Source organism: Varroa jacobsoni, unplaced genomic scaffold (genome assembly GCF_002532875.2).
Source record: "Varroa jacobsoni isolate VJ856 unplaced genomic scaffold, vjacob_1.0 scaffold_703, whole genome shotgun sequence".
NCBI lineage: Eukaryota > Metazoa > Arthropoda > Arachnida > Mesostigmata > Varroidae > Varroa > Varroa jacobsoni.
Window position 1 is genome coordinate 248,673 of NW_019213605.1, and position 64,764 is coordinate 313,436.

General features: G+C 40.1%; 2 long non-coding RNA genes across 2 annotated transcripts; one reads left to right on the top strand and one right to left on the bottom strand.

Moving 5' to 3' along the window:
- Positions 1–22,631: 22,631 nt before the first annotated feature.
- Positions 22,632–34,503, bottom strand: LOC111262818 (uncharacterized). The gene is made up of 3 exons (XR_002681872.2): positions 32,736–34,503; positions 29,758–31,992; positions 22,632–24,474 (listed from the first exon to the last, which is right to left on the bottom strand). It is a non-coding gene; the product is annotated as an uncharacterized LOC111262818 (long non-coding RNA).
- A 7,103-nt stretch (positions 34,504–41,606) lies between these two features.
- Positions 41,607–58,226, top strand: LOC111262816 (uncharacterized). Its single transcript, XR_002681871.2, has 4 exons — positions 41,607–41,896; positions 47,246–47,422; positions 49,654–49,946; positions 57,300–58,226. It is a non-coding gene; the product is annotated as an uncharacterized LOC111262816 (long non-coding RNA).
- Positions 58,227–64,764: the final 6,538 nt, after the last annotated feature.

The window sequence follows — 64,764 nt, forward strand, 5'->3', positions numbered from 1 at the left end:
TACTATAGTGTCACAGCTCACTTCACGGCCCTTTGCACGCGGTTACTGAATGTACCGGCATATATCCCAAGCCGAAGCGACGACAGGGTTAGCCAGCGCCTAGGATAGGCCAAACTCCTATGTCCGATATAGCATGCAGAGGCGTTTCCCAAGTAACCGCCCCAATATTAGGGGCACCCAGATTCGATGTCACGAAACCAAAGATCCGTTTCTGATGCAAGGTCTCTGATGGTACCGGTCGTTGGGTGGGGTAGGTCTTAAGGCTATTGGTGTCAGGATGATGCAACAGCAAACCATTGTCTAAACGAAATCATACTGTACCTTGATATTAGTGCAGGTGTGCCCACGTAAGTACTCGGCAATGGGCTCCCGTATCAAACTGAAAGTAATAATAAGCTTCTGCGAGCCGCGCAAGTTCAAAATACCAAACGAAGGGCTCCAATTAAATAGGCGAATGGATGCATGCAAAGGATGCACTTTTTAATGTATGCATTAAAAAGTGTAACCTTGGCAACCATGGAAAAGATTTGCTCTGAGCAAAACCAGAGGCAAACGTTCAAGAAAGGAACCAATCCAGAGCGGGGATGGCTCTATACCGAATGTTACGGCGCGTACCAGTAATATATTTATAATCCTAGGTATTGCCGTACTCATTGCTTAATTAGAACGGGGGTCGTTGAAATAAATCGCGTTTTTGCCGGTACATCAATACAAAATAATTTATGTTTAATATACACATATTTATGATAGACATACGTGTTTGAAATCTATTTTCAAACCATTAAGATTTTTATGAGGGAATACATACTGGTTATCGAGCAATCATTTGATTTACTGACCATACATCTATACAACTACAACTATAGTTACCACACTTATAAAAACTAAGATTGACTCAAATGAAATTAAACTCTGTAAACTTTAAAGTTATTCGATCAGTATCCATGCTTAATGACAGAAAATTTCCGCTAATTAATTAATTAATTATACTGTGATTTAATATCAATGATTACCGCAAAGAATTTTTCTCCTCGCTTGAAAAAGCTAATTCTGTTATAAACGACAGAGGTATTTGAATTAACTGGGACTAACCGGCCTTTTATTTAAACTTTCTGAGAGGTATCACGTAGCATCTGCTGTTTGACTTATTTTTCAAGCTAATCTATTTAAAAAACTTGATCGTGGCTCTGACGAGTAAGTTTCTAGCTGAAAAAAGCTACGGATAACTAGTTCAAGCTCTGCCAACGACATATTCTACACGATCAGAGAGATTAAAGTAAAGAAACTGTTTAAGTAACCGATGTTTTAACTGAATTAGTAACTAAGTAAGGTACTTCTTATACGCAGTAGGTCAGCTCTACTATAGCGTTAGCGAAAGCACCAGCGATAAAGCCCTGCCCTAAACGGCACAATGACTGACATAGTAAATCTCTGTCTCACTCGTACTTGTACGGTAAGGCATTGGCGATAATCAAGAACTGGAAAAACCTAGCGCCCATTAAAGATTAATTCCGTAGGTCTACGGTCAACCGGATGTGTGAAAAGTCGAAGGTCCCGTAGCAAGATTATAAGGGCACAATTTGCAGTGGCCAGAAGATAGAAGGTTGTCGCGCACAACCATATACGATGCAGGTATTCTGCTCAAAAATGCAACGCGCTGAACAGTACAGCAAGGACGAAGAAAAAGAGCTATTTACTTCCTCAAGACAGTGCAAAAAACGATTTGTAGAAATACACTTATCGCATATATCTGTCAACTGTCTGTGTGACGAAATAAACAAATAAAGGCCTGCGAACAACTTTTTAATACGTTTCTTGGAGGTGACCGTTTAAGTATTACAAGTGAAAAATACAGTAACATTTGGTACTGTTGTTGTTACTAAGTTTGTTCTATGGAATTGTACCTTCCGGCTTAAAGATATCCGCTTAACAACGGAGTAAAGAAAAGCACTGTACACCGTTGAGTTGTTTACATGAACGATACAGGGGACAGCGAAAATATTAGACAGTGTCTGTGTAGAATCATCATCACCAGTAGAGTCTCTGTGATCGTCGCTTTCCGCATCGTGTCGATACCTAGTTGTTGAAGTTGGCCATGACTGCAGCTATTCCGTTGTGGTATACTTCTGTGTAGAACTAGTGCCGACACTTCGTAACATGGTAGTGTGCCGCCGCCGCCGCTGCAATGCATTCACTCCATCATTCTCAACAAAGTGCAAATTCTGGATGACTTCCTGCCACCACAGTGAACCTGTACCTTAGACAGGCATGAGAGGGCAGCATTGGCCAATTTTCGGCCTTCTAGGCTAAGCTTTAGTCGGCCTAGTATTGGGCTGGCGTTGGCGTCAACTTACCCCATTTCGCCATGGCGTCGATCGTGATAACATGTTCTATTGCAATAGAGTGAGCAGGAATACAAGTCAAAGTGCGTCAGTGAAAAGGAACCGCAGATAGCGGCAGAACTCAGCGACCAGCCATGGCAACGATATGGGGTCATGGCGGATATCGCATCCGCGCCTAGGCTTCAGGAACAAGGGCATGCAGAACACAGCTTGTAAGTCTGGGGAAATGCTGCTCCCCACAACGATGACGTTAGCTTTTCTACAGAGGCGGTCGAAGAGTACGGGCATTGATATAGAGACGAGTATGTCTACTCGCCTCTAGCAGGGCTCTTAACTGCCAACCATATCAGCTACACAAAGACATACAGAGGTCCAGAGAGAAAGAAAGGAAATACAAGTGAACGCAATCGGGCGAAAAGACCCAAAATTAAAGTGGCCCTATGACAACGCATCCTACTGCAGGAGCGTTAGTACTGGCGCTGCTGTCGACGGCAGTGCCGGCAGCGACATGAGCATTCGTGGTCCTCCCCACAGCATTCACTGATGCTGTAGCTTCTACCGTCAATATGGCCGATCTGTTGTATAGCTGCACGCTTTCGGTCTCCACTACATCAGCCTGCCTAACAAATGAGTGCCCTAAAGAGCGAAGAGGGGGCAAAGCTCAACAATAATGTAAAGCTCTAGTATTGACTATCCCAACTGATCGAACGAATACTATAGAACAGAAGAAGAAGAAGAACACCAAGGGAAGGAACTTACTATACTCTGTCGAAATATTATGTATTTGAGCTCTTTTCTCTGCATATATTCAAATAATAAATTGTTCTTTTGTAATATATGATGTAGACGAATCAGGCTGTGCTTGAATGTAAGCTTTCGTGTTATTGAATCCTATGTGACACGTAGGAATTAAGCAGGCATATATTTTGAAAAAAAAAAAATAATAAAAGACGTACAGATTAGGGACTACACGCAACAATTAAATTCAATTAATCATCTCTACTAGGTATTTGTTTCCCGACGCTGTGTGTACTGAGAAACCAATACTTAAAATGATTAGCTCTTCTCACGTCTCAATATATTGATTGGTTTCCTGTACTTATAAAGAAAATTTGGGATGTTTGTCGCTTTACTGAAGCTGAGTGCTTCACGTAGATTGTTCTATTCTTCAGTAGTTGGATAAGTCTCAATATATTATGGCAAGGATGCATGTGAAAACCTTTCGAGGAATGAACATTATCACAATACGGCTGAGAAGTTAAAGACCAGCAATTCATTTTTAATTTTTGCAATTAAAGCAGAACTTGAATTTAATTTAAAACACTTTTAACCTTATATATACGCACGAGTGTCTGCTTAGCGTCTTGAACATGACGGATTGTGCTAGACCAAAAAGCATCTGTTTTTTTGTGTAATTCTTCAGTTGATCTTTAACTATCTCCCTATGTGAACAGTAAACCGTACTATAGTAGATCTCGTAATAAATTTCAAGTATATCCTCATTATATATACCCAGATCTTACGCACATACAAACATCTGCCCGACAACTACGCTTTCGAATTTCACTGATAATCACACAAAATTTTACGGAAGAAGATATTTCATCTCTTGCGAATCGACGAGAGTATCGCCGCAACGTAGCGGTGTGCACGATTCGTCGTACTTTTGGGATTTAAAGAGAGAACAAACGCAAATGGGAACGATTGCTAAATGGCGGTGCTGGTCTTTGCGAACTTCAGGCGTCTAGCTACAAGGTGGAACCGTAGAAAGGGAAAAACATATTAACTAGGTCTTCAAAGCGCGCCATTCGACTTCGCCGAGGTTAAACGAGAGACATAGCAAATTGCTGATGAGGGTTAAACTAAGCATCGCAAGAAGATCAGCGAATTCACGCATTTGTTCATGCCTTTATACTAATTCCGAGATAAACAAAGAGGACGTCAAGGTAGTCAAGGTAGGTCGGTCGCTAGGTTGGTAAAATTATGGCTCTAGTGTTTAAGCAAAGTCAAATGAAACAATTTCCGTCACTCTTTTCGCTGACGTTACAGTCAGCAGCTTGAGCGAGTCGGCTGCGAACTAAAAACTCTGCCCTTTCTCAATGTACATCTAAATTACACAGAGGCATCCATGTACACAAAAGTCGCATTTATTTTAGGTGGGAAATTCTACCCCTTTCCGTTGTCGGCGCAGATAACCCATAAAACTGACGGACTGCTGCTGAATTATATCTTCACAAAGGATCATGTGGCTAACGGCAATAGCAAACAAATGCGTCCTCGTAAAAACCCAGTGATAACGTGTTTCTTTATTATACCTAGGAACACATGGTAGTCTAGGTTGGAATGCCAGCGTAAAGGCAATTCGTTTTGTGCCAGAAATCAGCCGCCTGAAGAAATACTTAGTGACTTAAGTATGGAACATGTCACTTGAAACATTGGAGAATATACTGGGCGTAGAAGCAGGGAACCAGTTACGAGATCAAAATATAGCTTGTGGGGGAATAAAGATGCATGTTGATAACATACATATATATATAGTGTGACGGATCGTGCAGAGAGAATGCGATCGTATGAGAACTCTCGTATGATTACCATGAAAATATTTGTCTATAGCTACGTATATTTTACGCACGTTAGAGTTTCTAATCGCGGATACCATCGTAAATTCTAATAACCCTATCTCGTGTCCTTGAATAGATTGAAAATAAGTTTCGACACAAGTTTTAAATACCTTAGCTTTAGAAGACTGGATGTTGTTCCTTAGAACCAAATCCCTAGTTCATTTGTATTCAAAGTAAGTACATAATTTAGGACTTTTTGTAGAAAACTCGAAGCTGTATTATCCCTTCGTTTTAATTGCAACTCGTAGTGTATCAAATCAAAGGTTCTGCTCAAGATCAATACTTTGAAACAGTACGTATAGTGTAAAACTAGGATTTAACTTGAGTTTAGAGAAACTGGAAGTTGTTTCGAAATTATGCCATATCAAAGCACTGCGCATAAAAAACATAGAACTAGCAATCCTATCATTTTTCTCCGATGAGAAAAGCGCCGCCGGCCACGACCAAATATAATTAATTATGCTGCCTAGCCCCTCCTTCCCATAAGGCATGTTTCAGTTCCAACTGGAAAACCGAAGGGATCAACCGGAGAAGTTAGCAAAGCAAAGACTATGAACGCAGTGGGCTAGTGATAAATCGACGTACACTACGAGTAGAACAGAGATCGCCTCCGTGATAAGTAAATCAGACGGAGTTTTAGATCAGTTGCAAAAACGTGCCAAATGACAACAACGATAAGAAAAATGGGCGCAACAAAAAATTATACAAGACAGACCGGAAGTTCAAGGATTTATGCAACATGACGGTATACCAAACAGATTTTAACGGTTCTTACAAGGTTTAAATCATCTGCGCAGTTTATATTCATTTTTTTTTTAATGTATATTCAAACAATGAAACATGTTTCAAAACAAAGAAAAAAAGAGACTCAAGACTAATTATTTCAGGGAGCATCATAGTTTGGTTAAAAGCTACCGACCAAAATTTTGAACAGAGTTTAACGAACCCTAAGATACATTTTTCTGGACTATTTTTATCTATCTATCTATTTTTTTTTTCTTTTTATATATGTATGTATCGCTCACTAATGAACATAGAAAAAAAAACCAGCAAGTTTTAGTTAATTTTTTTGTAACCTACTGAACCAGCGTTTAAACGGATCAGTTGAATTCAGTTCTTGCTACTGACAGATGAATGCCAAAGCAGAGCGCTTAGTGTCATTGGCGCTTCGATCATCACGTATTGCCCGTTGAAGCGTTGGTATATTTCTTCTAACATAAAGAAGACTTCGCATAAATATAGTTAGAGCTGGTATACAGATTTGTATGACATATCGGAAATTGTTTTGGCGTACTATCCGAAGATGACAGCTTTAAGAAACGAGCATTTGTGATTTACTGCAACATATCGCATATCGTCTTTAACAAAATTGGCAGGTTAAATAGACCAAATATTATAAGCAGAACGGATGTCGTGCTATCGCTACATCCTTCTGTATCACGTTGGGCTACGAGCTTAAGGGCAGTATAACGCAAAACGGATTGAAAGTCTAAAGGTGTACATAGATAAACAAAGCTAACATTAACGTTCCGGAATGCTATTATAAAGACATTTTTTTAAGCCTCGATTCATACGGCAGAAGATCGGCAATGTTGGCTGGACGGGCGAATCCAGGTAAAGCAAAAAAGCACCTGAAGAAAACCTTGAATCTTACTGGTTACCTACGAGTGATCTTTGCATTGGCAATGGCTACATTTTTTGTGGAGTTCTCTAGGATGGCTCTTTCTATCCACATTAGTGGCTTCCGCTGCGTAGACGGTGTTTTTGGTGACTGCCTCGAAGATAAGTTTGTCACAGAAAATTATTTAACAGTGTTTTATTTACTTCGTTGTCATTTGTTAACAGTTAGCTCGTCGCAAGCTCAAAAAAACTCTGCATATACTTATTTCTATCAATGCGGACTAATCAAAACTTCTATAACTGTCTTGCGCCACTTTTTCAAATAAGTTGCTTAAAAAGTAGACTTCCATCGGCTTTCGGGCTGTTTTTGTTGGCGATTTCCATCGAATCGTCTGTTTAGATCTACTGGTACGCGAAGGAGCACCAGCTTAGCACTAGGTCCGCCAGCGTAGCAAATACTTTAAAGCAATGACTCGGATTTCATTAGTTAGAACAGAAAACAGCGCCTTAGATTCATCTGTGTAATTTACTACAATTTTATGTACAGATGGTGAGGTGCCACATTACAGAGTGCTATCATCGCTGGACAGTGTTAAACGAAGCAGAACATTTTATTCAGAAACTTGTGGCGGTAATTTTGAAAAAGATGCACACTATTATATAGTGAAGAACTGCAATGTATCCTTAAATAGGATCGGCTATTACGTTCTTACAAACGATATATGCAAATTGATTTTACATGACGTAAAATTTCGAGTTACACGGCCATGGCAACATGTGCTTGTATTGTTTCGCTTCAAATGAACTCTTTTGGAGGAACGCATTAAGGCCAATGTCCATCAGATCAGCGTAATACTCCAAGCACATTATATTAGGTTATTCTTTCTCTATCTAAAGCTCTGTTTGGATTTTCGAAATCTACTGCATCTCGGGTGGTGAACACTTGGACAGCGGTCCAGAATAGTTTCCCATATGCAAGTTACGAACTAAATTTATACGAAGAAAAGCAATACCGTAACTGATACTAACTAACATTTTGCTTTATTGAGTACACTAAGCAAAATTGTATACCTTGTCGTTAATAGGCCATTATAAATAGAACGTGCATGAGAAAGGCCAAGTCGTGCAGTACACACACGGGCAACGCCTTTGCACAGATCTGATTCTTTTCCTGGAGTCAAATTAAAGAACAGTAGTTGTCTTAGCCGTTCAATTCAGAACTGATTATTGCAAAGAGCTAACATTTTCCGAAGCAATCTGCTGCGCCTCTCGAAACTCTGATCGATCGACGTTATTTGTCATCGTTATGAACAAACATAGTATACGAGGACGTATGTTACCTATACCCTTTTCAATATGTTTCGCCTTAATCTGGGGAATGAGAATGACAGTCTTATGCTCTCGTCGATAGTTCCCTTATTCTTTGCAGGAAGTTAATTTATGAGTTCATACATTTCAGGGTACAGTTCAGCAAGGACCTTGATTTATTTGCTTCTTATCCACCGGAGGAACCCTTCTCTATTTGAGTGTATAAGTTTGTCACGTACCATAGCAGAAATGTTGGAAACCAAAAGAGCTGGAGTTGGTTTGACGCGGACAGAACAGACTTGGAACCAATTATCTTAGATAGAGCCCCGTACGCCCGCATCGAAAGACAAATTTGTATTGCACCAAGTCCCGTTAAGCAATGCGTTTACTGTTACATAAAGATCTTCCAGTAAAACTTATGTTATGATCATTTGTTAGTCCCTTTCAAATAGGACAAGAGACAGGTAGAAGGTTTGAGATCTTTGCCAATACTCAGGGTGTATTCCGTTCATGCACAGTTATATAACGATCTTGCATAAGTTGGTCGCCCGTTCAATGTGGAACCGGTACATGCCTTCTACTTTATAGGAGCCCCACAGCATTGCCTGCATGAAATATGCGGGGGCGTTACCCTTTGTATGGTTGCCTAATTATGAACTTTGTTTTAATGATCCTGACGCATTTAACAGCGGAGGTGTAACAAACGAAAACTAACATTCAAGGTATACATCTTGATTTGTTTCAGGTTGAATTGCACGAGAAGTTCTAAAGATGTTCATGGTTAGCGATGTAAAAACAAGACACAAGTTCAAGTTCTGATTTCCCTCAGAACTCTGCAGGTTAACCCATTCTGAAATTGGGGCGAATCATATTTGATTCTGCCAGGTAAATAAGATTCGCCATAAGGATAATTTTCAATAGACTTTCCTGAGGAAAGTGCGAATCACAACTGAGCTTCCACCTAATACCGAAGGTAATGGTGTCTGTAATAGATTAGTGGATAACACGTGGACATATAGACATAGCCATTTATGTCTCAACAAATTTTTTCTTTGCTCGCTTTCGTGCTATTGTTCCTGTTCTCATTATTCGGCGCCTTTTCTGACATTTACGAGGCACTGTGGAAGTTTCGCTGTTGTTTTTAATTCCAATCCTGCGTCGTTCATTATTTCTTGAGATCGTAGAATAATTCTATGAAACGTTACTCCTATTTTCCCAGTTCCTTGTTGTTTTCAATGCTCCCGGTTACATTCAACGACTCGAGGAAAGACCTATTTTTATATTTCTTTGGTGCGCTTGTTCACCTTTCCGATGACAACCACCGTCTGAGCCCTATTCAACCCTTTCTTTTCCCAATGTTGTATTTGTTAAGTTGGTCGCAGACGAATCCCATAACGGTCAGGCTGGTCTGATCTTTCTTCGAAATTGTTCCGTCCACTGAATTGCTTATATCTTTCATTACTCTATGTTTCCACAAAGCTAGAGAAAAAAACCGGATTATCCAATGCACCTGTCTATCCAATCGCACTTGTTGCTCATCTTCACCAACTCGTCGTTTACCAGGAGTCGTTCCAAACAGCCGGTAAGGATTTCCTTTCTGCTGTTCTTCACAAAGCTACAATAGTTTGTTTCAAAAGGATTTTAACAACATATTCAAGTAAATGAAACCGCATAAGCGAGCGTAGCATTCTTTACTCTCTCTCTCTCTCTCTGTGTGGTTTAAATCGAAAGGACATCGTGGCAATCACTGCGCGGTACCCGCACTTATTCATGACAATAAAGTTGAACCTCTTTGGGGCATTTATTGACTTAACAATTCATTACTACTTGTTGATAACTTGCGAATACTGATTTTACTAACATTTGTGGTACCATTATATTGGGTACCGAAAGATTTCATCATGAAGACAATTATTAAGTAACTAATTATTATAATTAGTAAATTCGAGCTGTTTTTCGGCATTATGCCAAACACACATTATATATAGCTTTACAGTTACTACCAAGAAGCTTCCGAACATACAATGTATAACCCGAGATAAAAACGGTACATAATTCATCTCTACATTACCCTTCTTAGTCGATCGACACGAATGGCCTTCCTCTAATGGAAACACTAATAAACCTATGCTTTCAGGCAACGGCAGTCGAAAAAGATTGTTAATTTGGGTATCGCGTTCCGGACCAAATGTACGAAGTCTAGTCAACTTTGGAAGCTGTTTTTTGGGCAAGAATTTCGGTCTAATAAATAATAATACATACAGTTAACTTACGCCTACATTGACAGCGTAAACCTCAACAATGTGCTAGTATGTAAGTAATGCTAATGTGATAATTTTTCAGTTTTATAGCTCGTCTCGAATAAGCCATGTGCGGACGTTTAGTTGAATTAACGTTACGGTGCGTACAAATAAGGTTTCACAACAGCGTCCTACAAGCTGCTACCGCGGCGATTCAGTGTCCGCCGAATGGCGCTCGTTTACCATTTAACGAAAACTGATAGCCTCTGTGTTATATCTATTTGACTGTTAACCATCTACTTTATGGGGCTACCCAATCTGTTTGTTTATATGAATATATTACTAAGCAAATTTGAGTTATCTAAGCAGCGATGGAAAGCCGTGGCTAATTAGCCATTATTTAAAGTACATAACATGACCAAAGCGCGTCCTTTAAAGTTGACTAATTTTCTCAAACACAGCCTGAATAGGTTTTTTTAATTCGAAAAATACATTTTTCTGCTTGGTACCGTTCTGCATCGTTCTGAATACAAATTCAGGCCCCACCTAGTAAACTAGTCGTTTCATCTGTAAGGGCAAACGTCTGCGTTCCCGTTTCTCATTAGGATCTATGGCATGTATTGAAATAGCTATAATTTATTCATGGTCCAGTGTGGAGTGAGTGTACCCGTTACGTAGAGATACCCTCTGCGAGGGACGAACCTCCTCGGCAGCAGCAGCATAAATCGTAAAAGTATCCTAAAAGGGCAATATGAATGGAACATGAAGTTGACTGTTTAAAATCAATACGGCATAGGTCTGCACGTCTGGCACCGATGCGATAAGATTAGCATTAAATTAGCTTTAATAGGTGGTTCACTATGTTGTCGTTATATATCTGATTTGTCGAGTGCGTCATCTTGTGATACGTCAAAAACGGCTGCCATTCGTTATGACGTTCGTTACGGCAGCTAACCTCTTAACTTAAACTTAAAACCTAAACTAAGTTGTTTCGTTGACGTTAATCGGAATTGCACGTTATTTTAGACTCTGGAGGAAGATACAGCTCGGAATGATAGTAGAAATGACAGTAAACGAGGCAAATTTCCTATCTGTTCCACATCCTATTTTGCATAGAGTCAGTCAAATAAAAGTGAGCTTTAGCTAATTCTTTTCCATAAGATAAACTTAGTTACCGAAGAGATTTTTCGAAAATCTAAGATATAAATTTTCATTAACATTTTTACGTGTTGGCTTACACGTAGTTGGACATGAAACTGTCGCGAGGCCAATGCAAAAGTTAACGTTCGGCACTTTTTTTACTTCGCGGGGTACACAGTGCATATTTTTTTTGGCTTTCTCAATCAACTCCTTATATCTAGCCCATCTAATAATGATGTCTTTTTTTCATGAAGAAATAGCTGGAAAAAATAACACACGCACCTTTCTAGGTAAAGTTTAGTGACGTAAGTTTCTCTTCCAGCGATGTCACCCGTTGAAATACCGAGTTGAAAACCTTATCAGTCTCACGAAAAGCAACAACCTACTTTTTCAAAGCTGGACTTCTTCCTTTTCTAGGCTCCCTTTTTCCTACATGCTTGGAACATGCTTCTAAAACGCTACCGTACGATAAACAAGCTAAGCGGCGTATTCTCTCAAATTTGTGGAAGTCATTGCGAGGAAGCCTGTTCGATTCTTCTAGAACTCGAAAATCTTTCTGCGGAAACACAAGCGGCGCTAAGAATAACACTGAACGTAAACCGTGCCTGACACGTTTAGTCACGCTCGCCGAATACGATGAAGTCTGCGAGCAGCAAAAGCCATTGAGTTTTCATACTATACACGGATAACATCAAGGATAACGTGATTTACATGAGGTTAATTTCCTAAGTGCTTGATGATCTCTGGACAACGAACCTCAGTTGTGTTACACGTTTAGTGATACATTCTTTGACAGAAGATACGACTTGACGGTCGAAAACTCTCGATTAGAATACCGCACAAAAAATACTTCTATATTTTAGTAATACGATTATGCTAAATTTATAAGTCGTCCAAATGTTGCATTTTGTAGATTGAGGACATATCGCATTTATAACTAAAAAAACAATTCGGTACATAAGGGTCTTTATATGTTATAGAATATCTAAATTGGTTCCTTTTTAAAATATCTACATGTATATTTTAAATAGTTTAATGTGTTAATCAGGCGCGCATTAAGGAGATTAAGTCTCGGTCGTTGCAGGAAATACAATTTATCCTTTGCAGCCGACAGCTGCTAATGTTCCCAACGCTGAGGCTTTGTTGCTGCTTATAGTAGGTCACGCTTGTATAGGCGCCATTTATGGAAAGAAAAAAAAGGCTACACTTATACTAAAAAGTTATCAGAAAGGCAAACGTGCCTTAATTCAGTTTCTAAATTTGAACAAGAGAAACTGTTACTGGAGTCCTTGGCTTAAGACACATCCAAAACCAGCTCGCCGTATACGTCATCCATAAGTGAGTTTCAGATCGTCATATTGTCTACAATTAGTAACTGGGTAAAAACGGACTGGAGACAGACGTTATTATGCATGAAAAATGAACTTGTAAACTTTCAACAATAGATACAAGCCTTTATGCATTGAACTTATTCGAAAATACTATTAATTATCGTATGCTCGCCACCATGTATGTATCATATGTGTGTACATGCCAACAGTCTCGAAAACAGCCTGATCAATGATTGTTTTCCCCTATTGAAGGTTTTAAGCAATACAGTTCATGTATGACCAGCACCACCAGCACATAATGTGTATCCTATAAGTGTAAGGCTCAGCCTCGTCGGTTGGATTTGCTCCTGTCGAGACCACTACTCACTAATTCTCAATTCCTGTCTTAGGATTCACTCCGACTTAGCTCAGGTTTTCATTTAACAGTATTATAGACTGACAGGAAGGAGCAGCTAATGCCACCGGATCATCAGGCTGGGGTCATTCTAGTCAGGCTCCTTCTCCCCAGATGAGCTCGCCTTCTGCACAAGGGTATGATAACCCCGTTCATCCTTCGAATCTGACAAAGCATCGTCGTCCATGTAGTTCAACTATAATTTCACGAATCGGTTTTTCCTTCAAGATCTCTTTGCAGAATCTCACCCGCCTCCCAACACGTATGTCATCGAATGATGAAGGATGTAAATCCCCTTATGCCGTTTACATGAAACAATCTTATCTGTTCTATCGTGTATCTTTTTTTAGTGTGGATAAGGGCCGCATAGGTCACCGGCCTGTATTGTACCGTATCTTCCAGGCCCGCAAGGTACACAGATACCCAATGGGTCTTTACTACGTTTGGTGAAGATAGCTCTGGTACGCTCACTAAACCGCGAAGATTTGTGTAAAATGATATTTGAGTTTTCCACTGGGATGCGTCATTCAGGTCTGTATGTTAATAATAATGGCTCCTATTGCCGCTTTCAAAAAAAACTTAACTGAACTTAAGCGTTCAATAGGCATTCCTAAGTAGCGTTTTCACTGTGACCACCATGGATTCGAATAACGTCCAGACAGGAACTTGGAAGAATGCTGTCGTGCCTGCTACTGCCGTGAGGGCCTCTTTTTTCTTTCCCGTGAGCCCTTGAAATTTGACGTTTGATTCTGCAATTTCCGTGGAGGCTTCAGTCACCTTTGTAGCCACTTGCATGATGTGGTGCACCCTCCTCATTGCGTGATTGAGTTAGATGCATAAGTATCTCACTATTTTCACTATACTCTCTCTTTTCGCGTCCAAAGTGTGAGGAGCTAGAAAATTTTCCGCCGTTGAGTAATATAACATCTAACTTTGCAGAGGCCAAAAATAGCCCATATTCTTTGATCTATATCAAAATCTTTCTCAGAGTCCGGTTTGCTCTTTTTTGGAGTTCCTTTGCTGTCCAAGATTGAAGAACGAGTTCTGCATAGGCAATGATTTTTTATCGAAAGATTTCTTACATCCTATGATATATTAGGATCCACAGGAAAAATTTCAGGACAGACCCTTGTGAAACTCCTTCTGCAACAGAAAAAATAGTTTCCATGTTGACTATTAGTCTGTTCAACAACTAGTCTGAAACCAGGGAGTCTAAATACTTAAAATCATTTTTCTTTTAAACATGTAAGTACTGACCGCCAAGCCAGTGTTTAGTAGTAAAGCACTTTCGACATTTCGGAGGATCATAAGAAAAATGTTTGTTGGTTTCATCGACCTTTTCCTTATTTCTTAACTTTTTCTGAAGATCCTATCAGTTACTGTCAGTACCTATGCACCGTCAGTAGCGGAAGCCACACCGTTACACCGTCAAACAGACGACTCTTTTCTTCGACAAAGCGTCTAAGCCCTTGCTATGTCAGCGTTTCGGTGCCTTTCGCCAGCATATATAGATTTGTAGTTAGCATATAGATCTGTAAAAACCATTCACCTTAGAAATGAGCGCGGTCTCAATCTTTTTTTTTCATTCTCGTGGGAAACAGCTTGAGCTGAAAATCTGTGTGGAAACTACAGCGACCGTGTCAGGAAATGCCCTTAGCAAAGTCTTTGTAATCCCCGGAATCCCGTCCGGACCCAGCGTTTTACCGAGCTTGATACGTTCTACTTACCTTCAATGCCTCTTCCCTCGTAACGGATGAGATATCTTTCTCAGGGTCCGGGTCTGTAAGCTCAGCTTTATCGAAAGGCTGGTGAAATGGTAATACAAATCTTAATATTCTCCTTTACTTTTCCTGGCAGAATTTACTTCTTCGTTCTGGTGGCTTTCTTACGAGGTTCTAAGGGCAACCCCATGGGTTTTACTGGATTTTTTGCGAAAACATTCTCTAGTGGTTGCTGTCGCTATACTTGATTATAATTTAAAGTACCACTTTTCTTTGTTTATAGTCTTCTGGCTCTTGGAGTGCGTCTAAAACGTCGCTGGCTTTTACCTTTTTAAGCTTCCTTCTAGCTCGGATATATCCTGCTTGGTTCTGAGCAATTTTTTCGCTCTACCGGTAGTTTGGTGCCCGTTTTTGACTTATTTCACCAGACCTTTTTACATCGCAGACTTCTACTAAGAGTAGTTGCAGATCTTCCTCACTCGACAAATTTTCATATTATTGCAACCAGCGTTTTATAGCCTCTCCTGCTTCTTCTCTTCTCAACAACACCAGCGACATTCTGCTACTAGGACTCCTGCCTGTTTGAAAGAGACGCACACAGAGCTCTATAGCGTTATGGTCTCTTAATACTTCCTCCTCTTCGAGCACTCTCCACCCTTCAAAAAGAGTAGATTTTCCCTGTCTGATTTTGTGTTGGGCGTTCATTACTGTCTTGAAGGTATAGGGCTGAGCAGCCTGTTTTTAGGGAACAAATACTGCAGCCAACTCACCTCTGTCGGGCTTTATCTGCAAATGATCTACACACGCCATTTACCTACATTCTTTTCTCTATCTTTCGAGCAGTTTGCATAATACTTTGCCCCAGCACAGTTGTAGCAGGAAGGCTCATCCTTGTAGTACTTTGGAGCATCTCCTGATAGCCCACACCGCTGGCATGCTTTCGCCGCGACAGACTGATCAAAGCACACCAAGGCTTTGTGCCCCATCTTTGGACATCGCAGGCAACATGGCACCGTAACCAGTTTGGGCGCCTAGTGAGCGGTCCATTCTGTGCACAATTCGCCTTTTACTACGATTCTGTTTGCCGCTGTAGGATTTGTCAATCGGATGATAGCCGACCAACCGCCAGTAGTGCCCTTCATCGATTCATTGACCACGAAACTATTTTTGTTTATCCCAATGTCTTCAATGGCCTTAGGAACCATTTCCGCTGAAGCTTCTTTCACGATGACTAAAAAGCGCTTGTGATAACCTTTACAAAGGCTTAAAATATTTCCGTGCATACCTCTTTTACATTAATCCTAACGTCACTGTCCCGTAGAATCTTACGTAGTTATTATGATATTAACGTCGCATTGCAGCGGATCTACGTATCGACGAAGATTCTTTAAAACCTCTCCAAAGGAGTGGTTTCGCCAGCATTCCTCAATATTATAGAACTTGAGGCAGTATCAAATGCTCCCTTAGTGGTGCTGTTTGTGATCGCGTGCTGCAGATGCATTTGTAGATCAGAAAATTAACAATCTCACTGGGGCGCCCATACTTATAAAGTATGGAGTCGGTCTTTCATTACACTCGGGCAGGCGGTTTACTGGGTTGAAGGTTTCGTTGAGAAGGTTTTCAGTCCCGTCTAGGCAGCCTGCAACTACTGCTTCCGTCAATATGGTAGTCCCGGTAATGCGGACTAGAGGTTTTTCTATCGCACCTGCCGGGCTTCCTCTTAACTCGTTGAAGTAAGTGGCCATGTCCGTCCAGACCTGATCGTCTTTCTAATTTCCTTTCCTGACAATCAGCACCTACACGGGTTTATCAGTGCATATGTCAAGTTCCGACTAGTTTGCCGCTCTGCAGGCTTTTTCGGGCCACCTTAGCTGGGACTTAAGTTTTTGCATCGCTTATTCGCATTGCACCCGCTTATTCCAACGTAGATCTATTTCGTGTCCAACTTGGGCGAAACTTGGGTACCCAGAAGTGCCTGTTCCCTTGAACATATAGATTACTATACCAGTTTTCCGAACGTCATTTTGGCGGCTAGGTTGTAGCAGTGGCTACTTTCTTTATCTTGCCGTGTACGTTCTTACGTAGCTAGAAATGATCTTTGTCCTTTTCGTTTGAATAAACATCGAGTTTTTTGGCTAATTTGTCGATTCCACTCCAAGAATTTGTGGATAGCCTCCTCCGGAATTTTGAGTCACATTCTAAGTTAGCTTTCCGCCTCCTTTTACCCCTCTTTTGCGATAGCCTCCATATTTGTCCTTGTCGGACATGGACTGGGACTCCCGGTTACACCTTCCCTCTTCTAAAGGTCGCAAGACCCAGACAATCATGTCTTCCAGGCGGAAACTCGCACAACTGGACCTAAGTCGTTTAGGTCGTAACGTTTGCTTGAAGATTCCGGATGTTTCCCGTTTTTCGTTATTCCTCCTGGCCTGGCCTGCTTTGTAATTGGTCTGGTAAAGTGTGTGTACGAATTAGAAGCCATTTGCTTAAAGGCTTTAGGCCATGCTACTAAAAGGCAAAGTAAAATTATTGAGGAACGATACTTTTGGTTACTCTAGTCCCTCTGTGCAATGAAGTAGGATAACAGTCCGTAGATTTGCAGGCCTCAACTTGGGTTAGGGTTAGCAGCTGGCTCGGTCTGCCTATTACCACAGTAATCACAATGCAAGAAATTATTAAAATAGAGGAAAAGGAATCGATAAAGCAGCAATCTTCGCGCTTCGTTTGATCATATAAGTCGTTATCTTTATTGTAAAGCACCCAGGCTAAAAGGCACTGACATTTACAATTCCTCCAATTTTCGAGAGTTTAAATCAACCACGATCACTCTCCGCAAAGCCGGAACCACATCTGAACGATTCATGCGCGTCCTTGTTTCTAAGCTTAACTTGACCAACATTTAAGTTTACAACATTGTCTCTTCATGAACGTCTTTTTCTGCTATGAAAATCGTTGACCATCCATAATAATTTTCGTTTGACTACTAAACTGGATTCCCTATAAATCTATGTATCCCTATCGTACGTGATTACCTATACAGAGCTCTCTATTATACTCTTTCCGACGATTTCTATTTCACTATACGTATATATATATATATATGTATATACATGCCACGTCAACTGAAACAGTTTGACAATTCAGTATAATCTTTATCGATGACTATTTTGCGAGTACCGCTGCCACTAGCTGCTTCTGTGTCGTTATTGTAGTAAGGACTTATTTGAAAGCGACAGCTGCGCGTTGGCCGTAGCCCAGCCTCCTTTTTCCCTAGCATCTTCGCACAGCGTATTATCATCTCTGCTACCGTTTCGTGTTCATTTCTTCAGCGTGACATTATATTCAGATGAAGATACGAAGAAATCGTACTACAAACTTTAACAGCGAAAAAGAACTCAACGAATAAAGGAGTCCGCTGCCGCGCGTAATACAGCGGAATGGGAGTGAAGAAGCCTTTCTTCAGAACAACGCTGCTTGCTCGATTACCGACCACATCAAGTCGACCACTTTCTTATTCAAATTCCTGCCAAAAAACCCTGTGAGAAAGAGGGTGCATCGGGGATGCAACCGTGTGAAAAAGAGGAACGCAGGGAAATGTGGTTAGATCCAGCTAGTCAGCTTTCTCAAAGCTACTACGTCTAGTGGAGGAGTCAGTAGGTGCACGGGTGGGCGGCCGACGAACAGCTATTGCCATGTCTTCCCGAATTGTTCACCAGTCCTGGTAGGGTAGGAATACAGGGGCATTTCACGATCTACAAATAGAAAAGCGAACTCAGCGTTCCGCTGAATTTTGGCTGTGGAAGGATAAAATAAAACTCGCTGAAAAAGGAAAAAAGCAAGGGGAAACTATCTTAGCAAGAGATTGTTGAGGTAACGGCGGATCTACCCACTGATGGACACAAGTTGAAGTTGAGTTGTAGCAGACAGAAGTACCAATATGGCCACTGCCCCATTCGGGGTGAGAAAGGTCCCACCCTTTCTCAGTGGGGGGGGGGGGGGGACGACTCTCACATTTCAAGAACCGCACGAGATAGACAAGAAACGCTGCAACCCACTTCTTTGTGCATATGTGTGCGTAAAATAGATGGAGCGGGGCATGTCTATTCATATATGATCACTTTTTTTGAATGGTCCCTCAGACTTGTAGGATTGCTTTCTCTATTTTCTCTCTAGAAATAGGTGGATAGACAGCCTGAAATCCGATCTGCGTTCAAATGGAGTTTACACTAGCATAGAGAGATAGCAATGAGCTCGGACGTTGCAAAGCGAGACGGACTCATTTATTTTAACTAGATTTAAATTAGACGACGTAGAACAAATATGTAATCTATGAGCATATTGTAGATAACTAGATGGGTAAGTAGGTGGCCGTCGCCTGTTGTGGCTAAATCCACCTCACTAAATAAACTGTCAGTTATTTCTATTGAGTTTAAAGCAAGATCCAAAAATAAATAAGAATAACTTAGATTCGGCTCAACTTGGCTAAGAACGTGTCATCAAAATAAGCCGTAATCGCACATGTGTAGTCACCAATCATTTGAAGAGTTACGCTTCCCACGAGTAAGTTTGACTAATACGAAGGGGCGAAAAAGTCACCATCCTAAAGTTTTCTATCGGTTAAACTTATTGCTATAATATGGCTATTTCTGTATTGTTCAGACGTGTTGATTTTTTTACAAGGAGTTCTGTTTGCCTAAACTGGCTTCAACCATTATTATGCCTTACGAAGTGCTACCGTGGATATCTATATCAAAGCGTAAACATTCGCAACTTACGCTTATAAACAAAACAGGTGAAGCATAACTTGAAATCTAACAGTGAATAGTTCGAGAAACAGAGAAAGGTGTTCGAATGACTCTGTGCCGATGGGGATTCATAATAATAGCTGGCATTGTTCCATTGCCGTTGTTGCAGGATTCAGTGGGGAAGGACGAACTAGCTTCAAGACAGAATTGAAAGCTGCTAAACTACTTTTCCGGGCAAAATCCTTCTATACGGCTGTTTTCTTTAGCGATGTCCTTTGACCAAGACCCATTTCCTGACTACTGCATCACCACTAAAGACGGTTAGGCTGAGTATTTCATGATGCCCTATCGGCTTCAGGTAAAGGCGTGGAATAAATAAGAAGGAAAAAAAGAGTGAGGCCAACAAGCAATTGTCTTGTTTCGTTCTTTTGCTTTGATTTGAAATTGATATGGGAGAAAAATATATCATTGCAATCTTTACGCACAGTACCCTGTCATACAAGATCAACTTTAGAAATCTACAAAAAATCAGGTCTAAAAACAACAAAAAGGTAACGAAGGCCCAAATAATTGCGCAGGACTGTGCCTTTAAAGGGTTTTAAGGGGGTTTAAAGTAAGCAGCTATTTTTTTTTAATTTTACTGTCTAGTAACTTGTGCATGATTGATTATTAAAAAGTTACATCGGGACAGGTAGGCTAATATTATTCTTTCAGAATCGTAATAGTTGAATCAATTGAGCTGTACGCGGTTTTCAGCTAATATACGTGCCCGCTAGTTCGTGTAAGCTTGAGAAAACGCGGCTTTCTAGAGAAATGCTTGAAAGCAATAATAATTAAAGTTAAGCAGCTCGAAATTAACGTGGAATACATCTGTTGCTTACAAAGAAAAGACAAATAACTTATTAAGAACGATTCTAAACTTTCACCGCCAAGCCATTGTCTGGACTCTGTGGACAAAAATAAAGCTTTACAGTTATTTTATTGCTCAAGTAAAACGTAGTTTATTCACTCTGTGAAAAATTGTTGTTTTTAACAAAATTTTAACTAGTGTTATGTAAACGATGTCTTTCATCAGTCGATCATCTCAGTTGAAAATACAGTTACGAGCGCTGTACAATATTCTGCAGTCATTCTATGGCCAAGATATGTAGATTCTCAGAAACTAAGCGAATTTCAGGAACGGAAAATGAGTAGCGCTGCTTTCGGTGCTATAAAATTTGCGATTTTTTGTATACCTCATATTAAATGTAGATTTAATAATATAATAAATAATAACGAACTGTTTGTATAGTTGGTTGATATTGCAAATGTTCTCTAGGCTAACAAAAGTGGTGTTCATTTTAGACTCAAGGTCCATTCAGGACTCAACGCTAGCGAGTTAGAGCTGCAGGCGAGGTGCCCTTGACAACTAATCGCCTTTGAAAACCGTAGTTTGCCTGCAACGTCCCAATGCTCGAAAGTGCCCCTGCACTATTACGTTTTTGTTCCAGCTAAAAACAGTCACTGCGGCGACTAGTTAACAGCGGTCTCTATTGAAATCTAGTACTAATAATACCGACTTCGGATATGTATGCTAGTCGTAGCAGTATCAGACGATAGGTTTGTTGATTCCTACTAACAAATTATACAGAACGAAGGCTATTGTTAAGGCCTATCATAATGTCTTACGTAGACAAGGAAAGATGCCACTACACCGCAGTGTTATGAACTAGCGGACACGATGAATTCTCCAACCCAATAACAACCTACGTATAATAAATTAATTGATTTGTCTCAAACAGAGAGGAACGGATAAACAGAAGATGTCATGGACACCGTGACGGTTACATTCCATGTACTAAACACCACGTAAACGGGGAACGTATTTATACGATCGTATGGAGTACTGTGTATGTTTAGATAACCTTCATATTAGCTAATGTAAATGGGGCAAGTTAACATACACAAGGTAAATTCGAATGCCGTATGAAGATGTTCACACGGTTTCACGTCTCGTCACCCGTTCCTCCCAAAGGAATACAGAACGGACTCACGTATGTGTACGCCGCACAAAACAAGTATTATAAACTTAAAGCTTCAGTGCAAACTTTACAGCTGAAGTTAGATGTGACCTTGCCGTACCAGTGTATTATTTCAGTTACATCTATATCAACATTTCCTTAGTAAATACAACGGTGTATTCACATACGACAAACTGGATCAAATATTTATTTTAAATTATATGTGTAGTACTGCTGTCTACTCATAGACGTGCCATAGCTAACACGAAAATCGAACTTACATGCACACTCGTTATGCATCTGGGAGCCTTAAGTCAATATGAACTTTGGAAAACAGGTAGGTACATCGTTTTTGAGCCCGAAGCAAGCATTGTCAGCCATGTTTGGATAATCGGCGCTGATCGGAACAAAAATGCCAAAGTATGATGAAACGTGTGCAGTATTTAGATTGCTGCACTCATAGCTGTCTCCCTGGGGGCTTCAATCCGATCGAAACTCACTTAGCTGTTAGAACGGAGAAAAAGGCAATCTAATGTCTAATTACATTGGAGACGCGTTAGATCTCGAAATTCCCGACTCTTTCCGGAAGTCTCATCAGGAAATATTTGCATAGAAAACCAATCAGATCACGGTTAGGATTCGTCTGTCCAGCCCGTACTTTTAGCTAACAGAAGCTACTGCAAGGTTAACCGAGCTACACTAAGCAAAAAATACTCCCCATAGACACAGACGTAGGGCGTACGTTCTATCCCTCAGCTCAAAACATAGTGCACATCTGCCTAACGATACGGTGGGATGATGTTTGCCCTTCACTTGGTTAGAAACTGGCTAAGTACACACTTCGATAGCGAAACGATGCCTTTTAGGATATCGCTGATGGACATAAATGGTAAATAGCGTGCAGGACTCGAGACGTATGTACGGCAATAGAAGAACGCGCAGTAAAATGAAACAGTGTGATTAACCGTCAGTTCTTCAATTACTATCGGCATATTGAAGCACTACATCATATCTTCACGCATTTCCTTATTTATTGAAAAACACGGCTATTCTAATATTTAGCTTAACAAATAGCTTAACAAACCAAACGCCTAATACATTTAATAAATAAGTAACGTATCGTTAATAATGAGCAATATGAATACCACTGCCATTTAAAACACTAAAAAGACGTTCGTGGCCTTTCAAGTCTCTTCAATTTATTTATTCTTCTCTAGTAGTCACTAGTAGTTCAGTTTAGAAAGGGCTTTATTTAAAAGCTACGCTTATCCTTTCTTTATCTACTATTAAATAGAGCGCCTCCTCCAGAAGTCCGATGTTGCATCAACGTATGGCCGTACGGCCATCCAGTTTAGCACGTACGCACGGGAACTGACGCTTGAAATTTCCACTGTTTTAAATAAGCACCACATATTTTGCACTCTCGTTCCTGAACCTCAACCCTCCGCTAAGCTCTGTACGGCTTGCGGTTTTTTCTAGGCATATTCATTGTTGGCAACTGCTCCAACAAAGCCATCTTATCAAGATACCGCATTTTATCGGCCTATAAAGGGAGGCGGCTATTGACATGAAATAATTCCAGCAAAAGAATCTTCGTTAACTGAAGATTTATCGATGCAAAAAACCTTAATTGGCTGTTCAGTACCGTCTCTGAATATGGCTAGATTTTGTTTGGTGAAGAACGGTTGAAAGTAAATAGAAAAAACAGATAAACAATGCGATAATCACATGCAGCAATTTCGTGTAATAATATATACCTGTAATCATAGCCGTTCAATCATGGTGCTTACGTGCGTGTCTTGTGTAACGCTCAAACGAGGAAGATTTTCGTGATATTCGATGTAGTCCAGAGTTTTACATAAATTGTCCGGGGCCGGATTTAAACTTTTTAGTTTATTTGATGTTTTAGACGTACGCTAGGCGTACGAGAAAAGTGTACTGCCGAGGTTGCAAACTGGCTACGTTATATTGTAAGACACGATATGATGGCCCTATTCAGAACACGGCCTATTTTAAGCCCACTTCAAAGGTCGTCTAATAAACAAAAAAAAAAGTAGCCTCCACAAGCATAGTAGAAAAGTCATAAACGCGCGTTCAGTTTGCGGTGTCTACTGAATTAAACCGTGACGCGGCGCGAGCGTCGTTCACAGAATGAAGAAGCCAACCGCATTTCGTCTGATCTCTGACGGATTCTTCGAATTCTATCAACTTTGCCTTTGACGACCTTCTGAGCCGTATCTTGGACTGGTGGTGCGTTTTTTCGTTGCGCGAAATCTTCAAGAAGCTTATATGTCTTCTGCCGAAGAATATAGGTAGCTGTCCGGTTAATGTTGTTTATTATATTTCGGCATGACTGAAACCTAAACAATGTGCTGAGACCGTCTATAATCTATGCTAACAAACCGAATCCCAGCAAACTTTCTACAAACTAGAAGCGTACTCCTGCAGGAAGACCTTTCAGATTCTGCCATTAGTAAAATGCAAATAAAACGTGAAAAAAAACGAAATAGTCCCAACAACTGCTTTGCTATGGCTGTGACATAACTTGCTTTACATGCATAGTCAAATAGTATAATAAATAAACAAATAAGAAATGCTTACTTCCGTTACTTGTTTAGTTAGTACATGGTGCATAATTTTCCAATTTCAGCGGCGTTATTTGGCGTAAAAGTCTGGATATCTCTGAAATTACTCAACTTTAAGTTGTACAAGTGCTGTTATTGCATTCGGCACGTACCTACTTGAATCTCATACCATAGAATTCTAATATCTACACGTTAAGGGTAAGAAACAACATGTTAATATTTTACTTCAAACATACACAGTTAAATGCGTTTCAGTGATTCCCAATGGGATTTTAAGTAACTTAGTCAAATTGTACCACTATACACAGGTGCGTTTGCCCTCAAAACAGATCCAGATCCTAAAAGAAGTGCGTAAGTGGCAGCTGTTTTTCTAGCCTGTGCAAGAGTACACCGTTACTGAGCATCGTGCTGTACGAGCGTGTATTACCTGTAACAGAACAACAAGATACAAAGATGGGTTCAAACAATTTGTATATAGGTATTAAAATTCTAAGCAATTTTACCGTAGCCTTTCACCAGACAATGATAGTATGAATAGCTTTAATGCATCTTACACATGTATATATTTAATGACAAGCAGTTCTTGTCTAAACAGCAGAATATGAAGCATTTTCCCATTTTTTTTTTCGTTTCAAGTTCTTTGTACCCTTATTAATTAAAACTTGAACGTAGTTCGTGTAGCTGGAGATGAATTTAGCATCAGTGTTCGTTCAACTGAATGGCAGCACAACATACACTTATGCCTAGACTCAAGCTTCGTTCACGGCCAACCATTGTTGCCAGCAGGAGCAAAACGTATACATATCGTTATGAGGCTCCGTGGGGCAGTTGCTAGGCCGCCAGCGATACCCACCACAAAGTCTTTCCAACTCGTTCTTCTTCCTCTATTTCGTTTCGTTAGTGCCATACCGCCATAGGAAGACCCTACGATTTTACTTCACTACGAACACGGATACAGTTAGTTGCCGAAACTGCCGGCGAGCGTTCTACGTAACTTCTTTCTTTGCCGATGAAGCACCCGAGCGGTCAGCTCGGTAGTTGTGAGAACTAGTAATAGTAGACAGCAGGAAAAAAATATTCATGAACCCGTGGCCGAGGATGATTCGTCGAGTCTGTTATATGATTCGAGCTTGCAGAGATGGAGTGCATTTTCAACTTCTCAGCACCACCCGTTAGATCGGACCAAGCATCAGTTGCAGCGGGTAAGATATCGTGCGTAGAATGGCAGGCCGACGGACGGAAGTACGAACTGGCGGGAAAGTAGAAAACGAAGAAAATAAAATAAAAGATAAAAAAGAAAGAAAAGGACATCAGAGGTTGAAAAACAGGAGGAGTCACTGACAGTGTTAGGAAAGGGGAAGCACGATTTATTGGCCGACTCACTCTCCTCGAAGTAGTGGACAGCCTTTCCACCCGCAGCCCTCATGGGGTTAGATAGTTATATTCATTAGGTGCGCGGTCAAACCCAGTGGCGAGTTAACACTAGGGCGTTTTCCGCCTCAGTGGCAGCAGCTGCGCAGACTAAAGCTGAACCACTCGTAGACGCACGGATGGAAAGCCCGGTTAGACTTGGACCGTTAGTGTCAGAACGCTCGCCCACTCGTACGCGCGCGGCGGTAAAATACGCAGGCGTCTTCGTTTCCTGGTCCGTGCCGGCGTCGCTGCTTAAACCAGTAGAAAATGGCACCATTCCCAGCGGAGAGGGTATGAGACGGTATTGTAAAGTATGATTATGAATGAATAGCTCCTGTGGCTTTTTGTGTCGCCAACGGAGCGGGACTAGCGGGCTTGGCTCGGATAACCAGCGATGGCCGCTTATTGTGCGTGAATACCGCTACGTTGCTGTTGCCCTGTTAAGTATAATCATTATGCTTCCTAAAACAAGCCTTGCCTCTACGTCAAGCCCTTCTACGGGTTTGCCACCGGTCCCCACATCGCATTTCCGTTTGCCAGCTTTTGCGTTCACATTTTCTATGTGTTATCTCTTCTCGCATCTTCTATTTCTATAGGTGTCTTTTAGGTGAATGCAGACGAAAGATGACGTTAGCACAAATAGTTCCGCACACGCTTCTTGTTAGACCATACGTATAAGCGATGAGAGATGGCTACGACTTTGACGATGGCCGTTCCAGACTTTTGTTGATCAGTGGCCCAGTGAATCAATCTAACAATTAGTAGGCACATTTGCTATAACAACAACAATTCCAAATGCCATACAAGAAACTTCTATATATATCACGCCACCTGCTGTACTGTCAATCTACCTAAGAGGCTGATCTTCTTTTTAGCAGAAATAAGCACAGAATGTCGACCCTGATACTTTCCACATGCAGAACGAGAGGACCCTACGAGGATTTAGTACCCACGTGACTATATATGAACCTTAAAGATGCATATCGAGAGTGGACGTGGTATCGTTACTGAGGAGGCCCGCTGCCTAATCTACTACCTAAAAGCGCAACTGTGGAAGCTAAGTCCGAACCGTTTAACGTAACCTGTTTACATTCATCGGTAGGCTGCATAATACAACACTTATTGTTTCCCAGTAATAAAAACAGTAATTTTATATTCTCTTTATACTCTATAGTATTTATATATTCGTCCTTCGTACAGGTACCGCAGACAAGCGCCCTAGCTAGTTTTAACTGTTGTAGGATTTACATGAATTTACATGAACATATTTGATGTGTGTAGGAAAATACGTCGTTTTCCTATTTCCTAAATTTCGTAATTTATTTCTAAATTAATTTCAATTAGATATTGATACGGTCGTTGGAAACTTTTCTAGGTGGAAAATCCGAACGCCCGCCAAGGTCAGAACACGTCGCATTAAAATCTCTTAATACGGTTCTTTATCAGAATGATAAATGACTACGCAGAAACTACACAGGCCTCAGGCCTTTTTATATCTTGTGAATGAACTCAGTAGCACGTATTAGTGAAGTCCAGTCAGCTGCACCTAAGGTAAAAAGCCTTACATACCTGTATACCGCTATCGTAACACTATCCTAGAAATATAGCGACATTGGACATGGTCTCCGTTAACAGACGATTTTTTTCATATCTTTATTTAAAGTATTCAGAGAGCGGTTAAACTTAACTATTATTTAAATGTAGGTAATATATCTGAGTGAATCTATTTCATTTATATACAAATTTACTCATTAACTTGTATTTGGGACAAATACAAAAAATAAATGTTGCACACCTTCATCAAATCTGTATAGTACATATATATTTAACCACCGCTAAGATTATTTATAATCTATTTTTTAGTGCTCACTGTCGCTGGATCTGTAAAGTCTTTTGTCATAGCCCTACATTAGGTCAACGATGTTCGAAGGGCAAAAGACAACAACTGCCAAATTTGTTCAATGCCGGTCACTCGATATTGTGCCATGTAGCCTCTAGTACCGTCCACTCCATTAGCAACGTCTACATATTTGAAGCCGAAGTCATAAAACATAACAATAGCTATAAATGAGTATCGAAACTAGAACATAAGCCATTATTGCTATCTCCTGCCAAATCACTTTACGTTTACGTCGACGTAAACACAAAACAATAACCAACATACCTTTGAAACGCTTGTGCTATGAAAGGTGTCGAGAAGCATGCTGCGTTAGCTGTTGCTATAGGACTAAATTGCACTAGGTGTTAAGGATATATTATCTAGACCATCTTGCCCCTTGTTTGTTGGCTATTTCAGCATTCTCATACAAAAATTGTTTCCAGTCGTCAGCCATTGCAACATCACTAGTGGATTTGTGAAACGTAACTGAACCTTCGATTTTGATGGCTCAACAGATTCCTTCGTTGTGACGTATCATAAAATGGCGTACCACCGCTTCCCTACGATTCATGTTAAGTCATGAAGCAAAAGTAACGTCGATCGCACACAACAAATCCCGCTGGTATTCTGTTTTACGTATTTCATCTGTAGCACATCGGTTCGTCCATCCGCCTATGCAATATGTTATGCGGAGTCAATGCGGGAAATAAGCGATACATTTTCAAGACAAAGCTTCAGAAGTGCCCCGTAGTCAAAAACAATAACATTAATGTTGAGTCGTCGAAAAATCACTGACCGTTTCTATAGCTGGATCACTTTAGGGTCACATAAGTCAGACAATGGGCGTTGGTGTCATTCGGAAGCTGAGATGTGTTTAGATCGTTCAAACGATTTTACTTGAACCCGATACGAAGCGCCTTAGACACGAGCGACTTTTCAGTGGAGTGGGTTAAAGACGAAAGTTTGGTATATTTTACAATGACAATGAATGGCACAAACGCTATCTGGGCGTACGAAAAAATTTATGCTGGCTAAGGGCCCATATGCATTATTGTTCGAAAGAGTACAAAGAGTGTTTTGTCGCCTTATCTCTGAAAATTTGAATGACGCTCCCCGTAGTGCTTGGTCAATTACAAAAGAAAAAAAAAAGTCGATGAACCTATTGCAAAAGACAGGTAAATTGTTATAAAATCGCCAAGGGACGCAACTCTACAACGAGGTAATTTTGGACTATTTTAAGAAGGCTGGTCTCAAAAAATAGCTCAACGTTCGGGCGCCACACGAGTTGACGCAATCGATTCATTACTAGATCGTATTTTCATCTGTGGAACGCAGTCAAATCGAGCCATCTCTAAGGCGGTTAATTTCGGGTTATTAAAAATAGATCAAATCCAAGAGATATGCCCAAGTAGAAAAATGCGCTTCACGATCTGGATTGGAGCCAATGAAGAAGATGCTATGTGTTTCGTGGGACCGGAAAGGAATCAAGTATTGTGGCTTGCTGTCGGCTGGCGAGACGATTTAGTCGGACCCCTACCGTGTACTACTAATACGATTACAACAACCCATTGAAAAAAGTCGACCGGAACTAATAAACAAAGAGGGCACCGTCTTTCATCACGACAATGCCACACCGCATTTTCGCTATTCGGCAAAAACTTTAGACAATCCAGATGGGAAATTTCAATGCGCTCATTTTTTTGCAGCATCAGGCTATTGCTTCACTTGGTCCTTGCAAGGCTCCCTTTATGGTGTTGTTTTAGCTTCAGTAAATCGATATGCAAAAATCGCTCATCGTAACTTTTCATCTAGAGACATTTGGTATTGATGGGGCTTATGGTGCTACCAGAAAAATAACGGAAGCTCATGGATCAAAATGGTGCATACCTGAATGCGCCGTATGTACGTGTTAAAATATTTGATTCCTTTTTTTGGTTAAAAGCGGTCGCTACCTTTTCGACAAGTCAATATATAGGTACATTGATGTGTTTGCAACGCGCTCGCTGGAATCAGCGGCAATGAGAAGTTTGAGCTTGTCTTGATTAGAAAGAAGAAAGCGATGGAAGTTAGCAGTTGAAATTTAGCAGTGTTTCAGATTCACGCTTAGAAAAAGATGTTAGACAATTTCTTTTTTGTGAAGCCACATAAACGCGAGATTGTCTAGTGGACATTCTAACTTGTTGTTATTTTATTGGCATGCGTCAATTTGTATTGATTTGTGTCAGCGCAGACACAGCAATAGCGTGCAGCTTGCTTTGATCGTGTGTGAAGAAGCTTGATTACCTCAATGATAATTTGTGCCTTCAGGAAAAATGCACTTCTTAAATATATTAGCGTTTGCATCGTTTACATGTACGCTGGACAAAAGTTTGTTCACCTCATAACTTATAAATCATAATAAGTAATTATCGTACTTACTTATCGCCAATCTACATCGCGGAATAATGCTAATCCTTGATCTTCTCTTTGGTACTTCGTCTTTCTTGCCTGAGCCTGCGGGTTGTATAATTAGACACCAGCTGAATGTAACAAGTTGGGATACTCCTCCGCTTGTGCCTCTTTACGTGGTTATGCACGCTCTTTTGCGTCGGTGATGGATCGTCGTGCTGGCTGCAGGACGCACTCGAACTTTTCTTGTTGCTGTATTAGACTGGTGCGGCATTCTGTACGTTTCTTAGAGTAGTCTAACATTTGGTGGTCCTTGATGGTGGAATAACAAGCCTGCGCGCTTCTTAAGTAAATATTGTTGAGGTATATGCTTTTTCTAAATATTTAAGACTCTCAATGCTCATATTCCCCTTTTTCCGTGAGCCAATTTTGAGTGTCTTACATATAAAATTATAGCCTTTGTAGGTCCAAGGGAAATGTGAACCTTAACATTCATGCTTGTGATTCTGGGTCCCCCATCCGCTCCGTCACTAGAGCGCTCAAACTGACCGGTAGAGGCAATCTAGCTTCAAGTTATCTTCGTCATACAAGACATACACATGAGTACTAATTACAGCATCAAAAAGTAATACACAGCCCGATATTCGTGGAGTGACTAGTAACAGTCGCACTAAATTATGGAAGACCCTGATTATGTTAAATGGATTGAATCATGCTGGCAGTCCCTGGAAGGACATTTGACAGATATTGCCTTCCACGTATAAAGCATATAAAATCCGCCGAACAGAGCTAATGTAGAAATGGAACGCGCAACAAAACTTCTATTTTATGTTCTGGAAGCATTGAAATGGAATCAAACATGGAATTTTTGAGCGGAAACTACATGTTCGCTACAATCGATATCTGTCCGCCGTATCTCAGCGTCCCGAAATTTATTGGACTGACGTCGTCTCTGTTTCGAAGATTGGGAACAATGAAATTTTGCCATGCAGTGCTACCCGAAATGAGCAAGCTTAAATATTTTACCTGTTCTGAGTTATGACGTTTTACGTAAGCATACAGCAAATATTTAATCCGGTTCCACTCGTTCCATTAGTCAGCTTCTGTTAAAGGTTCAGGTATTGTTGCCGACCGCATACTGAGCCTAATCATTTTTTTGTCATCGTTGCCTAACCTTACGGTATGAAATCTTCGGATCCATCAACTTTGCCCCTCAAACTCAACTATTGCCGCGTATGATATTTGTTTCTTAATTTCTCGGTCATTGGTCGTCGTGTTCTGTGCGAGAAGCATACCGAGTGTGTCTAAGTGCCAATTCGACATAGCGTCTGTCAGAGAATAAACGCGACAGACAACTTCTAAACAACAAGCCCGAATTTCTTCTAACCATTCACAGTACACGAAGATGAACGGGAAACTCCTATGCTTAAACCAATTCGTCATTAGAACCTCAAAATTGTACCGCCAAACTGTAGTTGGAGCCAATGTTTGCGTATATAATTAATCAAGCGTCAAAATGAATATAGTTAATATTATATCTTTTCTTCGGCCGCGCTATTTTTGACAGATGAAGTGATGTGTTAATCCGGCAGGTGGCATTAGAGGCGGAAAGAAAAGACACATCAAGGTCAGGGGAATACCGATATTCAATTAAAGTGTCCGTTGTAGGCTCTGTTGATTTATGAGCTTTTTTCCCCGTTTGCACTCTTAGAACAAGGCTGATCGACTTTACGAGGCAATGGCATTGACCCAACGCTACAATCCGCGCACCGAAAATATCATTCATAAGGCACACCCTTCTAATTAAATCTAATATACTTACACAGTAAATAGATTAGGTATATGTACATATACTATCTATATATCTACTATTTCTTCAAGCATACCAAGAGAGAGATGCCGACGATCGCTATAAATTGCAGCTGTATTCGTGCATTCTATAGAAGTAAACGACTACGATCAAATAAGTTGATTGGTTAATATATGGATTCACTTTACTTTTAACTAACGGATAATCCGTACGTTTCACAACGGCGCAGGTGGTTTTTATTGATGAAGCGTATCTATGTTGTCCCTTCAATAGAATCGAAAGCGTAACGTAATATTCACGGGAGAATTGTCCGCTATGAGAAAACGACCCTGCAGATGTCAGGCTTTGCAATAACTGTCTAGGTCAGTATGCTATTGTGTTCGCATGTTATTTCTTCATAGAAAGCATAGCAGCTATCAATGTAAACAGTAACCCTTCAAATGATGTTTCGGTGCCTAGAACAGATAAAAAAAAACACTTAATTTGTCAGGACTCACTTGGACTACAGCGCTGATGATGGGATACTTAACCCAGGACGGCATTCTATGAGTTCTGCGTAAGCCATTGCCAACGTTCAAAGTCCATAAAGGTGGAGCAGCGGTAGCATGAACGCCGACCATCTCCGAGGCAATCTCATAAACATATATATCGCATTATATTATTATATCTAAAAATTATTTATTTAATTAGTTATATTTTATACCTTAGAGCAGAAATAAGCGGCGGTTTGCTTTATACATTAAGATTTTTTTCTTTGCAAAATTCTATGTGTGCACAAATCCATGAAAAAATAAAAAAACACATCTATGGACATATGAATTTATCTTGAAAAGAAATCAACTGAAGTAACTACAAATGCTAGCTTATCTTGTAGTGGCAGAAGGAATTTCTGCTTCAATAAATCTACAAGCTCCTTTTTTTTTCAGAAAAAGATTGATACGCGGTTAATGGCGAAATGCCGTCCCTATTAAAAGAGGTAAGCTAGTATAGAGACGAAGAAAGTACGATAAAAAGGTCGGCAGAGGTTGAAGAGGCCACCTGAAGAACGAGCACGAAGCTGCCAAAGTTGCCAGGAAGCCGCCATTAAAGTTTCCAGCAAAGCTCAAAGAATCAGTTTTTCCTTTCCGATCTTTTTTATCGAAGCCATGGAAAAATTGTTTCAGCAAAAAAACAAATCAGCGATAATGGGTAAACTTACCTTTTAATATGTAGGAAAGCGTTAAAAGTGAAAGACTTTTTGTTGGCTGGCTAACTCTTGCTCCATCTCGTATTTCCTCAAAGTCCAGGTACCTATCAAGTGCCCTCGAGATTGCAAAAATAACTATCGTATTAGATTGAGATTCAGTGTATTGCCTGACCAAGAAAAGTAGGTAAAATAATGCTTCAATACATTTGTGGTTGATGATATAGAAGGACATTGTTTCTGTGTTAAATAACCTGATACATTGTACACTGTGCTGTCATTCAGGTCTTGAAATTATAGCCAGATACCCCAGGGATGTAATAAAAGCGTCATTAGTTTATGTAAAATAAATAAAATGAACAGATAAATATAACTTAATATGACTGAGAAAATTATTCCAGGATTGCTGTACAACTTTTTGTTAGAGAGGTACATGGTGGTGTTATAGAATTTTGATTATATATATACGTATATTAAGAATGCTAAAGATAAAGTCAGCTAGTCAAACAACCGTACACAAATTTCCGTCAGCGAATTGCTTAGACCTGCAAAGAATCTGAACGCAAATAGGACACTACGAAGCCGACCAGCCTTTTTTGTCACATTATTGTTGTGGCATTCATTGTGCCATGGTGCACTTGCCCATTGCATGAGAGTTTGGGGAACTTGATTTTTTTTTTTATACAAAGCCGGTCCAATGTGTTTCCGATACCTGGATAGGACACCTTATTATCTATCCTCAGATGCGGCAGGCTATTGTGCACGAAGAATGAAAACTTCCATAGCAGAATGCTAATCGGAAGGCAGCTCCAGCTGACAGTAACAAGCTGTGTAACTTCCTGACGAGTTCGAAATTTGGCCTCTGACTTACCTCACTATCCTGTTATATTATTGTTAACGTACTGAGTAGTCACTCTACTGCCTTTAGTGGCGAAACACCCTATTAAGGCAAGTAAACAGTGATCTTGAGATTAAGACTTTCGAGTAAGAAAGTTTCGACGAAAAAAATAACAAAATTTTCGCACAAAAGCCAAGATTCACTTGTACATCATGTTAGGCAGCTTTAAAACTTGGACCCACTGAAACTCTGTGCAACTTAAAATGCTCGCATCTCTGGTTTACCAAAGTTCAAGTTGTTCACGTTATTTCTAGACTCAATCAAGTGTGTGTAATTTACTACGCTAAAAACGCACGTGCATACTATGAAAAAGTTCTTAGCGAAAAATCACTAATTTAATAGGGTCCTTGCGAATGATATGCAGACGGTCATGAGACCTATTTTAACATACTTGCTCATTACATATAATAGTCTTCGATATAAATGATCCTCTCCATTGATATAACTCGTGTGTATGAACATACGCACAGACACTAATACGGACAATTATTACGGCAGGAGTCACACCTGTATCGCAACGTTCTAGATGATCGGTTGCAATGTATGACGTTCTATGACGGCCTGTATGATGTTCTAAATAGTATTCCTAACTATAACGGCGCGGACCGGCATGGCGGAACGTTGTTATTCATCAAGAGCACGCCTCACCAACAAACGTGGAAGAGATGGATATATTTAGCAACGCAGGCTGATCAAGCCGACGCGGCGGGTGTCGTAGCGTACGATGCACGCGCTTCTCGTTCTTCGTTACTGCCGCCGCTGTTTAGCGCTACTAACTGCAGGATGCATTAAGCGTCGACGACAGGCACTCTATTCAGGTTCATTCTGAATGGCACACGAGGGTAGCAACGAACGAGTGGTTTTTGGCCCTTTCGTTCACTGAGATAAAGGCTCGATTGCGGATTGGAGAGAGAGAGAGAGAGAGTGAGGATCTAAAGAAAGAGAAAACAAACGTGCGAAATAAAAAATGGGCAAAGTGGTAGTTGTTTGGTCTGGCGGGGCTTCTAACTATCGCATCAGTCTTAAGTGACACAATGAGGGTGAGAACGTGAATAAGTTTCCTCCTAGTTTTCCACATGCTGACCTCGCCCGCTTAACAAGACACACAGATATACTGAATTCGGCCTATAGTTTTTCAAACCAACCCACTTGCCGGCCATTCTGCTTTTCGTTCTTTGACGGAATCACAATTCTTCTCTCGTGAGTAGTTAAGACTGATTATATCCCAAAGTGAAATCAATGCAGTGAACACGAGCCCGCAGCTTGGCAGAACAAAGTCCATAATGTTTAACCAGACTAATGTCTACGAAACACATGTAGTGCGGGTAGACGGACCAATGACGAAAGCGATGTTTCTATCTCTATTTTGTAGTATTTTTAATCAAGTATAGATTTGCGCCCATAAAGGCACATGAATTGTGGTAGTTACGCTGATACCAGTCACGTACTACCTGTCTGTTAACTTTCAACGTTCAATGCTTTTCGAGCCTTTTCTACGTCCGCTCGAGGCCGCGTGGAATGGGGCAGTAAAAGGGTTATATGGAGTTTGTTCATCGGCAGCAAACGGACATGTGGATTTCGACCTGAGCAACCCTCGTCCTTCTTTGAGTATCAGTAGACTTATTACCATTATCAGAACGATTTGCGACTCCGCAATAATACGTACTTTTTATGGGACACATACAACCAACACGGCTTAATTGCGCAAGCCGTATCGCATTGATTGCTTGGGTGTGAGCATATAATAGAAATGATAATTTGAAACGCGATCCCATGTTTTTACACACAGACATACATGTACAGAAGACGTTAGAACTTCGATGCCGGGCGGAAAAATGGAAACGTATATATATATATATATATAATAAATCGACCGGGCACAAATGACTTAAATCAGAAAATACACGTCTTTGTTTTTTCCTACCGTTCAAGCTATTGTTACAGTCATTGTTGACTGTGTAGATTAGCCTGCCAATCCGATCATCATGTGTGAATGTACGTCAGACTAACCTAGAACATCATGAGGATTAAGTTAGTTCTCTACACAGTCCTCAGTAGAACTCCTTATCGCGCTTAAATTATCACTATACCTTCGCCTCTCGATAGAGCACGTACTCACTTCACGACACAAAATCCTGGCTGCTATGCCCCTACAAATCTTATCTTTGATGCGTTCAATACAGATACGTAAAGTCTCAAATGGCAAACTCATATTGGAATTGATTATCCTATGTATGATTGCAGTAACTATTTAATTTAAGCTGAAGTTTACATATTTTAATTCCCACGTTGATAGAGACGTATGCGCATTAGATTTTATAAAGATAAGTTGACTGTTTATTATTACGCTAGAGCTTTTTGACTCATTGAAGTTTCCATAAGTTGACTCTTAGTACACGCATACAGTCAAATTTCCGACACATCATTACATCGATATGCTGAATATATCCAATACGCGATTATATCGGGTGTACGGTTTGATTAAATGAAACGTCGAAGTTTTTTAGCGTATTGAATGTGCCGATACAATAGAATTGACTGGATTTCTAAAGGCTTCCGTTTTTTTTCAAAGCCGATCTGTCAGAACTGTGAGCTGCCTACTATATCATCTCTAGAGAAATTCGATCTCGAAAATTCCGTAGTTATGTTTCTTTTTGTCTACCAAAAAAAAAGCGGCGCCCATAACGTTACGTCTAGTACTAGCACCAATATATTGATAGCTCTGAATTGGCGTACAAAAGTTGAGTGGCTAAATGAAGTGTTACATTAAAATTTGAAAAGCGTTTAGCGAACGTCTACCTTGCGCTTTCAGTCCACTTCAGTTACTCCTATTGAGTAGTAACCGGGTGGTGCGTGACGCAGTAGTTTAGCAATAATTGATGCTATGGCAGCGGTGACAGCAGCAGTAGGGGCCCCGAGATTATTTTCGTTTTCGTCTACCTAATGAAAGCCTCACCATTAGATAGACCATCACCTTGGCTGCGAACCGAGTAACAAGGGCAATATGGCGGCTCCGTAGTGAAATCCTCGTCAATGTGAAATGGATAGACCAAAGTGGTTGTTGGGTGCATCTTAGATGAGGTCACGTAATTCTATTTTCATATCTACGTTCGTACAAAAAAAAAGATCTGAAAAATAGCCAAGCTCTTCAATCCGTCTAAGGCATTCCTCAGCGTTTCCTCTGATCTTCCAAATGTCCTATACCCATACTTCAGCCCTTGTCTTCCGATTAGAATATTTGATACGTAGGACCATGCAAGAAACCTCTCCGGAATACATATCGGTACAAGGCTCGTATATCGCATACGTTCATGTGTGAGCGTGTGTGTGTGTGTGTGTGTGTGTGTGTGTGTGTGTGTGTGTGTGTGTGTGTGCTTACGAAGCACAAGAAAAACGACAGCGCCGAGGACGACAGCTAGGATGAAAAATGCAAATGACCTGCTTTTTTTCGATCCTGGAAGTGGAATCCCATGGGAACTCAAGCATACACCTACGAAACTTCTCTAAGTTCCGATAGACGGTAGATATATAAAAAAAAAAACGGTGAGCGGGTGGCAGGTTTGATTTGCCTTTCTGGAGAGATTATTTCTAGGCAGGAAAACTAATGGCGATATCAGTGCTGGATGTAGCATTACACTTTCGCGTCGTATGTCGTACCCGTTTTGGAGTACTTAATAAATTAGATAATAGGCTGAGATCGTAGGCTAAACGCAGGGCTGCTGTGAAGGTATGGAGTATGTGTGCTAATTAAACTTCTGCATAAAAATCTTTCTGTAATTTTATCGTCTACGGTTTCGTACGAATACGTAGGTATGGTTACGCCTCGCTATTATTATTATTATCGATATTAGTATACTGTAACACGGTGTGTTTCCCAGACGTGAAAACACGTGCTCTAAGAAGTATATTATATATTTTCTAAGACGATGTACGTGAAATACTTTGTAAATGGAAAAATGTATTTTGTCTAATCTAATATTGCTTAAAGCATCGACAAGGCTCGCGTAGGACCCAGTCACTTGTTGATCACCTACGATACGTAAAACAGTTAGTTAGAGATTGATTCAATTGTGAAGATCGCAATACGCAATACAAACCATGTTAATAATACAGCGGATAAACCGTTCTTTAGATGAAAACCTTTTTGTGCTAGTTCAACGATAATAACCCGGGTACATGCTTTCATGATATTATTCCTTATTATAGCTGCGCAAGGCATCGTTGTTGCATCTGCCTCACTTTCAGGCGCTTCTATTTCATAAGCCATGAACGTTTAGCCTTCCGAGGCAACTTTCGGATTCGAACTCAAGTTATTACTCTATTATTTCGAAAACGCTAATGCAACTGAATAACCTAGTTCTAAGGATAGGTATTAAACACCCAATTTTATTTGATTTGTCACTACTATCAATGGTACCCAGACTCGCTTGGAGTGAATAGTAACTGAAAAAACAGGCCCGTTTTATAGTTTAGACATAGGTTCAGTTGTAGGTGGACAGACATAGGTGGACCGATGTCCACCGAAGGCGTTTGATAATAGAGATTGGCCTTAAGGTACTAGCGGGTTACTAATGCTAATTAGAGTATCTTTGCCGTATTCCAGCCAAGAGAATTACTCAAGGCGAAAAACCTCTTTGAAGTAAAGAATTTAGTTCGGAAATTCATGAACCAAAATTCTATGGCCTGAACGTACATTCCCAAAGACACCCTAAAGTTACAAGCAAGTTATCGTCGCAGTGTCTTTGAGTTACAACTTGAAGAATGACGTCGCTTTTAAAATCGCTCTTAGCGGCGAAAACGAATCTTACATATATGTATATGCACATTATCATGTATGGTATGATACAGACGTCTTCATATTTGGTACTAAGAGTCATATAGTTGGACCATAAAATTGATCTCGATTCGTGCCCAGCATGGAACTCGAAACGAGAACCCAGACTAATTTAAAATCACCCGCGCGCGCGCGCTATATCGGTTTAAAATTGAAGATTTTATAGTTGAAATGTGCGGTAAGCTTCATTTCCCGAGCACTCAGTCCCCTCACACTAAAAGTACATTGATGATTTTAATAGTTAACACAGATTCACTGAAGTAGAAGAGCTTCCTTCTTTTCCATTATTTAAATATACCGTTATGATTTAATTAAATTTATAAAGCCATATAACAACTAAAATTTAGCCTCTCTGCGTCCACCATTTGCTACAAAGCGTCTGGCTACGCCAGAGAATAGACGCCAGCCTAGTTTCAGCTGTTAGGCAACAGCGACCTGTTGTACACTGTTCAGTTACGGCGCGTAACGTGCCGCTGCCTCAAGGACCCGACCTGTGTTCGGTCGTAGTCAAATGTTTGTTTGCCCTGCAGCGATGCGTTTGGCTAGCTTTGCATCTCGGCTGGTGACACGATGCGGAACACCGTTTCAATAGAACATATATCCACTGTACAGTCTTTTAGAATCTTAGGTCTTCTCTGTGCACCTTCAACTTATCGACCAGGTCGAAAAGCCAAAAAAAAACTCATTCTTTTGCTTAAGAATCATCAAACTTCTAAGGTCTAGAGATCCATTTTGCGATGGGGTCGTTGAGTTTATCTAGTAGTTGGATATACTTCATACTCATTGTTGCTTTCAGTCAACGAATATCAGTACCGAAATATTTCGGGTGAAAATTGTAGTTTCTCTCTAACTGGTCGATTCTACTTGTCATCGACACATGATAAAGGACGCATATTCGTTCCGTAACAGGCCTTTCAAGTTTATTCGAGGCTTGATTACAATACAACATTAAATACATTGGTTCCTTCCTTATAAACTTTCGAAAACACTTAACCGCGCATTCAAAGCTTTTACTGAGTAGAGCGAAAAGTTCGGATTTTTAATAATTTAACTGGTAATAAAAATCGTATGGTATTAGAGCAAACTTAGTTAAATAAGGTTAGATAAATAAGAAATGTGTGGTATCTTTAATAACTTCATTAATAAAAGGCTAATTGTGGCCTTTTCTTTCTTACGCTCGCCTGCCCTAACAAAAGGCAAAAGTGAATATTACCAAAACAAACAAATAATATTTCATGGATTTTTTTCCTGTATAGTAAATATGATATTAGCTTTCATCTAGTAAATGTATTAGTAAGTGAACGCCGATGAATCTAATTTTCTTCTACACCGGAAATATTTAATAGGTATTGTAAATCAAGTATATTCAAAATTTCTATACGTCACAAGAACTTGGAGTTGGGTGAATCTCAAGCAACTGCTCTCAATATTTCGAGTTTTGCCCGGCATCGCCGTTAGGTATTTCGTCAGTCGAATGGCTCTTAGCACGAAACAACATATATGTCTATGCCCGGCTTTGAACTAGGATTATCACGTGCCTCTTCAGTAGAGGGCAAATACGTTACTTCTCACCCTATCACGGGAGCAACCAAACACCGTGCCCAACGTGCGTGTAGTAAAAAATAGTAAAGAAAGTGTTAGTTCCGCAAAGAATGTATTCTCTGGCAACGCTTCTTTTTATCTAAGCGTTGATCCTTTAATTGTTTCCGTAACTCAAAATCATTCAGTCAGTCGATCTTTGGCAATGGGATTGATTGGGCAACGTATTTAACCAGCAAAACATTTTCGACCGTTTACATAAGCTTTTTGACGTATTTTTTTCACAGTTGTTATATATCTATAGTGATGCTAATTAAGAATGACTTTTTACACTCCGAGAGAATTTCTTCAATCAAAAGCCTTGACAATTATTACATTAGTTATATTGCAGTATAGATAATCTGTGGCTCTGATTTAAGTTTATTCGCTGGCCTTTCGAGAAACGGTCCCTGGGTGAGGAGCGTCAGCGTAATGAGACATAGAAGATGGTACGAAAAGGGGAATAAGCTGGCAGGCTTGCGTGCTAACGATTAGGTATTTGCAAATGCCTACCTCGTTAGGGCTCTGCAGGGCGGTAGTATGATAGTGGCTGCAGCGGCTTGAGCGGTCTAGGCTTTGTCCTCTGCCTTGTGCGAGAGTATTTAGCTGCGTAAGTTTGTGAACACAGGCCACCGTTAGCAGCAGTTAGCAGTAACCTAAAAGAAACCGTAGATTGTTCTGAGTCTAAGCATTAGGCCTCATGAGGTTTTTCTCCGACGGCTAAACCTGCCGCAACGTGCCGCGTAGCGTTTGTTTTTCCTACCGGTTGGCACATTCGCCGCCAATCGCGAACAGCTTAGAATAGCTGTCTACCGTGCAGAGCTAAAGTGAAAGGAACTTTGCCTATTAAGCCTAATGGTTAAACTATCCTAGGTACCTTTAAGAGCGTGTGGTGTTACCATACATATCAAAATGGTAAATCAGCCTTCCGTATGTACGGAACTTCGGCAAGTTTAGAATTCAATGTTTAATGTTCACTACACGAGAACGTAGTTATATGTGAGATTTACTACCGATTGGTTCACTATGTTTTTTCAGTTGATTTGGTTACTTTCGTTGGTCTCATACAGTGTATACGAAACATATCTGTAATTTCGGCAAATGGACATGCTGCTCAGGATCTAGCCGTTGGTTAGTCAGATATTATTCTCGCTTCTGCATAGAAGAGTGATGACACCGTTATGGACCTCATATTAGCTCTTTATATGGACTCGCTTAGTAACGATGAACGCTATGCTATTAAAAGGAGCTCTGACAAATATGCCATGATGACAGAGGCACATTAAGTTCTCATTTAGCACTCAACGATATTCGTGCATTAGTATTAGTAAATATTATCCTACTAGCGTCTCTTTGACGTGATTTGTTGCGGCGTCGGACGTTCGCTGTAATTTGTCTATGATAAATGAGACGGCTGGTAGCCCCTGGCACGGCTGCATAGAACGATAGATAGGAGTCAAGCAAGGGGCGGAGTTGGCTGGTGAAGGGCAACGCAAGGATCGGATCGACCGCTTCCATAATTAATAGCAATTCCGTTTTACGTTACTATGCAGCGGAACGCCAACGCCGGAGGTCGTTATGGCCGACTTCTTTATTCTCGGTGTCGTTAATGACACAGCTCAACTGCAACAATATGTCTGTATCACAGTACCTGTCCAGTGTTACTGCGGCCATATGTACTGTCTCCGCATCAGCTATATGCTAGTTCTAGTTGAAAACTTCGAAAAACAGATAAAAGTTATAGGGAATCAGTTGACAAAATCAGGTGCCATAAGAAACCGTTTTCAACATTTTTACCTTCTGTTCGGGTCTGCGATAGAGGGCGCTGCTTTGTTAATTTATCAAGCCAGGATAATTAATCAACAGGTTAGTTTTACAACAGAGTAATGACCGTCTTTTTAAATTTTGTTTCGTACGAATAGTTCAGGAAGAAGTGATGTGGTGTGATCTCGCTTTTAACAAGTTGTTGCCAATCTCTTGTGTCGGCATACGTTAAGACAAGGATATTAAGCGCTTTTTGTGTTTTCAATTGAGATGTTGGAATGAGCATACGTTTCATAATATGTAGTCTCTACATGTAGAACACTTAAAATGACCTGCACTAAGAACAGATCTTCCGCGCTAGAGTATTACAATTAGACGGGGGACAAACATTCGACATCATCATTGTGTAATTTCTAATCGAGCAGTTTGTTGCGGTAGCGGCAGTCTCTGTTGAGGCATTACGATCATCCCATACTCATCTATTTAGGGTGTAAAATCTCCGTTGTGTTATTTATGCCTATTTTCAATCTGTCTGGCTGAGAACGATCTAATGATCGATGCTGAACAAGGGAACAGTGTTTGCAGCGAGAAGCCTAAGAGAGGTCTTCCACCGACCGCAGTACGTTAGTATCTCGAGAGGAAGATACGCGTCAGGGTGTCGTTTCAAAGGACAAGCGAAAGGACCTTGAGTACGATCTTGCGCGACTCGCTGAGGATCATCGGCAAGGAAAACGGTGGCGAGGGAAAAGAGACAGGGAGGCAAGTGAGAACGGTGGTTTTCGATTCGAAATCGGAAAAGACGTTTAGGGACGGTCGACAACCTCGTAAACGCCGGAACAGGCAAAGAAAGATCCATCTAGCGCCTTTTGAGTATTTCGTTTGACACCGTTTTTATAGAATAGGAAGACACGAGTGAAGAAGCTACGAGCATGTCCTTTCCATCCGGTACTTCGCAAGTCTCTTAGCAATAGCAACATTTGCAACGGTTACCAATACTAGAAACTATGTATAATTAGTAATATTAGTATTTAGACTTTTTATATATGCGTTTTTTATTCAAAATGAAGGAATTAGAAAAATGATAGCAAGCATTACCAACGATAAGAAATGAAGGTCTCCTTTAGTACGTCGGCTATCTCCTCTAGACCGGTTGCTACGTGGCATCTTTTTGTACAAGCCATGCACCTATGGTATCGTTAACTCTATATCGCTTTAGACGGATAGTCCAAGAGCTCTTTCGATTGTCACTTCTGCGAAAGGCCTTTGTAACGCTGTTCAACAGCAGCTCATAATATTGCAGCTATAATATTCTCATTCTTTTAACTGTTTTCAAACATTTTTTTTTTTTCGAACAGTAAATGCTATCGTATTATGAGCATATTAAAAAGCTATTCGAATGCCTTAGAGACTTGAGATTAGTGAGTCATACAGGAAACAATATGTTTACTATGAGCATGTGTACGATGGTGCTGTTGGTACGTGATGTACGACTCCGTTCATATTTTTTAGAAATCAATAGATTTCTTTTCGTAGCTTAAGAACACTGCTATTCAGTTCAGGATTAGCAAGGCCAAGACTGGCCTCCAAGTTCAACTTAGTTGCATATTGTATAGTACTACCGTTATCTCATCGCACCGAAAACGCTGTCCATTGTTTACTGAAAAATATGGCAAGCTACTGAAAGTTAGTTTAGCATACAAGCGGCTATTATATAAACCTCCAAAAATAATGTGTTTATAAATTGAGATGTTCTTGATAAACCCACGGCTTTTCTCTACACGCCCTTGCTTTGGGTGTTATTACCGTTCACATGAGATCGGCACGCTCGAGTATATAGAAAAGCCAACATGAAATCGAAGCTTGCGCGTTAACTATTTCAATATCACTTTCGCTCAGTGTGTATGGAACATTAAATCCATAGAATTTGATTGATATTCATCTAAACTGACCCTCCTCGTACAAAATACGTAATACTATAATACTATAGAGTTCCCAGTAAAAATTAACTTTTTGTTTATACGCTCCGTTTGCATAGCCTATTGTTTATACGATACATCGCTATCGTATGAACTATAAAACCCCATACAGGTACTTTTGTCCATGAATAGGCGTCGCTAAGTATCTGAAGTCCATAATACCTAGCTTCAAGTATTCCATTCTTTCGGTTTACCGCCGATCAATAATAAGCATATCATTAGCAGGTCGATCATAGGCTGTCTCGAAGCGGTTAGGTTAAAAATATAAACCCATTTTAAGTGAAGAATAGCGGCACTACCTTGTTCTTACCTATGGCGAGGTAAAAATGCACTCCCAAATTGTTAAGAATATACTAACTACCGGGGTACTAATCAAACTCTGAACTCGCTCTATTGAAAACCAACAATAACAACAACGTTTGAGTGTAACAAATAGTGTTTTTGCACTACAGAACGTAAATACATATTGATAATAATATGATAAACCCAGATTAATGACTGAATTGAGATTACTTTACAATCCAACATATTTTATGTTCTCTAGCAGCATAATAGTTCAAACTCTTTCAAACCTGTTTCAAACCTTCTTTTTTCGCCAAAGTGCCCCGACGCGTAGTTACAAGTTTAGTGAGTTGGAGCTCTTTTACGGCCGTCTGGTTTGGCAAAGCGGATTCCGGCTAGTGAGATCTTACGTTCATTCAAAACGAGTCTGGAAAATATTTTTGGCATTATAGAAGGTTGAATCTTCGAACGTAGCAGGCGCAAGTCGATGCTTCAGTAAAATTTTGGGGTATTATGAGATTCTAGGTCTTAAGATGGCTGCACACGTGGTCATATTGCGAACGGGTACATTTAATTTTCTATTGAAGTGTCGTAACCGTGTCTGCTGACATTGAAAGTTATGCGTACCTGCTCTTGGTGCATTGTGAGTTTTTAGCGTTAATGGAGGAATTAGCCGGTTGGGCTGCGCGTCGGTGGATCTTCAGCGAGTCTTTTTTTTTTTCGCTTACTATGTCATTTGTGGGTGTTTACTTTGGGTGTACTCCTGTTGCCTATCATGGCCTGCATCATGCGCTGTTAATCCTCTGTTTCACATCAGTTGTGGGCCCGTATGCTGTTGGCGACGCCTGAAGTAGGCGCTTGTGGTAGGATCGCGCTGGTGAGCAAAACCGCACCAAATACTAAAGAAGAATTAAGGAAAAAGAAAATGACAAAATTTCCTTCTGACGTATTTCCGTCGGGCAGTGACTGAAACTAGAAGTCGTGCCAAGGGTACCAGGCTCAGCAGAAACCATACTAGGAAATTAGCGAAGATAGTACCCAAATAGATGTTTCCAATTTTAATGAAAAGTGGAATCGCGTCGTTTGCAGAAGCGTAGCATACAAAAAGCAAAATTCCAGATAAATACTATTTAGAAGAAGATTGTTTACTATGGGGTAAGGTCTTAAAAGTACGCTCTGATTTCCGGTCGGAGTTAAGGTTCGGTCTGGTTCATGTGTGGACGAACACATTGGAAGAAAAAAAGAATGATCGATCTCTCTATAGCAGCCAAGAGTGCTGAAGTACACGAGGGTTTCAGTGAAGACAAGATGCTGTCAGCCTTGAAGGATTCCGGATTGACTGCTGTCAAGGCTGAAGCACTGAGGAAACGTGATAAACACGAACTTTTCTCAGTTCGGACGGACGGAGTTCTTACGTAGTGGGTTGAAGTCCCTTCCAGTGAAATATTTCTGTTGTATGTTTAAATGGATATGCCTGGAAGCCGCCGAATAATCGCAAGGCCTTATGAATCCTTGCGCCCCGCTTGTGGCTACTACACTTAATATCAGCATGGAACTGTAGTAATTTTCTCTACTTCATAAATAGATTTTATATTATTAACATATTTATCTCTGATTATATAGAAGATTGTAAAACTTGATATAATCCTCCTTAGACCTGATAATTTTTTAATTCTTTTCAGACTATCAAGTTTTTGTGATTAATTAATTGTGATTCATATTAAAGCTGGCATTGAAGGACTCAGAAAATAGGTGCAACTTAAGTGTTCCTTAAGGATGGGAGGATAAGATTTAATATGGCAGTTGTTAAAAGGCATTCATTATGCCAGCTATCCTATTTCTGGATTCAGTTTCTTCGCACACGGCCGTGATCGGCGGGAATGAAAAGACTTGGCGGTGGGGGTGCGGAGGGGATCCTTATACGGTCAAGTCCTTCGATATCTTTGACAATGATAACAAGCAATAGAAAAGGTAATTTTCTTAGGACTTAGGGACAATTTTAACTTTGAGGAGTCTATTATTGGTTCAGTCAGTTTGTTTACAGCAGCATGCTACTTAATGTTCTTGATCCTCCACAGATTTGACTCTTCCTCGTTTGTTATTACGCGACTCAAATGCGAGCCTTCCCCGTAGGCTTGTCTGCAAAAAAGTATGCAGCCTCTGGTAGCTTGACAGTTTAGTTGACAGCGCTTTCTTCTGACCACTATCCTATTATTGTTATGTTTAGGAAAAAATCTTGTTCCTTCTAGGCAGATATTCGGGAAAACCAACTCCCATTCGACTACACCACGAGCCTTCCGTAGTCAATTGCAGCACATGCATTGATGATGACTCGGCTAGTGAAATATCCTCTGACCAGCTTCATTATGGGTCTGAGAGACGTTTCGCTACGGTTCAAGTTGAGACTTCAGTTAGTTTTTTTAAATAAGTTTGAATTCTTACCTGACCTAGGATGTTTAAGGACCGATGTTATTGAATGGTACAGACTAATTAGGAAGCGCATACAGACCAGTTCCAGATAGCGTATTATAGCGGTTTCCGGGAGTATCGAACGGCCTTCTGCTTGCTGTGGATACATGTTACAAGCAGCGATTTCTGAACTATGGAACTTTAGAATCGTATGATAGAGGCAAATCCAAAACAATCCTACAATCTGCGTTCGATCTCGACCCGGAACAGATGTGTTTAACAAGAAGTTTGCAACCATTAGCTCTACAACTGTTATGTAGCTTAGTATGGATGCTGACGTTGGGGCAAAAAAATAGTATAGATCTGACAGACAAATTAAACGTTGTTCAGGCTAAATTGTATCAGTACACTCGAAGTTCCTATGGTTCTAGCAAGCTTAAAGGCTAAATAGCACATTCTGTTGAGGAACGTCACGTCAGCTATCCTGCAAGTACAGTCGAGCCATTCTTTAATACGAGCTGGTTTCCTACTAGCTTGAAACAAACAAACATCGTTCCTCTATACAAGAATAAATAAGAGCCTAACCACCATCCAAGATAATATGCTGTGCTATTTGTTAAATGTTTTCGAAGGGTTAGTCATTAGCAGATCTGATAAACATATTGAAAGTTCTAAATTCTGCTTGTTAATTCAATTTGATTTTCACAAGTCTGGATCGATTGAACTTACATCAGCACATATTCCATTGAAAATAAGTAGTTCTGCTTTGATTTGCTGTTTTTAGGCGTTGCGGCTGCCTTCAACTGCTCAAGTCACTAGATATTCCTGCAAATGATATAGAAACCCTGAGCTGTACATCGGTCGTCATTGATTGATTCAGAACGTATCTCTCCGAAGGACAACGAGCAGTAAACGTTGATCGTGTTGAATCCGCGTAGTAGGAAATAGACGTATCTCAAGGGTGGGTTTTTACGCAGAGACGTTCATCGTCTTTCGCTTTGTTCAAAACCCCAGCAAGTGGAATACGTAAGACCACCGCTCATGCGGATAAGACCACTACGTTCTTTCGCAGCCAACCTAGCTAGGTCGCCAATGATATACCGAGTGCTCTTAAGCATATGGAAGAGGCTTTAGAATATTCTGGCTTGTTGTTGATGCCAGTAAGACAGGGTTCGTTTTCTTCCGTTAGCCGAACAGAACTAGGAATAAATTTTAGGCAGGCTGTTTCGAGTTGTCTTTTTCGTAGGACCCAGTTGTTCAACTCAGTAAATAAATCTATAGGAGAAAATCAGAAGCATATAACTAAAACGTAAAGTAGATAAGTAGACTGAAAATACTTTGACTATTACTGATATTATAACAACGTTGAACAACAATAATATAATAACAAATTGGCTCTGGCTTAGAATGTTTCATGCGATGTGGTGGCGTTTTTGCGATTTTTTTTGTGTGAACATTAGCGTTGTCAAAAGTGCAGCTCCGTAAATTAATCAAACGTTGATATCGCATGTTGTTTTATAAAGTACCGGTTAGTTCGTTACTACTGTCTTCCATTATTATGATTATTGCTTTCGTAAGGTTATTTCCCCTTAAGCGTTTAGATAAGCGTAAGACGCATGCAGTTTAGATCGCAGAATCCACGTGCATCTCAGATCTCTGTATGAATACTACAGTGAAACTGGTATTGTTTGCTTTTTGCTGTTTATACTGCAAAAAAACACGTTTGTTTTTGCTAACGACGCTAACAGACTAAGGGACTTTTTCCAGCATCACAAATAGGTGTACAAGACTCTTCTTCAATGACGCAATTTAGGAAAAAATCCCATAATACATACTTTGGATCAGTGTAGTTCGATATAAAGGGAAGTAATACTGCCATTTTTCATTTTTACAAACCTTTTCATCTTTCTTTTTCTCAAAATACCCTCACAATCTTGTTTCCTTTTTAGCTTATCTTTTTCGAAATAATACACCTAACATTTTTTAGAGTAGAACCAATAGCAGCAAATTAGTGATAGATCATATAGTACTTTTCTCTTGTTACGCTTTTTGATTGTAGCTGCGGTGACAGAGACGATGAGTACTCGAAATTATGAGGTGTCACAAGTGTCGTCGCTCATTAGGGAAGGTCGTGGTTGAAGCTGTCAGTCCTTACATTTATTGGCTGTTTTAGGACTTATCCATGTATACTAACGATTTTTGCACAAACCAGAAGCCCGTAAATTCTGAGCGTGAAGTAATCGGCATACATTAGATTATCTACTTTTATTAAGCAAATTTATCGAATTTCTAATATACAGCAGTTTAGAATATTTACTGCCTTGTGATGTTGCCTCTTTTGGCCAAGCGCGTACGTGTAAAGACCCCCGGGGCTCTAAACAAAGTTACACGAGTTAGCGGCAGGAGCGGCGCAGGTGCATTTGAATAGGTTTTTTACTCATTCTCATTTTGCACCGAAAAAGAGTCTCGACGTTGTTCAACAATAAAGTGGGTTCTAAGGGATCTTATTTTTAACAAGAGATTTTAGCCCTTTGGCCGAAATATTCAGCCACCGCCTGTGTGGACTAATCTTTTCGGTTGAAGTAAAGCAGTTTTAGCTTGAAGTTAATTCTGGCTAAAGTACCAGCTTGTATTGTAAAATAACATGCCGTGATTAATGCATTATAAATTAAGCAGGAGCTTTTTTCTACACTTAAACAGCATTTTGTCAGTTCTATTCTCCAAAACAGACCAGGATTAGCGGAAGGATTTTTAATATATGAAGTCATTGGTAAGAAAGGGGTTTATTTAGAAACACATTTCACATTGTGAGGGCCAATACAAGCTGCTGTGGAGCAAAGTCGTTTCTAATTACTAACATCTGATATGAGTATGATAACAAATATATAGTAAAAAAATATCGGGGGCAAAAAAAAAGTTATACGATTTTCTCGGCTCAATCCTATGCTGTGTGACAAAAGCACCTCCGGAAAAAGAAACCTCCGGAGGTTTGTGAAGGCAAAACGAGTTTGCTTTTCTGTTCTTTTTTTGGAAAGCATTTCTAGGCGAGGTCACACGAAGTTTTGGTTCCCCCAATAGCGCCAATGTTGATGCCGTTACGAAGACAGGAGTAACGGCGCCCGTTAAAGGTAAAGAAAAACCAAACCGCCCCCCACCAAATATGGATTGTTCCTTTCTTCTTGGACGTTTCAGCCTGAGGCCAAACGGAGCAAATGGCGCACGTCCATCGCGCAGTCTGTTTCGAGACACGAAGAAAGAAGCACCGGACAGTGGCTTGCGGAGCAGGACGGAGGAAGGCGAGTTCAGCTTTTTTGCAAAGAATCGTGGTGGGGTTCTGAGGACTAGTCCAGGAGGACGAACCGATAGATGAATTCAAAAACAGAGGAGATCGATCCGCTTCCTTCAGGCAGTTTTTTCCTCTGGCTGTTGTTCGCTAGTCGTTGACTTTTTTTACGCTTTTATAAACGATCAACGGACCGACTGAGGTAGGTGTTAGTTTGCCATAAATGTTTTTCACTCGTTTGCGTTTAGTGAAGCGCATTTATTGCATTGATTTAGCGAAGGCGCATTAATTTTGAAATAGTAGATGTTTTAATTTTCCTTATTTAATCACAAATATTGTCTAACATACAGAACAGTGAATTGCGGCACGCGGATTCCAGCTATCACTTATCATCATAGATTTCCAAATGTCTCGCCAGCGGACACTCTGGCGCATAGAACGTGCTCACAATCGGAAAAAGCTATATCGTGATCCTCTAACTGATAGAAAAGTACATTGTTTTTCGTCCTCTACCTGCATCACTATGCCTATTTAGGTATCTATAAGTAAATTGAGTCAATGGTTCACATTGTTTAAAAGCAATATTTTTGTACTATTCTTGCAGTTAGCTTAAATGATTTTTGTTATCGACTTTCTTCACGTGAACCCGAAGTTAGCAAAGCGTCACTGAGAATTGGCTCAGATTAAACATATAACGTCAAATAATACAGTTTAGAGGGAGCATACAAGCCGGTCGGATTTTCCTTAACACGTTATCTCAACAAGAGAGTCTACAGAAAATGAAAACATTGAGTAATTCCAGGGGCCGTTGACTACATCGCGTTATCCAACGAAGACAGCTCAAAGATCACTTCACTAAATAACGTCATAGGTGGGTGCAACGTGGCAGTAAACAGCAAAGTAAAATATGTGTGGGGTATATAATCTGAACGAGTGTTCAACGAACAAATATGAAGGCAGTTATTCTCCGAAGTCGTGACATTCCCTATCGATATAGGTACCTGCACGTAAAGGGCGCCCTAGTAACTTTTGGCGATAATGATAAAAGTTTCACCACATCGCCGAAACTAATGATAAAAATTGATCTGCGGGTTGCAATATACATATTTGAGGCTATTATGGGTACGCTGAGATACTCTAAATATGAAGGGAACGTACGAGTAAAGATACATCGCAGCGAAAATGATAATCGTCGTACCCTTGCATTCCCGTATTCTAATGTCTCTTTTTAGGTAAACGATGCAGAGTGAAGCTCAAATATCGTATGACTTAAGGACTGAATATTTCGGGCATTAACCTAAAACACACCGTAATTCATAGCCATACAGATAGAATAGCTCATTGATATGATTGAAGTGTCTGGCACAGGTAAGCGCGTCGCCTCTAGATTGGAAACTAGTGTATCCAAAATGGTTTTCTAATTCACAAAAAAAAGCCTTGTAACAGAGTTGAAAACCTAGACTGTGATAGTGGCAGAGTGACAGAGAACTCGACAAACCTAATACAATATTCACAAAGCTATTATATTGTAGAAACGTGTTAAAGTCCTCCTGTTGCCTTAGCGAAAGGACAAACGAATTCACGCATGAGCCCACATTTGTAAAAACGCTATTCTATCAATAAAACGTGCCGTTAAAACTCTGAATATACATTCGGTGGTAGACCGACAAAGGGCTGACGCTGAGTGCATATTAATTGCACTCACCATCGCTTGGTGGTAATCGCCATTAAGTGCGCTAAACAAAGTATTTTAAGCTGGACAAAGTATGAAATAGGACGACAGGAGGCACCTATAGACACTCTAGTTTAATAGAGACAGAGAGATTAACAATGAACTTCTGAGAAAAAGCGTCAGGTGCGGAGTTAACAATAGCTCCAGTGTACGTTGCTATGATAAATGGAAGGCCCGATAATAACAACGAAATGACTCCTCAAGTTTTAAATTGAACATTGCTTATATTTTCTAGTTACACGTATAATAGAATGTAAAAAAACACACGGCTACAAAACACCGTGGACAAAGTTCCAGCCCTCCGGCTGTAAGTGACTCCTGACTAGCTCTAGCTTGAAAAAGAACAAATTAAATACTCCGTTGTATTGGTTAGCTTTGAAAGGCAGTTGGTGATTTACTGCCTATGGGTACCAGAAGTCGTCAAGTTCTACGATAAAAAACTTACAGCTTTGCAAAGGAAAAGAAGCCAATAAACAACAAAAACATCTATGATTTGAATACTGGTCTGGTGCAGGCGCGCACGCCAGCGATGCAAGCTCAACAACGAGAACAGCAGCGACTAACGAGGTGACAGGAACAGAAACGACCGAAAATGGAGACAACGAGTCGGTCAATAAAAGCAGGGTGCAGCAATGACGAAAGCCACGGCCTCAGCGACAGTAAAAAGAAACGACAAACAGAGCATTTCACGGCGCGCGATAGGTAAACACTCTCTCAGCGTTTACCTTTCTGTTGGTGTTTATCTGTCACTGAACAGGTCGCTATATATCGGGCGGACTTAACTTATAGAGTGGACTGGCGTATAGATGAAGTTAACAAGCAGAAAATGTGCCAGAGGTCCTTACCGCTAAAGAAGGAATCGGCGATCGTGGTGCAAAGTCAAACTGAAGAAAATGTAAGCCAGGAACATGTGGCAGCTAGAATATGATCGGAAGTATGAGAAACCTTAGTACGAGAGATTTAAAGTAAAGGAAAATAGTTCAAACCAGACCACAAAGTTATAAGCAGGGCTGTTGTTTTCGAGCGGCGCATCAGTCCTACGAACGTTCTCCAATCAGTGGCGACTGTGGCATCAGAGGAAATAAAGGTTACCAGCCAGACCAGCATAACAGTCGCGGATTCATAAGAAAACACCTGCGTGTTGTAATTGCCAGGTGCGTACCTGTCAACGGCTGGCTTATGGCAGCAAACAGCGAATAAGGAAAACTCTCGAAGTCCGCAAAAAAACAAATTTAGCAAATTTTATTGTAAAAATTTAGACAAATCAGAAAACCAACAGCAGTATACACATATACCGGGCAAAGTACATTCAGGGAGGCAAGTGAAAGATGAAGAACGAAGGCAAATGAAGAAAAAAATAGTCGTAAATGTCCACTTTTATTAAGACCAGCGTGTACAGCTGAGCTCAACAAACGCGATTGCGAAACGCAGAAAAATGATAACGTGCGTGGCCACGCATGGCTTACCTAGTATTACATCGTAGTCCAAATATTCTGACTCTGATAATGAATATTTGAAAAAGCTCCATAGAAAAAAACGCTGTAAAAATTTTAGCAGTTACTTGCGCCGTACAAGATGCAACAGTCTTGCAAAGAATACACAATACTAACGAAACTCGTTGATACACGCTGTCATTTGGCCGTACGAATCTGCGAAAACAATAAAATACGTACAAACAGATAGATGAAGTTCGGGTCTGTCTAGGGATACCCCGCAAGTTATACACTGGGCATCGCGAAAGTAAGGTTCTGACAGTCCTAAAGCAAAAGTCTGCTATTCGTTAATGGTTATAATTATCATAATCTGAGTTTTTAAAGTGAGACCTAACACACACGGATACGAGGACTATAGGCATGCACCGTTGCCAAGAAGCGATTTGCAGTACCTGAAAACACAATACATATTGAGCATAAAGTTGATACAGAGCTATGTGGCTAGCCAAACAACATAAAATAAGTCATATGTTTTGGCGTATATGTCAGAATTATATATGTCTTTCCACGACTACAATGGAACCGGGTGGAGGAGCGAATAAGAACTGGGCGTTCGCTGTAAACATAAGTTTGTATATTTTAACAGATATTGCGAATTTTTAATATTAAGGCTCAGCAGGCAGTAAGAATACACCTCACTAATAGATAGTGGCCCATCGTCGATTTATTCGGTAGCTGTAGAGGTGGAACTTAGTCTAGCATCATGAGGAAGGATACAAAAATAATATCACTGATACACTCGGCGCTATGCCAATTCAGCGAGGATCTTCTGCCATGAGAACGCAACAGTCGGTCGGTATTGCAGTAACCCAAACGTCACGCAAAAAAGCGTACTAAGTCAATGGAGCTATTCACTGTCAGAAGGCGTTATGAGCTCTTTTACACGATCGTTGTATTGGTAAAAGTGCTAAAAAAAGAAACAAAAAAGGGAGAATGATTCTTTAGCGTTGGTCACATCATCCACACTTCACAACCCGTAAATTAATGAATTACGGTTAAAAGCGAGTTTTTGCCAAATAGCGTTTGTTAGTTTTCCCATAGTTGACAACAGCATGAAAAAGCTAGTCTTCCAGCCCTAGTCAGCAACTATAAGAGATATGCAACGTTGACAGTGCCAGGATTTGCCTGCTTCTGAAACTAAATATTGAAATAGACGTTACGTTTTATTGGCATGTTATCGTCATTTCAACGCCTTCAACGCGTTTGTTCTGCTACATCACGGGCAGCATTCACTTGCTCATTACCAAGATTATCCAAGTGGATGAAAGACTCGAAAAAAATACGCTTCTCATAAATTCAAAGGAAAAATGGTGATATGTACTAAAGTTGTACAGTATGAAATACACTCAAAAACACACACATGCTGAACGTGAAAATGTCGGCCACATAGGAAGATTGCTCGCTATCGGATCAATAAGGCAGGCATCTTTGAAGATTTGATAATGAAGGAGCTGATCGCCCAGCCGGCCTCTCGCTCGCGCGTTTTTGGGTTCAGTTACGGTCCTCTAAGGATCTGTGGTGAAATGACCCACGTAGATATGCAAAAACTGGGTCGAACATGTAAATTTTCGAGTTATAGAGCAGTCGATCGTTTGACCGATGGCACGCCGACTGTCATTGCCCAGTCTACACAAGCGGATGCCGCCACCTTTGCCGCTTATTGCTGGGTACAAAGCTTCTGTGCAAAAGGGTAAAGCTTGGCTGTTATGATTTTCAGCTTTCAACTAAGCCACTTCAATAGCAGCTTGACTTTAACGTGTAGCGCTAAAGGCCTTTCTCATTGATCGCTTTCGGGGGTTGCTTGAAGAACTTATTACTGCACAGCTGGAAGATATATTTACATATTGAAGTGCCACCGTATACACCATGAAGGCGCATCCGTGGACGTATATAATTTACGCATGTATGTGTTTGCATGTGTATCTATCTAATGGGATGTCGCCAGGGCTCATGGTCTGTTTTTTCTCTATATTTTCAGCTGCTAGCTAAACGTAACGTTTGGAATTACTATATATACATATATATATATATATATATATATATATATATATATATATAGCTGGCGATTATGTCTGCTTTCTATGTAGAGATCACGCAAATGAAGATATTAAGGTATCACTATATAATGATCCATTTAATGTTTTTTGTTTTTGCTTACGTTTTTTTATTGCAAGGTACAACTTAGCTAAATAAGCACTGCGGAGGGACTGCAAGAAAATCAAAGGTTCTTTCAATTAACAATCCTTTTCATTCAGATGATAGCACCTATCTGTTCATCGGCTCGTCTATTACATTTCTAAACAACCTTCTATTCCAACTCTTGACAGCGACATCTTTCGGCGCGAGTCAGTGGACTAATGGGAGCATCCGCAAACGCGTGAACATGATGACTTCAGCTAGATTTCCCAATTGCGCCTGTTCCCCCTAGACGCATGTTTCTGTGTCAATATACACTAAGTATCGGCCCTATAATTACTACGGGATGGCCGTCAATCGAACGTGGAATGCCCTAATTCGTTGTGATAGTGTGTGCCTATCATTTATAGCTAGCGGTTACAGTTCAAACTTGGCTGACGGAGGGCCGAACACTCGCCAACAGCTATGTTGTTAGCCGATTGACTAGGCAACAGGAACTATTCTTAAAATCGCTAAGACACAAGCTATTGTGCGCATTGAATTGATGCAGGTGGCCGTCTGAGTCCACATTGGCGACAGGGCGAGAGTTGGACCTTCTTGTCCTGATCGAACGCAAGTTCATCACCCAAACAAAAGTCTCATATGAAATGCAATTGTGAAATCATTTTTCAATAGGAATTCGATATTTCGTTCTCTGTCCACATTCTGTTCTTCTCACTGAGAAAGGCCTGAAGTTTGGATGCCGACTGAAGAGGTCGAAGAAAGATCAGCCGTCTAGTTGATACGAAGCCTATAAGTTAGAGCGGCGTAGCAATACACAAAATATTTTGTGGTGCCGGTCTATGCGCTATAGTGGTCTTTGTATTACGTGAGAATAGTTCAGTATAAGTGAGCATAAAGGCCGAGCAGTAAAACGGCCAAGCTTCCGTCAATGTTCCACTAGCAGTAGCGACTCATAATGACAGTTCTTATGGCATCCAATTCGATAATATGTAGCAAAATTTAATTTAGTCGTGTATATATATATATATATACGCACTCCGAGAGGAGGACCGTATTATCAAACCCATTCAAGTCATTCCCATCATATATCATATATATCATTCACACTGTTTCATGGGAGGCAAGATAGGAATCGAACAATTACGAAAAGGCCAAAGAATTGACTGATAAAAGAGCCGATCCTGAACAGTTTTATTGCACTAAACCATTACTGAAGTAGTGCATTTTTTTTCGTTCAAGTTTAGGCGCAACAGGAACAGAAAAAATGTACTTCATCTCCAGGTCACATCTAACAGTGATTTAGTTTAGCCGATTGCAGACCTGTCTTATGAGAAGAGAATTTTTGAAATAACTTGGATAGTCATAGGTCGTACTCATTAATTCAGCTAAAGAGAGACTGTATTAAGCTAGCCATGAAAAAAGTGAACGATATCTACTTGGCGAAATACAATGTTACTATGTAAACGTTTGGGGTCATAAACTAGAACATGTCGGTCGTACATTTACGGTTTCTGCATTCATGATTTCGACATCTTGCATTAATGGCTTAACCAAACAGCTTTACCTTCGATCTATGAGAAGCTTGCGCAGCCCTAACTTGTAGTGTACATGCACATATGTAAAGATACTCGAGCAAGAAAAATTCATTCCTGGGTTTATTTGGCGAAATTAACCACTGAACCACGGGAAAACTACTGTGTTTTACACAGAAGATACGTTATTCTCTCGATATTAAAATCAATATTTTTTATGGGCAGATGGCTTATCTAGTTTACATAGATAAATAGCCAAAGACGTAAAACTAAAGTTCAGCTTTGGTTCTTACCTACCGTTTTTGGTGTTTTATTGTAAATCCATATGATTATAAAGAGTACGCACTATACTTTGCGCCAAAGTTTACGAAAGGCGTATGTACATAGTAAAATTAAAAACAGCTAACTATGGTGAGGTCGCATGATGCACAATTTGCCACAGAGTGAGGAACAAGCAAGCTTTGGGCGTCGGTGATTTAATACCCATAACAGCGTTTTTTGTTTCTTGTAGATCCTGCATTTATTTATAACCAGCTTTGTAACTATTTAGAATGCTGTATACATTGATAAAATTATATATATAAAATTGAATTACTGATCTATCCAACAGTGATATCATAACTGGACGTAAAACGCTCTGTGTTCCTCTTGCTTTTCAGGCCAACACAGCAGGAAGACGGAGTTCGATGGTGCTATATGACATAGATATACGAAGAGTATGGTCACTCGCTGAATGATAAGTTCAAATTCAAAAAAAAAGGACATTCGCATACACAAATTGATAATCCTCATTTACTGCCTAAGGTTCTTGTATGTCGTTTTCGAATCTTCGCGGTTATTTTTAGCAGGTGCGTAACACATGATTTTAACGGGCTAGTAGTAGTACATAGCGCATATGAAAATTAGACACGTGACGGGACCGCTACTTAGGCTACTTGTCAAATTGCAATAGTTAATGGTGGATGATGTCGGACACCTGCTATTTATTACATTGGGAAAAATATCTATTAGGCTCTTTTGGGGCTAACCATAAGAACGGATCTTTTACTGAGACAGACAGATCGGCTCTGGGATGGATTACTCCGTTACTACTTTGCGTTTAGTTTGTTGAAGTAAATATCAACGTTGAACTTATGATGGTAGGTCAAAAATACAAGTCAATTCCGTGTTTAGTAACTGGAATAGAAATTCGCCTTGACGAATATAATTTAAATTTCGTGACTACAGTCACGAAATTTAAATTATATTAGATATTTTTTAAATATTTAAACGTGGCGCATGTGTGTATATATATATATATATATATACTCTGGATTTACTCACACAAAGACATCACCTTAATCATTCGATTGGAGAACCCACAGCCGAAAAGGTGGACCTGCGAATTACCTATATAAGCAGCACCACCTATCTACCGAATAAGGTTAAAATAAGCAGTTTAGAGACAATAGCATCAACTTTGAAAATTTCAGCACACTCTATCCAATAAACTTCGCATCTGTCAACATTCTAATAGGCCACAATCGTTATCAGGCACGAGCAGAAGTGCAAAAATTAAATAAAGGAAGTACCCTGCAACGTGACAATCCAGTGACCAGTTAGTTCAATAACATATGTGCAGAGTGAGCTCGTGAACAGAGCCAATGCCCAGAGGGAACACGCATCTACTCAACGAAGTCCGATTGCCAATAACAGTGTCAAGCATGAATAATGTGCGCTGAAGATTAGTGATTTGATGAAGATTTTAAGCTCATAGCAGCTTTACGCAGGTCGAGAACAACTAAAAACGTTGCAAAACGTGCGAAACACTATACGTCCCGCGTAGAACATAATTAATCATATTCTGTGGGAAATCTATACAGAGTTACAACTGCGGGAGCAATCGAAAAAAGATAATACCACCAATAATCGCCAACGGTGCAAAACCCGTAGACGCGCAAACAAAACACCAGAAAAAATGCCATACAATAAACAGAACTGGGAGTCACAGTGATATCCATTATGTGATTAAATTTCGTAGATATGGGCATCAGACTTGATGGTGGCGTAGGGGCATGCATAAACAAGCGATTAACGAAGTTCAAACACTACTACCAGGAAACGGCCATCGAAAATCTGAACAAATTGGATAACATAGGTATCATCGCAAGTAAAGCGAAAGCCAAGAGCACTTCTCAATTGTATTATTGAATGTACTCAGAGGAAGAACCAAATGACCCGAGCCGGAAAACGTAAGCAGCAAAATCGGCCTCTAAACAGACCATCCCTGTATATGGTGCAGGCGACAAGGCCATACAGAAAACGTATGTTTTGACAGAAAAGCCGCCTAGCAACCAGGAATTAAATACGAGCAGACAATATAGAGCTGCGTCGAAGTAACGTACTGCGGTTCTGAAGACAGCGATATATGGACACTGGATAGCTCTGCCACAAACTTAATTGCGAACGACACAAACTGATTCAAAGACCATAAGAAATTCGTTAAAGAATTGCCCGTGCGATCGGGGGGCAAGTAAAAACTCCCTGCATTCGGTCCTACGATGCGTCGAAACGTTTTTTCATTCGTCCAATTAATTGACAAATATTGACGTAGATCAAGACAAGTTCGTCCAAGAGGGACGTGACGGCCGCATCAAGACAAACCACGGCGGACACCTATTCACGATACAAAATACAAAAAATGACATCAACGACAGGGAACGCAACGTTGTGGAAATCACAACCATGAGCGCTGTTCACAAGGCACTGGGCCATATTAATAATCAAAAGTTCATGATAAATATATCTATTCTGTAACGAATACACAAAACTCTATCGCAGGCTATCTGTCGGCACACGGATAACATGGGCAACATATTACACACTAGCTAGAAGGTACGCATACTGATCTGTGTAAGATGGGCGCTTCATCGCTAGGTGAACAAGATTGAACGATTCTTGGGCTGCATGTATATTTCGTGAGTGAAAAACAGGCAATTCTACGTAGAAAAACTCCAGACACAAACACTTAGGCTCGTGAAGGGCTTACGGACTGATTGGGGCAAGAATAGGTAAATTCTATATTATTGGATCAAAGTGCTATGTGCTTAATTCATCATCCGGTTATCATGGATCCAGAAGAAGGACAACGTAGTGCAGGCAAAAGGCGAAAGGAACCCATCAATCGTTATATAATAAGCAAAGATTTTGACAAACAATCCAGCTAATGACAAAACTAAACACGACGAAAAGAAGGAGTGACATTGAAGAAGCAAATAGCTTTGAATCAAGTAAAAAAAAAAAAACATGAGAGAGGACATCAAAACGAGGAAACAATAGAGAAAACTGAATCGACGCAAGATATACAGCTTAGAGACAGATTAATATCAGGCAAACCGATTCACTTCGAATCCTTTTTTTGCTGAGGAGTCCACTAGCGTAAAAGGAGCGCTAGCATTCGGCGAAATGGCCTAATGAAGAACCGCTACAGACAGAGCAATATGATCGTTTAAAAGCCATAACATCTCGACTCCGGCTAAATTACTAAGGTATAAGACGGTAGAGACAACGTAGCTTTTTCGAGAAAAAAGTAAATGCGAACGGAACCGTCATGGACCAGAAAGCCAGATGTGTAGTGCGGGGCTCCGCTCAGCTTGTCGAAAAGGATTTTTATCCGTACAGTGTATATACGGCTGTACCAGGATTTAAGACAATGCGCATCTTTTTGGGAATAAGTGCTCATGATAGACTACGTACTAGACAAATTGACGCAAAAAGCATTTATTTACGCAATCCACTTTCTGAAGTAATATATCTCACTTGGACAGGCGAATAAAAAGACAACAGCCTACAACCTACAGCAACCCGGATATTGTTTCGCCAGGAAACTTAAGAAAGCATTAAGAGATGCTAGCCTGGAACAGGCATCGAAAATGATACTATTCTTTACTTACGTCGACGACAAAGTGATCGATAAAATAATAGGTACCATAATAGAGCACTTTGAACTAAACGTTCAGCCATTGTCCTACATCCTGGGCATAACTACCGTAATCTATGAAACCTCATCACACGTCGAGAAAAATATATCAATGAATTGTTAGAACATTTCACACACATCTGCAGCTGCCAGGTACGTTGTTTTATACAAATATCAATTTATTGCTTTAACCATCTTTGCCATGCTTTAATAATCAAGATGTATTTAAAATACCCTCAAAAAACCACTTGAAACACACTTTCATTTCGCCCATTCAAACCGATATGACGAATAGTTTTCGCAATTTTCACTCAAATACATTCATTCAGGTATATGTATTGTATTTTTATCCAGTTTGTCGAGATCTATTGGCCGACCCCCAAGAAAACCTTCCTTAACTTGAATACCATGTTATGGTGGCGCCCTTTAGACGAGTCAGTCATAGTTCATCATTACTTTCGAATTATATACTGAAAGTTAAGTATATGAATGTGCTTTGCGTTTAACGCTCATCGATAGCTTTGGGTATTTGAAAATGTCTAAAGGATTTTTGCCCTAGTAACACGTAAGCGAAAAAGCTACTGTATTCTTTCGATTCTTTGGCCTCTTTACGCCGTAGTATTAGTTTTATTTATAGTAAGATCTATTGCTTTTTTACTCTGGTCGTCGACATCTATCAATTATTGCAAAAGCAAATTGACATTAACAAGGTAATACATTTCGTAAGACGAATGTTCTCGATATTTTGGTATTTTACTTAAAAACTATTTTTTATAGTATTTTCGAAAAAAATTGTTTAGGCGAATTTTTTACAATATGAGCCGTTACAATTCATCAATTGGTATCTATCGCTCGAAAATCACTCAAAAGTAACTTGGAACGCACTTTCAGCCCATTGCGGCGTGGGCGAGACGAACCTTTCAGTGGGTTTTTGACCCTTTGCATGCCAAATGTTAACTATCCGAATCTGTTTTACTCACAGAAATATGTAAGTAAGCAATTTGATTTAAATTTTGATTAGCGTCGTAAAAAAACCCTCGTTACAGAGAACAGCATATTGAGCTTTCGTCCCTTGCGGCCATTTCCTATTTGAAAACCGAGTTTTGGAAACGGAGAAATAATATTACGGTTTTCCGATTTAGCTTATGATTAATTAATACTAAAACGGCATAGACCGCCATACGGACATTCGGCCACCAAATTCTCATCAGAAAGTTCTTCTACTAGAATCCTACGCAAATATAGCCCATCTTAAACTCTACAGTATTCTCCAAAAAATGCTTGCAGAAAGCGTTTAGCAAAAAGGCAAGCAAATTGGTTAAACTAACACTTGGAACAAACCTTTTTTTTTTGGGAAAAGGTATTCCTTTAAATGGCATGATGTTAAACATCTGAATGTTAATCATTTTACGGGTCGCTCTAATCATGTAAAAGTGTATCAATACGCGAAAAGAACACCTCAATCCAACCACTTTAAGGGGTATATGTGGGTTGGGCAAATAAACGAGCAGTCACAGAACTCAAGTACTATATAACTAGTCAGACATTTTCAAAAAACAAAGCATGAGGACCCCCTGCGAAGAACATTAGGTAGAAAAGGACATAGCTTTAACTTAAGCTGGCAACCACATAGAGACAAGTTATTTGTATACAATAAATGTTCGCGTTGATGAGTTACGCGGACATGCATATTCTTTATGCACACTGATGTACAAGGCTCGCTCAATTCTTATTGCTAAACTCCAATGTAAAGTTAAACGTCAAAACGCTCAAGTATATGTTTTACATTCACACATGTATACTCTGTTCATATGCTATAATTATACAGCACTAAATTTATTAAACGTCCTATTCAACAATTAATTAGCGATTTAATGAATTGTCAAGCTAGTCACCGTGGTACTACTAGCATTATACAGGACGCATTAGGAAAACCTGTTACAGCTTAGCCGACAATAGAAGTAATAAAAAGCGAGAGCGTTAATCAGAGAACAGATTGCAGAGTGTCTCGGCTCACAAATGCTGCTTTATTAAAAGCATGATTGAGATGACTACGTCCACGCTCGTCGACAAAAAACAGTGGATCCCCTTTCACTAATACGTAGAGTCTCATAATAAGAGGAAAGCTTTGGTGATATCTATGCCAGATTAAGGGTGTCATTAAGGTGTTTTTGAATATAGATCTTCATAACAATACCGGCACTAATAAACTTCGAATGTTAGCGGTCTTCGGATGTCTAACACTGCAGAATTTAGAATTGGCTGCATACTAAAATCCACCATCATAGAGCTCAGTCGGCGCAGCATTGAAACCGCCAACGGAAACGAAAAATTGCCGAAGGCAATGAAAAACTTCGCTTCAGGGCAAGCTTCATGTCGCGTACGTAAATCTAAGGTTGTCGATATCTTACATGAGAAAATAACGTACGTTCGTTATTTTCCTCAAAACGTTTTCTCCTTTTTTTTTACTTCAGGAAGTCCGAGGAACTATGTTTACATAACTTGTCTTGAGCATATGCTCACCTACGATACAGTGTCTACTAAATAAAAATAATTAGTAGAACTGCTACTGCCAGGACGGCTATGCTTACATCTCGTCTACCATATTATATATCGGAATTATTCTAAAACCCTTTCGTAGACCAGGTGATATTGATGGGTTAGCCCCTTTACGATAATAGATAATATTTGTAAAAAAACAGTAAACATTTTTCATAAGCTATAAAATTACTACGTAATCGGAAAAACGTTATATGCATGTATACGAACGAGCTATCACTGCAAGATATAATTCTAACCTTTCCAGGACATTGAGCCAGTTGATGTTTTTACGGCTAGCTACGATAAGTATTTGAAACCCGTAAACTAGTCAGCGTATAAGCAGCTCTGTTAACTGTGAGTCAGCAACCAGGCCAGTAACTTAAACTTTCTGTTATTGTCTCTATGATTACTTAGGCACTCATCTATTCGATTGTCAAGACAATCATTATATTTATGTGGCAAGATTGGAGCCGACGCCTGTAATCCTTTTACCTCCAGGAGGTTAGATATTATACTGACGACATATATTAGTGACAGAGCGCTTTCCGTGACGCTAATTGCATCCATTTTGATCTTAAAGATAACATCACTAGGCTAGGAGGCTGGTTGTGGATGGACGACAGTTTCAAGATTGCGCAGATTTCAGGCCATCTTTCGTACGGCACCCGATTGGGTGAAAAGAGCAGTTTTATCTAATATATATATGTGCTACCTAACCGCCTCACTGACCTGAGAATATGCTTTTACTATACAAAAGTACTGCACGCAGCTCCCGTGAAAAAGGCACCAAATGAAAAGCTTAGAAAAATTAAGAAGGTAAAGAGCCTAATATTAAAGCTTAAAGTTGTGATCAATACTGCTAAAGTACTACGTGTATTTCATGCCGAGCTGCATTAATGAAACTGATTCGAATAGAGTTCGATTTCGAAATTAACCTGCAGTTGTTATGGGTTCGAAGTTAGACAGGTACGCACAAAAACATGGCGGAAACGCGGCTCCTTGCAGAACCAGCTGGTATGCTTAGGTGTCTCGCGTGCAAAGCCAGCCTTTTTCCTCACGTTCAGTAAAAACGATGTTCGTTTAAGCGTACATATGAGTACTCTTGCGATGATGATGGTGATTATTATTATATGCATCGTTAGCTAGTACTAACATGTAGTATTCACGTTAACAATCGAATACTTGTACACCCGCATGGCCAGCATTCTGTTATTATCACTCAAAGTTGTACGTGTTCATGTGATAAGGGGATAGGCCAATGTGATGGTATTATTATGGGTATGGTAGTACTATATGATTTCTATTGCTTGAATTCCGTTATTAGTTTTAGAATAGATACGTAGTCCTGACAAAGCCTGTCACTTGCTGTAAGCTATTTGACCTCTCTAGGCACACAGAGCATGAATATCTCGAATTGGACAAGACTAAAACGCTTCTATACCTACTTAAATTCCCAACAACTTCCAAATAATGAACAACAGAATATGACTGCGCTACGATATCAGAGCTCTAACGCACTATTTTGCAACTCGAATATACCTCTACGAGCTCGTTACATATGAACCGGAAGAAAATTGAAACATGTAAACCTGAAGGAAACATTCAGATCTAGTCTTTATGTAGGA